The sequence below is a fragment of the Procambarus clarkii genome, unplaced genomic scaffold (genome assembly GCF_040958095.1).
Source record: "Procambarus clarkii isolate CNS0578487 unplaced genomic scaffold, FALCON_Pclarkii_2.0 HiC_scaffold_100, whole genome shotgun sequence".
Taxonomy (NCBI): domain Eukaryota; kingdom Metazoa; phylum Arthropoda; class Malacostraca; order Decapoda; family Cambaridae; genus Procambarus; species Procambarus clarkii.
Genome location: NW_027189133.1, coordinates 1,794,384 through 1,866,472, shown reverse-complemented (window position 1 = coordinate 1,866,472; position 72,089 = coordinate 1,794,384).

The following is a 72,089-nucleotide window of genomic DNA, read 5'->3' as shown; positions in this document are numbered from 1 at the left end:
GTGTGCCCCAAAGAATGAGGTGATTTGGTGAAATGCTATGCCCAAGATTACCATCCGAGTTGCCGTCGGGGAAGTGGCTCAAATAGCCTCGGCTATCACTTCCTTTTGACGGCCGTGATGGTCAAGCGGATTAAGGCGCCCTGTAGTTACCAGTTGCGATGCTTCTGGGAGTATGGGTTCGAGTCACTTCTGGGGTGTGAGTTTTCATTCGCATATAGTCCTGGGGACCATTCAGGCTTGTTTGCATTTGTGTTCCTCACGTGTGCCCCAAAGAATGAGGTGATTTGGTGAAATGCTATGCCCAAGATTACCATCCGAGTTGCCGTCGGGGAAGTGGCTCAAATAGCCTCGGCTATCACTTCCTTTTGACGGCCGTGATGGTCAAGCGGATTAAGGCGCCCTGTAGTTACCAGTTGCGATGCTTCTGGGAGTATGGGTTCGAGTCACTTCTGGGGTGTGAGTTTTCATTCGCATATAGTCCTGGGGACCATTCAGGCTTGTTTGCATTTGTGTTCCTCACGTGTGCCCCAAAGAATGAGGTGATTTGGTGAAATGCTATGCCCAAGATTACCATCCGAGTTGCCGTCGGGGAAGTGGCTCAAATAGCCTCGGCTATCACTTCCTTTTGACGGCCGTGATGGTCAAGCGGATTAAGGCGCCCTGTAGTTACCAGTTGCGATGCTTCTGGGAGTATGGGTTCGAGTCACTTCTGGGGTGTGAGTTTTCATTCATATATATATATATATATATAAGTAGTGTAGATGAGGACTAGAACCGCGCGCACCATCTGCCCAGGTGGCACTCACGAGTGTCACCTGGACAGATGGCGCGCAGGTGTCTAGTCCTCAAGGGTTTGGGGGGATTTTCCCGGAAGTTTGGCGCGTGTCGGACGCGTGTGAGCGTCCGGTGTTTGGGTATGTGGTCAGGAAAGAGGGGAGGACATGTTGTTGGGGATGTAGGAGAGTATGTGGTAGAGTAAGAAATACAAGGATAAGAGTGGAATATGAGGAAAGAGTAAATGAATATGTATGTGTGTTTGGCGTAGACTTAATCCTGTGTGAAGATAATAGTTTGATGGGAGCAAGTAAGGTACGTAGAGGCTGAGTGTGAGGGGATCCAACATAGTCTGTTATGTTGTTTGGGGTGGGGGGAGGGGTAGGGGAGGGAGGGAGGGAAGGAAGGGTGAGGGGAGCTTCCCCTCGTCGTGCGACTGCTCAGGGGTCATTTGCGGTTTTGACAAACCATTAGCTCCCCCTACAGGAAGCCGTAAGTGGGAGAGGATGAGAGAGTAGAGTCCAGCAGGAGGGATGTGGTCCATTTGCCCTAATCGTTTTTTTTTTCAAGTCTATTTTCTTCGAGTTATGCAGCTGTGTTTGGAGCTGGACCATGAGGGTGATAGTTGGGTCATACATGGTATGAAGTGTGGAGGAGGAGGAGAAGGAGGAAGAGAGTTGGACGGATGTGAACCATTACCCTTAAGCGTTTTTCAATGTCCTCGGAGGGGTGTGCGTACTGGTCACTGGTTAGAGGGTAACTGAAGAGTCTTTCCAAGTAGTTTTGGTTATATCTTCCCCTCCCGGAGGGTAGACAATGACTGTCATTACTTCCTCAGACACGACAGAAGTGGTTGGGTATCCATTACCCACTGCGTTTTCGTTAAGGAAGGGGAGATGTGCGCAACATACAAATTCCAAAATGCAGTCCTGGGAGTTTGACACACATTGATTAACAAGCCATCTGATTATTTATACAGCTTCTCTCTCTCTACATTATATGCGGGTTACATAGTGTGTCAAGAACTACCTACGTGTTGCTAAACAGTCTAATCTCACACAAGGCAGTCATATGGGCAGTAAAGGCTTGCAGAGACTCATAAAGGAGTCCAGGACTGAACCCCAACAATTCATTTTTAGTTAAGCAAGTTACAATCATGATGAGCTAGTTACAAAATTCAATATAAGTCAACACATCGTCACGGGAGACGCGATCTCTACCTACAAATTATTCTTGTTAACTGTGATCACAACATCTGCTGGCTCAAATAAATATCATTGAAATGTATGCGTGGCTCCATCACCTCTTCTTCCTACACCCATTACTGCTGTGCAGACCTTGTATCACACAACGGCGTTATCATAGAGAGACAATGTCGCGGAATGTTCAAGACTCCTGAATGAATGAAACGGCATCCAATCTCGTTAAGGTCTAACCTTCGCGGCGGTTTGAGACGTTGTGAGATGGTCACGGTAATGGGATGGCCTTACCTTCTCCCCATCCACCCCCACCAAACCCCTACCCCCTCCCACCCCCATCCTCTCTCCTTACCATCAAGTATCACTACACCCTTCCCAGACCGGATGTTCTGTGCAAAGCCTTAGTATTTTTCTGATCATACGTATAACCTTGGATCGCAACGTGACCAACATGGTATCATCATTCTTTGCTCAAATAGCATTTTTTAAGAATATCCAGTCATAAGCTGGTCTTCAATCTTATTATTATAACAAATCATAATTTGTTGTAAACACAACTGCATGGGATATACATAGCAGTCAGTGGTTTCTCTCTCTCTCTCTCCAGATCATTTAATAGTTGGGGAAAGTAACATCAATTCCTTTCTCCTGCTGCCGCTGTTCACGTATCTTTTTCCATTTCACTTAGACTGACAGCGCATCAGAGGATGGACGACTAATGTCAATTTTCGAGCCCCCATCACTCTCACCCTTATAACCTTGTAAGGTAACACGACCAATATGGTAACTTCGTTCTTTGCCCAATATCATTTTAAGAGTAACGAGCAACTTTCTGTCCGATGTCTGAATAATGAAATGTAAACCATGTTTAGCCATTACATCCAAACACAATAAAAGATTACCACAACCTTGTTTAGTTCTTGTATCACATAACGCAACGTAACGTTTATTCAACAACTGGTAGACATAGCATAATATAGCTTCATATTCACTGTGGTAAAACAAACAAACATACACATCACGGTCAGTCCTCGCTATAGCTCAAACGCGTCCTTCATTCTCACTCCCTTAGGTGAGCAACGTTCCACACATACAAATTCCAAGCAAAGTAAACATATATAAGACAATGTGGAAAAACACAGTCTTGATACTATTATTAAATTGAGTGTTTCATTATCCCCGAGTTCAAGGCTGTCTCTCTTAAGACCTACATCATCCAATGTAAACACCAATCGATGAGAATAAGACCGGGTGAGTCGATAGTGAAATAGCTCTGGGCTATGTCTATTTTCAGTTCTTGTATCACAGTCAATGTAGCGTAATGGGGAAAACAGACTTTCTACTGCCTACATAATTAGCATTTGAAAATGTATGCAAGTCTAGACAATCTCCTATAGCCCTTACATTCTAAACACAAATAAAATATTAGCACACGCTTGCATCGCATTATATCATCATTAAGTAACGTGGAGATCAACTTTCTGGCTGTTGTCCGAATATCATTATTGAAATGTGAACCCCATTTAGCCAAACACAATATCTCCATTACATCTCATAGCATATGAATATTACGGTATACCAGTTTTAGCCCTCTATAACACAATGTAACGTAACGCAAATAAACTTTTTGCAGTCAAAAATGTCATTTTTAAATGAAAGTATGACTTAGTCCATCTTCATTACATCTCTTACCATATAAATATTAGCGTCTATCAGTTTTAGCCTTCTGTAACACAATGCAACGTAACATAACGTAAGGCAAATCAACTTTTTGCAGTCCAAAATGTCATTTTTAAATGAAAGTATGACTTAGTCCATCTTCATTACATTTCTTACCATATAAATATTGGCCTCTACCCGTTTTAGCCCTCTGTAACACAATGTAACATAACGTAACGCAAATCAACTTTGCAGTCCAAAATGACATTTTTAAATGAAAGTATGGCTTAGCACATCTCCATTACATCTCTTACCATATAATATTGGCCTCTACCAGTTTTAGCCCTCTGTAACACAACGTAACGTAACGCAAATCAACTTTTACAATCCAAAATGTCATTTTTAAATGAAAGTATGACTTAGCCCATCTCCATTACATCTCTTCCCATATAAATATGGACCTCTACCAGTTTTAGCCCTCTAACACAATGTAACGTAACCTATCGTAACGCAAATCAACTTTTGCAGTCCAAAATTACATTTTTAAATAAAAGTACGACTTAGTCCATCTCCATTACATCTTCTTCCATATGAATATTACGGACTACCAGTTTTAGCCCTCTGTAACACAATGTAACGTAACGTGGAAAATCATCTTTGTCGGATGACCAAATAACATTATTGAAAATGACATCCATGTTTAGCCATTACATCCAAACACAAGAAAAATATTACCGCTTTTCTTGAGAAACTTATATGTGGAGATCATATCTCCAGAGTCCACACAATAAGCCACAAATCACACATCTTCTGTTTTCAAATTGCAGCTCGCATCTAATTTAATGTTTTTTTTTTTTTTGCAGAAACTATGTTTTGAGAATATGCTCAATGTCGGCAATTACTATTCCTATCATCAAACTCCTTTCAGTCAACAAAAACAAGCAGAGGCACCGCATAAACCACTAAAGATTTGATGTATGCAAGGTACATCATTTTTGACAATTCTCTCGCCGACTCACCTAAGCAAGATGACTGCGCGCAACAGTAGCCGAGCACTCTTAATAATTTTATTCAAGCACTGTTAACATAGCATAATGTAAGATTTTTTTTCACATTTCATATCGCGTGTGCAGATTAGAGAGATAAAGCAAACATAGCTTGCAGCTAGTCAAAACTTATCATAACAGATATGATTTCACAGAGTTTTCAACCTTTGCCAGTTTTTCAATGTTTTCTCTTCACTCGTGCTAAGTGAGTCAGACAAAATGTGACATTTCATTTCATTATTACGCAGGCAATATGGTATTAGCTAGATAGTCAAAACATATAACAAGCATTATTTCACAGGAATTTTTTTCTAGCAAATATGATTCCTTTAAGCAGTTCAACACATCAAACACCAGCAGTCCGCAAATTCCCTTTAGTCAATAATCATCCTTTACAGTATTTCTTGACTAAAATAGCACTCCAAAACATAAGTGGTCATTTTTATTCTCACTGTCACACTATAGTCAATAATTTGTCTCGCAGAGTGAAAAGTTATGTCTAGTGACGAGATTTCACGGTGAGCATAGTTTAAGAGAGTTCACACTGTATTAATTACGGTCATGGATATCTTATGTTATGTTTATGAAGATCATTACTTCTTATTTTTAAAAATTTTTCTTGCCACACAGCTTTTCCGTCTTCTCTTATTCTTTTTCAAATAAAGTTCGCATACTGTTTTCCAGTAGATTGGCTTCACATTACATATATTAATCAATTTTCAAATTCAGTTCAGTTTCTTTTCAATATCACAGCTTTGTTGTCCCCCTGCCAGTATCTAGTTCAAGACCTCTTATTATCATTGTCATTAATACTGCTATCATCAACCATGTATTTGATGTCTCAGACATTCAGTTAACAACAACTTAGTAAGTGTTTAATGAACGCGAGAATCACTTCATGTGCGCTCATTTTAGTTTAGTTTAAAGTTTTCCATCTTGAATTAATACTACTATCACCAACTATGTATTGGATAGCTCAGACTTTCAGTTAACATCTCAGTAAGTGAAAATCACTTCATGTGAGCTCATTTTTTGTTTAGGATAAGGTTTTTCCATCGTGAAATACTATTATCATTAACCAGGTATTGGGTAGCTCTACCATTCAGTTTACATCTCAGTAACTGTTTACTGAACATTGTTATCCCTCCATGCGACCTCATTTTTTAGTTTAAAGTTTCTCCATTGTAAAAAATAAAATATTACTATCACCAGCCATGTATTGGGTAGGTCAACCAGTCAGTTTACAACTCAGTAACAGTTTACTGAACATAGATATCTCTCCATGTGACCTCATTTTTTTAGTTTAAAGTTTCTCCATCGTAAAAAATAAAATATTACTATCACCAGCCATGTATTGGATGGCTCAACCATTCAGTTTACATCTCAGTAACTGTTTACAGAACATTGTTATCCCTCCATGCGACCTCATTTTTTTGTTTAAAGTTTCTCCATCGTAAATAAAAAATAAAATATTACTATCACAAACCTCATATTGACCGGCTACAGCATTCAGTTTACAACTCAGTAAGTGTTTACTGAATGCAAAATCGCTACATGTGTGGTCATTTAGTGTAAAGTTTCTCAATCTTAAAATATTGCTATCATCATCAACCATGCATTGACAGGCTCCAGCATTCAATTTACAACTCAGTAAGTGTTTACTGAATGCAAAATCGCTACATGTGTAGTCATTTAGTGTAAAGTTTCTCAATCTTAAAATATTGCTATCATCATCAACCATGCATTGGTCGGCTCCAGCATTCAGTTTACAACTCAGTAAGTGTTTACTGAATGCAAAATCGCTACATGTGTGGTCATTTAGTGTAAAGTTTCTAAATCTTAAAATATTACTATCATCATCAACTATGCATTGGCTTGCTTAGTCTTTCAGTTTACAACTCAGTGAGTGTTAACTGAACGTGGAAATTATCACGTGTGAGCTTTTAGTTTAGTTTTAAGTTTCACATTCAATTAAATACTATCATCAACCCCGTATTGGGCTGTCGGGCATTCAGTTATCCACTCGGCGAGTGTTTACTGAACGTCGAAATCATTTCCTGTGTGGCCATTTTTTACTTGAACCCGTCTCCACTCCAAACCGGACCTGCAGTCCGAGTCAGGACTGCAGGTCTTGACTGGTTAGGAGTTTACATTTTATTATTACAGACAGAAAGTTGCTCGTTACTCTTAAAATGATATTGGGCAACGAACGAAGTTACAATATTGGTAGTGTTACCTTACAAGGTTATAAGGGTGAGAGTGATGGGGGCTCGAAAATTGACATTAGTCGTCCATCCTCTGATGAGCTGTCAGTCTAAGTGAAATGGAAAAAGATACATGAACAGCGGCAGCAGGAGAAAAGAATTGATGTTACTTTCCCCAACTATTAAATGATCTGGAGAGAGAAACCACTGACTGCTATGTATATCACATGCAGTTGTGTTTACAACAAATTATGATTTGTTATAATAATAAGATTGAAGACCAGCTTATGACTGGATATTCTTAAAAAATGCTATTTGAGCAAAGAATGATGATACCATGTTGGTCACGTTGCGATCCAAGGTTATACGTATGATCAGAAAAATACTAAGGCTTTGCACAGAACATCCGGTCTGGGAAGGGTGTAGTGATACTTGATGGTAAGGAGAGAGGATGGGGGTGGGAGGGGGTAGGGGTTTGGTGGGGGTGGATGGGGAGAGGGTAAGGCCATCCCATTACCGTGACCATCTCACAACGTCTCAAACCGCCGCGAAGGTTAGACCTTAACGAGATTGGATGCCGTTTCATTCATTCAGGAGTCTTGAACATTCTGCGACATTGTCTTGCTATGATAACGCCGTTGTGTGATACAAGGTCTGCACAGCAGTAATGGGTGTAGGAAGAAGAGGTGATGGAGCCACGCATACATTTCAATGATATTTATTTGAGCTAGCAGATGTTGTGATCACAGTTAACAAGAATAATTTGTAGGTAGAGATCGCGTCTCCCGTGACGATGTGTTTACTTATATTGAATTTTGTAACTAGCTCGTCATGATTGTAACTTGCTTAACTAAAAATGAATTGTTGGGGTTCAGTCCTGGACTCCTTTATGAGTCTCTGCAAGCCTTTACTGCCCATATGACTGCCTTGTGTGAGATTGGACTGTTTAGCAACACGTAGGTAGTTCTTGACACACCATGTAACCCGCATATAATGTAGAGAGAGAGAGAAGCTGTATAAATATTCAGATGGCTTGTTAATCAATGTGTGTCAAACTCCCAGGACTGCATTTTGGAATTTGTATGTTGCACACATCTCCCCTTCCTTAACAAAAACGCAGTGGGTAATGGATACCCAACCACTTCCGTCGTGTCTGAGGAAGTAATGGCAGTCATTGCCTACCCTCCGGGAGGGGAAGATATAACCAAAACTACTTGGAAAGACTCTTCAGTTACCCTGTAACCAGTGACCAGTACGCACACCCCTCCGAGGACATTGAAAAACGCTTAAGGGTAATGGTTCACATCCGTCCAACTCTCTTCCTCCTTCTCCTCCTCCTCCACACTTCATACCATGTATGACCCAACTATCACCCTCATGGTCCAGCTCCAAACACAGCTGCATAACTCGAAGAAAATAGACTTGAAAAAAAAACGATTAAGGCAAATGGACCACATCCCTCCTGCTGGACTCTACTCTCTCATCCTCTCCCACTTACGGCTTCCTGTAGGGGGAGCTAATGGTTTGTCAAAACCGCAAATGACCCCTGAGCAGTCGCACGATGAGGGGAAGCTCCCCTCACCCTTCCTTCCCTCCCTCCCTCCCCCACCGCTCCCCTCACCCTTCCTTCCCTCCCTCCCTCCCCCACCGCACCCCCCACCCCAAACAACATAACAGACTATGTTGGATCCCCTCACACTCAGCCTCTACATACCTTACTTGCTGTCATCAAACTATTATCTTCACACAGGATTAAGTCTACGCCAAACACACATACATATTCATTTACTCTTTCCTCATATTCCACTCTTATCCTTGAATTTCTTACTCTACCACATACTCTCCTACATCCCCAACAACATGTCCTCCCCTCTTTCCTGACCACACACCCAAACACCGGACGCTCACACGCGTCCGACACACGCCAAACTTCCGGGAAAATCCCCCCAAACCCTTGAGGACTAGACACCTGTGCGCCATCTGTCCAGGTGACACTCGTGAGTGCCACCTGGGCAGATGGCACGTGCGGTTCTAGTCCTCATCTACACTACTTATATATATATATATATATATATATATATATATATATATATATATATATATATATATATATTTTATTAAATATGACCGAAAAAGTAAGATTAATAATTCTAACACGAATTTTCTCAATCTTTCGTACATTATGCTTCACTGTTGGAGGTAAATCAAAAATCACTTCTCCAAAATTCATTTTTATTTCTAGTCTGACGCGACACGGGCGCGTTTCGTAAAACTTATTACATTTTCAAAGACTTCACAAATACACAACTGATTAGAACTTGCATTTCCCTGATTTTATATCTACTTTTGAGTGAGGTGGGAAGGGTGATGTGGCATTACATTTGAGTGAGGTGGGAAGGATGATGTGGCATTAGAGGATATTAATAGGGTATTAAAAGTATCAACACAAGACAGAACACGAAACAATGGATATTGAATAGAAGTGTTTGTAGAAAGCCTATTGGTCCATATTTCTTGATGCTTCTATATTGGAGCGGAGTCTTGAGGTGGGTAGAATATAGTTGTGCAATAATTGGCTGTTGATTGCTGGTGTTGACTTCTTGATGTGTAGTGCCTCGCAAACGTCAAGCCGCCTGCTATCGCTGTATCTATCGATGATTTCTGTGTTGTTTACTAGGATTTCTCTGGCGATGGTTTGGTTATGGGAAGAGATTATATGTTCCTTAATGGAGCCCTGTTGTTTATGCATCGTTAAACGCCTAGAAAGAGATGTTGTTGTCTTGCCTATATACTGGGTTTTTTGGAGCTTACAGTCCCCAAGTGGGCATTTGAAGGCATAGACGACGTTAGTCTCTTTTAAAGCGTTCTGTTTCGTGTCTGGAGAGTTTCTCATGAGTAGGCTGGCCGTTTTTCTGGTTTTATAGTAAATCGTCAGTTGTATCCTCTGATTTTTGTCTGTAGGGATAACGTTTCTATTAACAATATCTTTCAGGACCCTTTCCTCTGTTTTATGAGCTGTGGAAAAGAAGTTCCTGTAAAATAGTCTAATAGGGGGTATAGGTGTTGTGTTAGTTGTCTCTTCAGAGGTTGCATGGCTTTTCACTTTCCTTCTTATGATGTCTTCGATGAAACCATTGGAGAAGCCGTTATTGACTAGAACCTGCCTTACCCTACAGAGTTCTTCGTCGACTTGCTTCCATTCTGAGCTGTGGCTGAGAGCACGGTCGACGTATGCGTTAACAACACTCCTCTTGTACCTGTCAGGGCAGTCGCTGTTGGCATTTAGGCACATTCCTATGTTTGTTTCCTTTGTGTAGACTGCAGTGTGGAAACCTCCGCCCTTTTCCATGACTGTTACATCTAGAAAAGGCAGCTTCCCATCCTTTTCCGTCTCGTAAGTGAAACGCAGCACGGAACTCTGCTCAAATGCCTCCTTCAGCTCCTGCAGATGTCTGACATCAGGTACCTGTGTAAAAATGTCGTCAACATACCTGCAGTATATGGCCGGTTTCAAGTTCATGTCGACTAAGACTTTTTGCTCGATGGTACCCATGTAGAAGTTTGCAAACAGGACACCTAGGGGAGAACCCATAGCGACCCCATCTACTTGCTTATACATATGCCCATCCGGGCTCAAGAAGGGTGCCTCTTTAGTACAAGCTTGGAGTAGTTTCCTCAGAATACTTTCTGGCATGTCAAGAGGAGTACAGGCTGGATCACGATACACTCTGTCGGCTATCATTCCGATTGTCTCGTCCACAGGTACGTTTGTAAACAGCGATTCTACGTCCAACGAGGCTCTTATCCCTGTGGCCCGTGCGCCCCGCAGTAAGTCCACAAATTCCTTTGGAGACTTCAGGCTGAAGGCGCAAGGAACATAAGGAGTCAGCAGGCCGTTGAGTCGCTTTGCCAATCTGTACGTGGGTGTGGGTATCTGGCTAATGATTGGCCGAAGTGGGTTTCCAGGCTTGTGCGTCTTGACATTTCCATACGCATATCCAGGTTTATATTCCCCAATGATCTTTGGCAGGTGGAGTCCGGATTTCTTGGCGTTCTTGGCGAAACTGTGAACGCCAAGAAATCCGGACTCCACCTGCCAAAGATCATTGGGGAATATAAACCTGGATATGCGTATGGAAATGTCAAGACGCACAAGCCTGGAAACCCACTTCGGCCAATCATTAGCCAGATACCCACACCCACGTACAGATTGGCAAAGCGACTCAACGGCCTGCTGACTCCTTATGTTCCTTGCGCCTTCAGCCTGAAGTCTCCAAAGGAATTTGTGGACTTACTGCGGGGCGCACGGGCCACAGGGATAAGAGCCTCGTTGGACGTAGAATCGCTGTTTACAAACGTACCTGTGGACGAGACAATCGGAATGATAGCCGACAGAGTGTATCGTGATCCAGCCTGTACTCCTCTTGACATGCCAGAAAGTATTCTGAGGAAACTACTCCAAGCTTGTACTAAAGAGGCACCCTTCTTGAGCCCGGATGGGCATATGTATAAGCAAGTAGATGGGGTCGCTATGGGTTCTCCCCTAGGTGTCCTGTTTGCAAACTTCTACATGGGTACCATCGAGCAAAAAGTCTTAGTCGACATGAACTTGAAACCGGCCATATACTGCAGGTATGTTGACGACATTTTTACACAGGTACCTGATGTCAGACATCTGCAGGAGCTGAAGGAGGCATTTGAGCAGAGTTCCGTGCTGCGTTTCACTTACGAGACGGAAAAGGATGGGAAGCTGCCTTTTCTAGATGTAACAGTCATGGAAAAGGGCGGAGGTTTCCACACTGCAGTCTACACAAAGGAAACAAACATAGGAATGTGCCTAAATGCCAACAGCGACTGCCCTGACAGGTACAAGAGGAGTGTTGTTAACGCATACGTCGACCGTGCTCTCAGCCACAGCTCAGAATGGAAGCAAGTCGACGAAGAACTCTGTAGGGTAAGGCAGGTTCTAGTCAATAACGGCTTCTCCAATGGTTTCATCGAAGACATCATAAGAAGGAAAGTGAAAAGCCATGCAACCTCTGAAGAGACAACTAACACAACACCTATACCCCCTATTAGACTATTTTACAGGAACTTCTTTTCCACAGCTCATAAAACAGAGGAAAGGGTCCTGAAAGATATTGTTAATAGAAACGTTATCCCTACAGACAAAAATCAGAGGATACAACTGACGATTTACTATAAAACCAGAAAAACGGCCAGCCTACTCATGAGAAACTCTCCAGACACGAAACAGAACGCTTTAAAAGAGACTAACGTCGTCTATGCCTTCAAATGCCCACTTGGGGACTGTAAGCTCCAAAAAACCCAGTATATAGGCAAGACAACAACATCTCTTTCTAGGCGTTTAACGATGCATAAACAACAGGGCTCCATTAAGGAACATATAATCTCTTCCCATAACCAAACCATCGCCAGAGAAATCCTAGTAAACAACACAGAAATCATCGATAGATACAGCGATAGCAGGCGGCTTGACGTTTGCGAGGCACTACACATCAAGAAGTCAACACCAGCAATCAACAGCCAATTATTGCACAACTATATTCTACCCACCTCAAGACTCCGCTCCAATATAGAAGCATCAAGAAATATGGACCAATAGGCTTTCTACAAACACTTCTATTCAATATCCATTGTTTCGTGTTCTGTCTTGTGTTGATACTTTTAATACCCTATTAATATCCTCTAATGCCACATCATCCTTCCCACCTCACTCAAATGTAATGCCACATCACCCTTCCCACCTCACTCAAAAGTAGATATAAAATCAGGGAAATGCAAGTTCTAATCAGTTGTGTATTTGTGAAGTCTTTGAAAATGTAATAAGTTTTACGAAACGCGCCCGTGTCGCGTCAGACTAGAAATAAAAATGAATTTTGGAGAAGTGATTTTTGATTTACCTCCAACAGTGAAGCATAATGTACGAAAGATTGAGAAAATTCGTGTTAGAATTATTAATCTTACTTTTTCGGTCATATTTAATAAAATATGTCTACAGGAAAGACTGCTACCAAAATATACTAATATATATATATATATATATATATATATATATATATATATATATATATATATATATATATATATATATATATATGTCGTACCTAGTAGCCAGAACTCACTTCTCAGCCTACTATTCAAGGCTGGATTTGCCTAATAAGCCAAGTTTTCCTGAATTAATATATTTACTATAATTTTTTTCTTATGAAATGATAAAGCAACCCTTTTCTCTATGTATGAGGTCAATTTTTTTTTATTGGAGTTAAAATTAACGTAGATATATGACCGAACCTAACCAACCCTACCTAACCTAACCTAACTTATATTTATAGGTAAGGTTAGGTTAGGTAGCCAAAAAAAGCTAGGTTAGGTTAGGTTAGGTAGGTTAGGTAGACGAAAAAACATTAATTCATGAAAACTTGGCTTATTAGGCAAATCGGGCCTTGAATAGTAGGCTGAGAAGTGCGTTCTGGCTACTAGGTACGACATATATATATATATATATATATATATATATATATATATATATATATATATATATATATATATATATATATATATATATATATATATATGTCGTACCTAATAGCCAGAACGCACTTTTCAGCCTACTATGCAAGGCCCGATTTGCCTAATAAGCCAAGTTTTCATGAATTAATGTATTTTCGACTACCTAACCTACCTAACCTAACCTAACCTAACTTTTTCTGCTACCTAACCTAACCTAACCTATAAAGATAGGTTAGGTTAGGTTAGGTAGGGTTGGTTAGGTTCGGTCATATATCTACGCTAATTTTAACTTCAATAAAAGAAAATTGACCTCATACATAATGAAATGGGTAGCTTTATCATTTCATAAGAAAAAAAATAGAGAAAGTATATTAATTCATGAAAACTTGGCTTATTAGGCAAATCGGGCCTTGCATAGTAGGCTGAAAAGTGCGTTCTGGCTATTAGGTACGACATATATATATATATATATATATATATATATATATATATATATATATATATATATGTCGTACCTAGTAGCCAGAACGCACTTCTCATCTTACTATGCAAGGCCCGATTTGCCTAATAAGCCAAGTTTTCATGAATTAATATATTTTCTCTATTTTTTTTCTTATGAGATGATAAAGCTACCCATTTCATTATGTATGAGGTCAATTTTTTTTTATTGGAGTTAAAATTAACGTAGATATATGACCGAACCTAACCAACCCTACCTAACCTAACCTAACCTATCTTTATAGGTTAGGTTATGTTAGGTAGCGGAAAAAGTTAGGTTAGGTTAGGTTAGGTAGGTTAGGTAGTCGAAAAACAATTAATTCATGAAAACTTGGCTTATTAAGCAAATCAGGCCTTGCATAGTAGGCTGAGAAGTGCGTTCTGGCTACTAGGTACGACATATATATATATATATGTCGTACCTAGTAGCCAGAACGCACTTATCAGCCTACTATGCAAGGCCCAATTTGCCTAATAAGCCAAGTTTTCATGAATTAATTGTTTTTCGACTACCTAACCTACCTAACCTAACCTAACCTAACTTTTTCGGCTACCTAACCTAACCTAACCTATAAAGATAGGTTAGGTTAGGTTAGGTAGGGTTGGTTAGGTTTGGTCATATATCTACGTTAATTTTAACTTCAATAAAAAAAAATTGACCTCATACATAATGAAATGGGTAGCTTTATCATTTCATAAGAAAAAAAATAGAGAAAATATATTAATTCATGAAAACTTGGCTTATTAGGCAAATTGGGCCTTGCATAGTAGGCAGAGAAGTGCGTTCTGGCTACTAGGTACGACATATATATATATATATATATATATATATATATATATATATATATATATATATATATATATATATATATATATATATATATATATATATATATATAGATATATATAATCTGTCTTTTGTACTAGGCTGATTCCCTACTCCTTGATTTTCCCCAGGCTCAAGTAAAATCATTTATTCTCGTACACAACATTTGAAAGTTCACCCCCACTCACCATCCAATTCGAGCATTGAGTGGTGAGTGGGGGTGAACTATCCCTAACAAGAGTAGTTACCCCTTACTATGGCAAAGATCGGTCGCTTGAGAAACCTTTCATACTGTGGAAAAATGATCTTTTTAAACATGTGCAAATTAATTAAAAGTTCTGTTAATGTTCCCGAAATCGGTGAATAATGGAGCATATTACTATTATGACTGTTTATGTTTGTTTTGAAAATATTTAGCTGTGCAACTGTCGGACAGTGCCAAAACCTTTCATGGGGAGCCTGAATGTGTCACTGGCAAGCTGTTCCTTTTGTACTCCTGGCGACCCGGACCACTCCAGTGTTCATCCCGTTCACCAGACCATTCTCTCTGCCAGTTTGGGTGAGGCCAGCCAGTACCATGTTGCCTCCACCTTGGAACACACAAACAATCTTCTCCTCCTCTCCAACATAATACAATCTCTTATAGTATGTACTAGAGGGGTCACCCATCGTGGTCTCGGTCTGTCTGTCTGTCTCCCATCTCTCCATTTATTTATCTATCCACCTATCTTCTTTTATCTATTCATTCATCTATCAATCCATCCATCTATATATCTATACCATATATCATCTATACATCATTCATTCCATTGCATATCCAGCATTCCATCTATCAATCCATCCATCTAGCTATTCATGTTCTTCTATCATCTATAGATCATTGATCTCTCAGTCTACCTATTCATATATTTAACCAACAATCTATCCATTCATTTAAGATATATTCATCAATTCATCCATGTACCTATCTTGCCATCCATATATCCATATATCTATCTATCCGTCTATCAATCTCTTCATACGTCTATTCGTGTATCTGTCCATCTGCCTTATCATCTATCAATCTTTTTGTCAATCTATCCAAATATATATATCATCTATTCATCCACCTATCATTTTTCCATCCATGTGTGCAGCCATCTATCCTTCAAGCAATATATCCATCAAGTTTTCTATCAATCAATCGGTTTTTCTATCCATCTATATTTCTATCCTTCTATCTATTCATCTATCTATCTATCTATCTTTCTATTTATCTATCCATGCACCAACTCATCTTTCTACCCATCTATCCACCCACTTATATTTCCATCTATCTATCCATCTAATTATCCGTCTATTCATCTTTCTACCTATACATCCATCCATCTTTTCATCACTAAATCTATACATCCATCCATCTATTCATCTCTCTATCCATCCATTTTTCTGTCCATCCATCTACTTTTTACCTATCTATCTATATATCCATCCACTTATCCCTCCATCCAACCATTCATCTGTCTACCTATCTATCCATATATTTACCTATTTATAACACAGAAATAAATCACAGAGAGAGTGGAGGCCTGATAACTCACAGCACATAGGTTCGAACCCTCATCACAGTTCCTATGGCTTATCTATTTATTCATGCGCCTATTCGTCTATCCACCCATCCTTTTACCTACTGTCTGTTTCATTCTCTTGCTATATCTTTGTCTCTGTCTCCAGCTGTGTTTCTGTTTCTGAGTTTCTCTGTGTCTCTGTCTCTCTCTTTCTGTCTCTTATAAAAAATACAATAGTCTAAGTGTGGTGGTCGGCAGTGGGAGCAGCTCAGTGGTGTGAAGAACTAAAACACAATAGTTACCCTTACTCTGGTATAGAGCAGTTGCTTGAGAAACTGTTGACGCTGTGGGAGAATTGTTTGTTTGATGCCAGTACGGCCAAATTATTCACAGCAGGAAATTACTCTTAATTTTCATAAAATCAGTGAATAATGGTCAGAATACTTTAAGACAATATTTTATTTGAAAAGTTTGACCTCCTATTATAAACAGACAGTCATTCTCTCCTTTGGTAAAATTAAAATATCTCTACTTTGGTAAAATTACAATATATAAATACTGCATTTTTGTCACATGATAAGTGTGGTGTGTTGTGTGACATGAGTGTCATATAATTTTGGGATCCATAAGTGTGACTCTTACCGTCATCATCTGTAGCGTTAACGTCTGCTCCAGCCTCGAGGAGGACCTTCACAGTGTTGTCGTGACCATCTCTGGCTGCCATGTGAAGGGCTGTCAAGCCTGTCAACAGATACCACAATTGGTATTATACATAAACCATCACTATTCCAGTACTTTATGTAAGATATTGAAATATGCTGTTAAAGATGAATATTTGTATATACTAGTGACGTGTACCGACTCTACATATTATGCAAAACTATTTTCCACCCTAAATTTATGAGAGGAAGATCATGTTAAAATTGTTAAGAATATATCACTATTAAAATATCCGACATCTCACCAATTCTTATTTGATAATTTATTATTTGTGACGTGAGCGACAGTGGTGCTATTGTCATGTTCGAAACACTACCACACAACCCACCACACTACCACACCCCCAACCACACTACCACACACCCCACCACACTACCACACAACCCACCACACTACCACACAACCCACCACACTACCACACACCCCACCACACTACCACACAACCCCACCACACTACACACAACCCCACCACACTACGACATAACCCCACCACACTACCACACACCCCACCACACTACCACACAACCCCACCACACTACCACACAACCCCACCACACTACACACAACCCCACCACTCTACCACACAACCCCACCACACTACAACACAACTCCACCACACAACCCCACCACACTACCACACACCCCACCACACAACCCGACCACACTACTACACAACCCCACAACACTACCAAACACCCAACCACACACCCCATCACACTACCACACAACCCCATCACACTACCACACACCCCACCAAAACTACCACACAACCCCACCACACGACCACACACCCCACCAAACTACCACACACCCCACCACATTACCACACACCTCACCACACTACCACACACCCTACCACACTACTACCTTGACTTGTATACCACGCAAGGTGATGGAGAAGATCGTGAGAAAAAACCTGGTGTCACATCTGGAGAGAAGGGACTTCGTGACAAATTGCCAACATGGGTTCAGGGAGGGTAAATCTTGCCTGACTGGCTGAATAGAATTCTACGACCAAGTGACAAAGATTAAGCAAGAAAGAGAGGGCTGGGCGGACTGCCTTTTCTTGGATTGTCGGAAAGCCTTTGACATAGTACCGCATAAGATGCTGGTACATAATATTATAGTTGTGTGGGTTGGTGGTGTTGTCGTGTTGTTCCTCATTTACGGACAACCCAACCCACAACTCGGTAGAGTGCTTATACCTCACTAGGAGATCACACTAGGCGCTTCTGGCTCTTGGAGAGGGGCTCAACGTCACACGTTTAGGGGATGCGGCTCCAACACTTAGCCTCGTTGTCACGTGCACACACCCACTCGAGCCGCTATGACTCCCCACTCTTTCCTTATGTGATATGATCTCCTCAATCCCCTTTGACTTACTAGTTTTCCGTCCTACCCTGTCCACAGCGGTGGTTCTTGGTTCTTTCTCTTTCTCTCTCTCTCTCCTTTTTTATTATTTCCTGGGAAGCCTCACTAGGACAAGGGCAAACACCAGCAAATTGGAATACATTTACTGGACAAAGCACATATACAATACATACACACATATAATAATAATGAATCCTATACTCTATACTATTACAATCAGGTTGCACTCCAACACCATCAGAACTATCATCAGCTTATCAAGTGGTATCCTATCTCCTGATTCACCACCTAATATTACCAACCTCCTCAAGTAGGACAAGTCTTATATTACAATGTTGCACAATCAGCAAGATAATATATATATCTATGAACATGTACAAGGAAAATCAGCATATGATTGCAATAACATAAATATATCAGTATAAATGTTCCTTGATACAGAACAATGATCAGTCGATCACCCTATCAGTCCTAGAACACATACATCTGTAGGTAATCCAGCCTACGATTGTAACTCTAAACTTCAGTATAAAACACTTCTTGACATAAGAATGCAAAGAATCACTCACCTCTCATTGCGCCTTGCACGCTAATGACACTCTATCACCTCCCTACAAGTAATCATTTAGAACTCCCCTTCCACATCTGGAAGTTCACTCCCCCGTTGGGCGGGTCCAAGCTCCACCTCGCCCTGCGGGCCTCCACACTCTCCTCCGCAGCCCCTCAGTCAGTTGGCTTCAAGCGGTCGACGGGAGAGGACGCGCTGCTCGTCCCTCCAGCTGTCTCTCATCTCTGTCCTCTTATTTAGGCTTCCTGCCTTACCAAAACATTTCTAACTCATCAATAAACATTGTTACTGTCGCTGGGCACACGACCAACTACAAGCAATCACTATGAACTGGCTTAAATCGTGATTACCACAGATTGTCTCGCCTCCTCCCTCTGACAGAGCCTGGTCAGGGCGCTTCCACAACCCACGAAAATGTCTCTGGGCGGCTTAATAAACACTCCTTGCCTTCCAGGACTTGAGACCACACATCCCCAGCTCAATTCCACAGCTGGGACGTCTGCACACTTCTCTTATCTTGGAGATATATCACTAGGGATTCCTTTCTGACGGAGCTCAAACGGAGCGCGGCTTTCCCCCTGCGATGTCTGGCCTTAAGTGAGGCCAAAGCCCTCCAGAAGCGAGCCTCACGCCTCCAGCAAATTATCTACATCGCCTAACCAGTCATTTATCTGTTTTCTTCTTCACTGCCCCTAATCTCAAATTGTTAATTAAATCCAACAAACTATTTTACATCTGTGTTATCACCTCCATATTTCCTAGACCTTCCGGTTAGGTCAGGCTCGCTGAATAACTCTCAAGGGAGAGACTCGTTTCTCCTGTAGGCTGAGATCATAACAATAAGCTGGAGAGACAGGCAGGAGTAGCTGGTAAGGTGCTCCAGTGGATAAGGGAGTACCTAAGCAATAGGAAGCAGAGAGTTACGGTGAGGGGTGAGACCTCCGATTGGCGGGAAGTCACCAGTGGAGTCCCACAGGGCTCTGTACTCGGTCCTATCTTGTTTCTGAAATATGTAAATGATCTCCCGGAGGGTATAGATTCATTTCTCTCAATGTTTGCGGACAATGCCAAAATTATGAGAAGAATTAAAACAGAAGAGGACTGTTTGAAGCTTCAAAAAGACCTAGACAAGCTGAAGGAATGGTCGAATAAATGGTTGTTACAGTTTAGCCCAACCAAATGTAATGTAATGAAGATAGGTGAAGGGAGCAGGAGGCCAGATACAAGGTATCATCTGGGAGAGGAAATTCTTCAGGAGCCAGAGAAAGAAAAAGACTTGGGGGGTTGATGTCACGCCAGACATGTCTCCTGCAGCCCATATCAAGAAGATAACATCAGCGGCATATGCCAGGCTGGCCAACATACGAACGGCATTCAGAAACTTGTGTAAAGAATCATTCACAACTTTGTATACCACATATGTCAGGCCAATCCTGGAGTATGCAGCCCCAGCATGGAGTCCATATCTAAACAAGCATAAGACTAAACTGGAAAAGGTTCAAAGGTTTGCCACCAGACTAGTATCCGAGCTGAGAGGTATGAGCTACGAGGAGAAACTACGGGAATTAAACCTCACTTTGTTTGAAGACAGAAGAGTTAGGGGGGACATGATCACCACATTCAAGATTCTCAAGGGAATCGACAGGGTTGATAAAGACAGGCTATTTAACACAAGGGGCACACGCACTAGGGGACACAGGTGGAAACTGAGTGCCCAAATGAGCCGCAAAGATATTAGAAAGAACTTTTTTAGTGTCAGAGTGGTTGACAAATGGAATGCATTAGGAAGGGATGTAATGGAGGCTGACTCCATACACAGTTTCAAGTGTAGATATGATAGAGCCCAATAGGCTCAGGAACCTGTACACCTGTTGATTGACGGTTGAGAGGCGGGACCAAAGAGCCAGAGCTCAACCCCTGCAAGCACAACTAAGTGAGTACAACTAGGTGAGTACAATACTACTCGCCCCACAATACTATCACTCACCCGACCATAGTACCACACACTCTACCACACAGCTCCACCACACTACCACACAACCCCATAATACTACCACACACCCCACCACACAACCACACACCTCACCACACTACCACACACACCATGTATATCAAAATGGTATCAAGATTACACAATAACGAATGTACAAGCCTTCTCCAGAGATCTCGTTGATACGATTACTACCTACAACGACACATGGGTGTGTTGGGGAACAGGTCGTAAGCCTAGCAGAAGTGGGCAACACCTACCACCACCCAAGTGGGACCTTGACCCCGTATTTGTTAAAGAACATGAACGAGTAAAGCAACTTGGAGATACGTACAAACTAACCAAAGCACAAGGTGACTTGCATGCATTTCTAGTTGCAAATAGAGAGGTGAGTGACATGAGCAACGTTATACGTAATAAACAGTGGGAAGAGTTCCTACAAAGTATAAATGAGCAAACAACACTTGTTGAAGTTTGGGAAAAGATACGAAAAATCTCTAGAAGCAGCCCAACCAAACCGCTGCACCACAGCCCACTAGAACAAGCAAACATCCTCCTTGATCAATGGGCACTAACATCGAGCTACGACTCACTCCCAATTAACATACAGCACAAACTTGATGACACACGCCCCAACAGACAACGAACCATCAATCTTGCCTGTACAGCTATCGACGTGTCGGACCTTAATGATGTAATTGAATGGGAATTAAATCATGCACTAAAGATGGGAAAATCAACTGCTCCTGGAGAGGATGGTATTACTTACAGTCTACTGAGATTAGTCTCACACGTACCAGGTAATCCACTATTAGTGTTGTACAGAATGAGTTTACGTGAAGAAGTATTACCTGATGCTTGGAGAAAGTGTCATTGTTCCCATCCCCAAACCACACTCAGATAATTATAGACCCATATCTTTAACATCGTGTGTTTGTAAAGTGCTTGATCGTATTGTTCTAAACCGACTCATGTATCGTATACAGGGGCACCTGTCACCCCAACTGTTTGGATTTATGCCTGGGCTCAGTACACAACACTGTTTTGCTGAGTACTTCGCACATATTGAAGCTTCCCCTCAAACAGTCTTTATCGACCTAGCAGCAGCTTTTGATACAGCAGAGAAATCATACTGGAACAGCTTGCCGAGCTGGGAATACAAGGAAAATTACTGAAATGGATAAAGGGTTATTTGTCTAATCGAACAGCATATGTTTTGTTTAATGGTGTTAAAAGCACAGAGAGCAAACACTTTGAACTGGGAACTCCACAAGGAGGGGTCCTTAGCCCCTTGTTGTTCAACGTTCTGATGCATAAACTTATTAAAGATCTTCCAACTAATAATGAAGACACTGTCATTTGTTATGCTGATGATATATGTTTATAGGCTGCCACCGAGCCTAGAATGCAAGTTCTGCTCGACGCTTTTGCTACTAGAGCTGAGGAATGTGGCCTCCTTATCTCTGTACAGAAAACCCGTGCCCTCATTCCATGTGGTATTCCACCAGCCAATTATCATATAGATGGGTGAGCACTTGAGAACTGCGAGTCTTACAGATACCTTGGTGTCCCCATTAACGACCCTGGGTACCTTTCTTCTCTCAAGAGGAGACTTTGGGAGAGATTAAAGCCTTTGCGGGTCCTTGTTGGTGTCAATCATGGACTTAACGTGAGACTTACTAGAATGTTTTATGTATCATTTATACGCTCTGTGATTTGACTACAATGTTCTACATCTCACACTGTATACTGACAAAGAGCTGAAATCTCTTGAAACCTTGCAAAATGAAGCTATGCGTCTCATCCTTGGGGCTCCAAAGTCCAAGAGAATAGTTAATGTGAAAGCAGAGTTAAAATTACCTACCATAAGTGAGAGAATTTTGTCTATTAGGACAGTTTTCGGCGTGAAAGCATTGAGTAGATCTGGACAACACATGAAGTTTCAAGCTAAACTTTCTAATATGCTGCACTCACCTGAGGTCTATAGAAGAACGAAATCTGATTATATATATTGGTTCTACAAGGTAGCCAACTCCATCAAAATATTAAATATGTACCCAACTCAACTAATGATTAATCAGCCAATTACTCCATGGGATAACTGGGATCTATCAGTTGATTTTGTAAATGCGCCCAAGAAAGATAATGTGCACACTACATTATTAAAACAGTTTACACTGAAAAGCATCACTGAAAGTACTCAGAGTATGGGTAACGATGTTTATCAGTGCTATACCGACGGCTCTGTAGAAGAAGGTGGACGATGTACCGGATGTGCATGTAACATATTTGAACAATCTTCTCTCGTTCATACAGCAATGAAGCGCGTCAATGACTGGGCAAGTACAACTCAAATCGAACTTGCAGGCATATACCTTGCCACTGAATTTGTAAAAGACAAAGGCAGTGGACTTATATACTGTGACTCGCAGAGTGCACTCCTGGCATTGAACGCATATAGTAGTGACACCCAGAAAATAATCAGTGATATTCGAATGAATGTTTTAGCTGCCAAAGAAAACAGATTTGAGATTAAATTCCTATGAATACCATCACATGTTGGCATCTCAAGGCATGACACTGTTGATATGCTTGCTAAGTCAGCCTGCAGAAAACCAGTGGTAGAAATTGATATGGGTGTTTCATTAGCAGTGACAAAGAGAATACTTAAACAAATATCTAATGAAAATCTAACCGACCTAACAAATTCTCAAAAACCTGAAAGTTGTAGCATTAAATATTATGATAGATATCGTGAGGAGACATTCGCATATGGGACTAATAGAACAGGAACCCGGCAATGTGATGTTATAGTGGCCAGAATACGCCTGGGATATAGACGTATCTGGAAGCTTTCTCAAAACCCAAATGTCGAGTACACAATGTGTCAACTTTGTGAAAGAGAAAACATGCACTCTCTTGAACATTATATTGTAGAATGTCCCATACTGACTGACTTTCGCCCTCCTGGGCTAAGGTATGATGAACTCTGTAGTTACTATATGAGTACTGGAACACTTGATGATATATTGGACTTGTATCCAAGGTTGACCATGTAATATATCAATCATACAATGTATATATATGATGTAACTATATAACCTGAGCTTGTAAAAGCACCTTCATCACCTTCAGTGATTAAGTGCTTAATTGCACCCTAGTTTCTTTATCAGCTATCTCACCCTGTCAGAGTAAATGAGACAAATGTATGTGAATGCATGTGTGTGTATATATGTATATATATGTGTGTGTGTGTATGTATATGTATAGGTATAAAGTATATATGGAAGCTGATCAGAATTACATTTCACCTTTGTGAATGCACATTATTGACACTATGTAAAAGACACATCTAACACTTTATGTAGGGCATACGTAAATCTGTGTATCTATGTATTTACGTATGTAGGTTAGCTTAGCATTTTAAAAGCACCGAATCACCTTCTGTGGTTGAGTGTTCAATAAACCCTTGAACTATATGTTTAACACATCTCTAACCCTGTCCATGGAGGACAGAAGAAAATGTATATATGATGGTTAGCATTGTAAATGTGTGGCCACGTCTGTGGTAGAAAATAATAATAATAATAAAAAAAAAAAAATATTGTTGTGAGAGCCCAGGACCAACTCGTTAGATTCCCTTCGGCGAATGGCGAAGGTCGTTGGCCCAAGTGGAAAGGATTTCAATTTTCATTGGGGTCTCGGCGTTTGCTCGCGCCTAGTCAATTGTTCATACATGGTCCCAAAGTGAGGAATGAGCTGTTTACTACACTGGTGTGTTAGCTAAGCAAGTCCTTCCTCAGGCGACCTAATTGAATATCACGACAGGAATAAAGGTTAAAGAATAAAGAAAATTCTTAGAAATTTTCCGAGCTCAATTCTTATGCCAATTTCATTTATTCCCACTTAATCTAAGTCAAACTCTCACATGTGGTGTGGTGCCCATGGGTCGCGTTCAATCCCCGACCGTCCAAGTGTTCAGTAAGAGCATTACTGCACCTTACTGACCAGTAAGGTGCAGTAGGATAAACAGCCCAACACGGTATTTATTCCCATAAAAACCCTGACTCCCGAACATTAGAAAAGAACATAAAAAGTCATAAAATAAAAGTCATACAACAGAAATATACATAAACATCTGCTCAGATTATACACAAAAGTATATAATAAAATCGTAAAGAGCATAGCACTTTACTGCCACTAAGTATTTTAGTGGAAATTTTCAGTAAAATGTAAATATATAATGATTTATTTCGGGTATTCAGTGCATTGATGGTCCGTCATCACTGGTCCATCACTGGTCCATCACTGGTCAGTCATCACTGGTCCGTCATACTTGGTTCATCACTAGTCCATCATCACTCGTCCATCAGTGGTCCGTCATCACTGGTCCGTTATCACTGGTCCATCACTGGTCCATTATCACAGGTCCATCACTGGCCCATCATCATCACTGGTCCAACACTGGTCCATCATCACTGGTCCGTCATCACTGGTCCATTACTGGTTCCTCATCACTGGTCAGTCATCACTGGTCCATCATCACTGGCCCTTCATTACTGGTCCATCACTGGTCCGTCATTACTGATCCATCACGAGCGTAGCTCTCATCCTGTAACTACACTTAGGTAATTAGGTAATTACTGGTCCGTCATTACTGGTCCATCACTGGTCCATCACTGGTTCATCATTCATTACTGGTCCATCACTGGTCCATCACTGGGCCGTCATTACTGGTCAATCACTGGTCCATCATCACTGGTCCGTCATCACTGGTCCATCATCACTGGTCCGTCATCACTGGTTCATCATTCATTACTGGTCCATCACTGGTCCGTCATTACTGGTCCATCACTGGTCCATCATCACTGGTCCGTCATCACTGGTCCATCACTGGTCCGTCACTGGTCCATCACTGGTCCATCACTGGTCCGTCATTACTGGTCCATCACTGGTCCGTCATCACTGGTCCGTCATCACTGGTCCATCATCACTGGTCCGTCATCACTGGTCCGTCATCACTGGTCCGTCATCACTGGTCCATCATCACTGGTCCATCACTGGTCTGTCATCACTGGTCCGTCATCACTGGTCCGTCATCACTGGTCCATCATCACTGGTCCGTCATCACTGGTCCGTCATCACTGGTCCATCATTCATTACTGGTCCATCACTGGTCCGTCATTACTGGTCCATCACTGGTCCGTCATTACTGGTCCATCACTAGTCCGTCATTACTGGTCCATCACTGGTCCGTCATTACTGGTCCATCACTGGTCGGTCATTACTGGTCCATCACTGGTATGTCATTACTGGTCCATCACTGGTCCATCATTACTGGTCCATCACTGGTCCATCATTACTGGTCCATCACTGGTCCGTCATTACTGGTCCATCCCAGGTCCGTCATTACTGGTCCATCACTGGTCCGTCATTGGTCCGTCATTACTGGTCCATCATTACTGGTCCATCACTGGTCCATCATTACTGGTCCATCATTCCTGGTCCGTCACTGGTCCTTCATTACTGGTCCATCACTGGCCCATCACTGATCCTTCATCACTGGTCCATCATCACTGATCCGTCATCACTGGTCCATCATCACTGATCCGTCATCACTGGTCCGTCATTACTGGTCCATCACTGGTTTATCACTGGTCCATCATCACTGGTGTCGGAAAATCCGACACCATTTAATATATCATACAGACAGATAATAGCTGTGTTGTATAAACAAGTTAACCATAGAAAACGTAACTTGTAGTGGAATTACCGTCTAAAGAAAACGGGATATCATCGCCACACACTATTATAATTCACCACCTATTATGGTGGGAATTATTCTTAAATACATTAGTCTTTGGACTTTACCATCATAAAAACATCTTATATAAATTAATTTAATTATCAATATTAAAGTAGAGTAAATGTGACCCTTCTATCACTTTCTGTTATCTGGACAATGTAAGCCAGGCGTCAGGGTGAGGAAGGGGCAGCCATTGTTGATACTAGACCAGAGGCGCAGGGAGCAAATTCGGCTCCTGTTAATTTTACTTGGACGTAGTGTTATGGAAACCAAAGGTGTACCATCTCCAACACGCTGTCATCAACTCAAGTTAAGTGTTCTTTCCGAAACCCATTATCTATCATTAGTGGCCATTAATGTCATTGGGTAGGGTTAGCAGGTTAGATCACGAAATCGCCTCATACTAAAGGTAATTAAGCCAGGTCTTTAATGTTCCATGTATAGTGTTTTCTCTGACATAGCTTGTCATATATAGGTATCTGGCTTTACAGCTAGCGCCCTTTTGACAGGTCAAGACGGGGAAGCAAGATTTTGTGCACCAGTTACTGGGTGATGGAAGCTACCTCAAAGAGGATAATTTGGTGTCTACACCCTAGTTATACCTGGTGGACTAACCTGCTGTACTATAAGATAAGGAACCACTTCAATGTATGTAGTTAATACTGTAGTTTGATTGGCTGCATATATATTAATTATAAACCCCCCCTAATGTGTAGAGGATCGATTTGTGAGATTATGAGATTATTGCAGAAATACAGTACACTTATCATTATACAAATTGCTATCGAAGTATATAAATTAACGTAAATATAAATTCATATAAATTAGATAAATATAAATCTCACAGGTCGGTTCCCACAACTGGTCCGTCATTACTGGTCCATCACTGGTCCGTCATTACTGGTCCATCACTGGTCCATCACTGGTCCGTCATCACTGGTCCGTCATCACTGGTCCATCACTGGTCCGTCATCACTGGTCCATCATCATTGGTCCGTCATCACTGGTCCGTCATCACTGGTCCATCACTGGTCCATCACTGGTCCGTCACTGGTCCATCACTGGTCCGTCATTACTGGTCCATCACTGGTCCGTCATCACTGGTGATCATCACTGGTCCATCATCACTGGTCCGTCATCACTGGTCCGTCATCACTGGTCCATCATCACTGGTCCGTCATCACTGGTCCATCATTCACTACTGGTCCATCACTGGTCCGTCATTACTAGTCCATCACTGGTCCGTCATTACTGGTCCATCACTAGTCCGTCATTACTGGTCCATCACTGGTCCGTCATTGCTGGTCCATCACTGGTCGGTCATTACTGGTCCATCACTGGTATGTCATTACTGGTCCATCACTGGTCCATCATTACTGGTCCATCACTGGTCCGTCATTACTGGTCCATCACTAGTCCGTCATTACTGGTCCATCACTGGTCCATCATTACTGGTCCATCACTGGTCCGTCACTGGTCCTTCATTACTGGTCCATCACTGGCCCATCACTGATCCGTCATCACTGGTCCATCATCACTGATCCGTCATCACTGGTCCGTCATTACTGGTCCATCACTGGTCCATCACTGATTCGTCATCACTGGTCCATCATCACTGGTCCGTCATCACTGGTCCGTCATTACTGGTCCATCACTGGTCCATCACTGGTCCATCATCACTGGTCCGTCATCACTGGTCCGTCATCACTGGTCCGTCATCACTGGTCCATCACTGGTCCGTCATCACTGGTCCATCACTGGTCCATCATCACTGGTCCGTCAACACTGGTCCGTCATCACTGGTCCGTCATCACTGGTCCGTCATCACTGGTCCGTCATCACTGGTCCGTCATCACTGGTCCGTCATCACTGGTCTGTCATCACTGGTCCATCATCACTGGTCCGTCATCACTGGTCCGTCATCACTGGTCCATCATCACTGGTTCATCACTGGTCCATCATCACTGGTTCATCACTGGTCCATCATCACTGGTCCGTCATCACTGGTTTATCACTGGTCCGTCATCACTGGTCCGTCATCACTGGTCCATCACTGGTCCGTCATCACTGGTCCGTCATCACTGGTCCATCACTGGTCCGTCATCACTGGTCCGTCATCACTGGTCCGGCATCACTGGTCCGTCATCACTGGTCCGTCATCACTGGTCCATCACTGGTCCGTCATCTCTGGTCCGTCATCACTGGTCCGTCATCACTGGTCCGTCATCACTGGTCCATCACTGGTTCATCACTGGTCCGTCATCACTGGTCCATCACTGGTCCGTCATCACTGGTCCATCACTGGTCCATCACTGGTCCGTCATCACTGTTCCGTCATCACTGGTCCGTCATCACTGGTCCGTCATCACTGGTCCATCACTGGTCCATCACTGGTCCGTCATCACTGGTCCGTCATCACTGGTCCGTCATCACTGGTCCATCATCACTGGTCCGTCATCACTGGTTCATCACTGGTCCGTCATCACTGGTCCATCATCACTGGTCCGTCAACACTGGTCCGTCATCACTGGTCCTTCATCACTGGTCCGTCATCACTGGTCCGTCATCACTGGTCCATCATCACTGGTCCGTCATCACTGGTCCATCACCACTGGTTCATCACTGGTCCGTCATCACTGGTCCATCATCACTAGTTCATCACTGGTCCATCATCAATGGTTCATCACTGGTCCGTCATCACTGGTTCATCACTGGTCCGTCATCACTGGTCCGTCATCACTGGTCCATCACTGGTCCGTCATCACTGGTCCGTCATCACTGGTCCGTCATCACTGGTCCGTCATCACTGGTTCATCACTGGTCCGTCATCACTGGTCCGTCATCACTGGTCCATCACTGGTTCATCACTGGTCCGTCATCACTGGTCCATCATCACTGGTCCGTCATCACTGGTCCGTCATCACTGGTGTGGGATATTTGGGCTTGATTCTGATTATTTAAATATTAGTGTAGTAAATTAAATTACGAAGGACCACCCACTTTTAAAGAAAAGAGGGAAACTGAGAATTTCTGATCATTAGATAATTTCTAGATGAAACCAGTAACTATGGATATAACTAGAAAGCATGATCATAATAATAATTAATGGGCTGTATTATTAAAGAAACAAACCTCAAACACCTACATTGGGGGGTTATTACTGGAGGTAAGTACGTCCAGGAATTAGTGTGGTTCGTTCACTAATTCAATTTATAATAATCTAATCCTATAAGGTAATGTTGAAACTAATATCATTCACATAAAGAGGAATATAAATATGAGCATAATAATGAGTTACAGTAAATCATACATTAATCTCAAAGCACTCTGCACAAATTAATTGCAAAGGAATGGAAAAAAGGGAAATAAATCTTAGCTTGACGAAGATTCCTTTAGTAAGCCATAGAAGTCCTCTTATTCTCCAGACTCGGTACACTAACGAGTGGAACGGGCTAACATGGATGAAGGCAGCATGAGGAATTCTTCTCTCGTGCTGCAAGATAAATAATTTCCAGTTGCAATTGATTTAACTACTCAATTTATATTCAAGAATATTAAGAATTTACAGATGACCAATTTAATCACCTGTTATTAGGTGTTATCACGCTGCTTAACGAACAATCACCCTGCTATTATCACACTTCTACCTGATGCATCAAATAAAAGAATACTTAGCTGTGGGCACTGTATAAGTATTAAGATTGCCGTATTTCGCATCCCAGGCTCCGGTGAACCTATCCTGGATAGTGATGCGCTTCAGTTGGCTGATCACGTGTCGTCAGGAACCAAGTCAAAGGGCTCCTTATTTAACACCAGCACTAGTTGAAGATATTATCTGCAAGGTTGTTCACGCCTCACAGTGGCGGCTTTCATCTGTGGATGGATAACACCTGCCCTATTTGCTGGACAATGGCGTATTCTTATGAGTATGGAAAGCGCGGCTCTGCTTCCTTTCGGTTCTGCACGTGTCCGCGTACTGAGGAGGATGGCGTCCCTCCAACCCACGCCGAGTCGACGTTCATAAAACAAATTATTGTCTCGAACATTAATATTTCTCGCATTTGCGCTTGAAACGTTAAAGACTGGACGGGTTTATTATTTAGAGGAACAAAATATTATTATTTACCAATTTAAGAATAGTATATATATAAGGGAGAGGAATTAATGTCTCCCCATGGCATTCATTGATGACGTTAACTCTATCGCGAGGTAGACGCTATGATTCTAACGCTCTATTCGGCTTTTAGTTAGAGAACAATTCGTCTGCAATCAGTTGTCATACAGAATGCTTTAATTATGGAGAATCGTATTTAATTCTCACACAAATTGGATATAATGTGTTTACTGTAAGGAAATCTGACGCAATACTGGCGTCAGATGACGTGAGAATTCAAGCCTAATGCACAGATGAATTATTAGTACATGAGAATTCTACGAGTTGTTAATTTTACTTACTACAATATTTAGTATGGTTAGTAATAAATAATGAGAATACAACAATGCTGTATTCGGTGTTGGAAATATCCAACAACTGGTCCGTCATCACTGGTTCATCACTGGTCCGTCATCACTGGTCCGTCATCACTGGTCCGTCATCACTGGTTCATCACTGGTCCGTCATCACTGGTTCATCACTGGTCCGTCATCACTGGTCCGTCATCACTGGTCCATCACTGGTCCGTCATCACTGGTCCGTCATCACTGGTTCATCACTGGTCCGTCATCACTGGTCCGTCATCACTGGTCCATCACTGGTTCATCACTGGTCCGTCATCACTGGTCCATCACTGGTCCGTCATCACTGGTCCATCACTGGTTCATCACTGGTCCATCATCACTGGTCCGTCATCACTGGTCCGTCATCACTGGTCCGTCATCACTGGTCCGTCATCACTGGTCCATCACTGGTCCATCACTGGTCCGTCATCACTGGTCCGTCATCACTGGTCCGTCATCACTAGTCCGTCATCACTGGTCCATCACTGGTCCATCACTGGTCCGTCATCACTGGTCCGTCATCACTGGTCCGTCATCACTGGTCACTGGTTCATCACTGGTCCATCACTGGTTCATCACTGGTCCGTCATCACTGGTCCATCACTGGTTCATCACTGGTCCATCATCACTGGTCCGTCATCACTGGTTCATCACTGGTCCGTCATCACTGGTCCATCATCACTGGTCCGTCAACACTGGTCCGTCATCACTGGTCCGTCATCACTGGTCCATCATCACTGGTCCGTCATCACTGGTCCGTCATCACTGGTCCGTCATCACTGGTCCGTCATCACTGGTCCATCATCACTGGTCCATCATCACTGGTTCATCACTGGTCCATCATCACTGGTTCATCACTGGTCCGTCATCACTGGTTCATCACTGGTCCGTCATCACTGGTCCGTCATCACTGGTCCATCACTGGTCCGTCATCACTGGTCCGTCATCACTGGTCCGTCATCACTGGTTCATCACTGGTCCGTCATCACTGGTCCGTCATCACTGGTCCATCACTGGTTCATCACTGGTCCGTCATCACTGGTCCATCATCACTGGTCCGTCATCACTGGTCCGTCATCACTGGTCCGTCATCACTGGTTCATCACTGGTCCGTCATCACTGGTCCGTCATCACTGGTCCATCACTGGTCCGTCATCACTGGTCCGTCATCACTGGTTCATCACTGGTCCGTCATCACTGGTCCGTCATCACTGGTCCATCACTGGTTCATCACTGGTCCGTCATCACTGGTCCATCACTGGTCCATCACTGGTCCGTCATCACTGGTCCGTCATCACTGGTCCATCACTGGTTCATCATCACTGGTCCATCATCACTGGTCCGTCATCACTGGTCCATCACTGGTCCATCACTGGTCCGTCATCACTGGTCCGTCATCACTGGTCCGTCATCACTGGTCCATCACTGGTCCGTCATCACTGGTCCGTCATCACTGGTCCGTCATCACTGGTCCATCACTGGTTCATCACTGGTCCATCATCACTGGTCCGTCATCACTGGTTCATCACTGGTCCGTCATCACTGGTCCATCATCACTGGTCCGTCAACACTGGTCCGTCATCACTGGTCCGTCATCACTGGTCCGTCATCACTGGTCCGTCATCACTGGTCCGTCATCACTGGTCCGTCATCACTGGTCCGTCATCACTGGCCCGTCATCACTGGTCCGTCATCACTGGTCCATCATCACTGGTTCATCACTGGTCCATCATCACTGGTTCATCACTGGTCCATCATCACTGGTCCATCATCACTGGTTCATCACTGGTCCATCATCACTGGTTCATCACTGGTCCGTCATCACTCATCATCATTCCAGTAGTGGAAAGTACGCCAAATCGTGTCCGTTTTGCTTTTTTTCGAGGGACACGTTCTGGCGTACCTGTTTTTCGTTGCAGTTTTGATGGGACACGTTCTGGCGTACCTGTTTTTCGTTGCAGTTTTGATGGGACACGTTCTGGCGTACCTGTTTTTCGTTGCAGTTTTGATGGAACACGTTCTGGCGTACCTGTTTTTCGTTGCAGTTTTGATGGGACACGTTCTGGCGTACCTGTTTTTCGTTGCAGTTTTGATGGGACACGTTCTGGCGTACCTGTTTTTCGTTGCAGTTTTGATGGGACACGTTCTGGCGTACCTGTTTTTCGTTGCAGTTTTGATGGGACACGTTCTGGCGTACCTGTTTTTCGTTGCAGTTTTGATGGGACACGTTCTGGCGTACCTGTTTTTCGTTGCAGTTTTGATGGGACACGTTCTGGCGTACCTGTTTTTCGTTGTAGTTTTGATGGGACACGTTCTGGCGTACCTGTTTTTCGTTACCCCAGTGGGCCATGCACAGACATTGCTAATGGTCAATGACGTCACCCCCGTCTTCATCTTCCCTGTATAAGTCCGTTTTCTGTTATAGTGTAATTATTCCCATTTTCAATATTTATAGCAAAGGGGGATTCAAATGCTGCCTTCTGTCAAGTCTAATGTGCAATGGCGTTAACCATTATAAGCTCGTTTTTTCACAATTAGGTATTACCATACGGTTTCCCATTGTCTAAGATCATTTTATAGCTAAGATTACATAATAATAACATAAGAAATGAGTTCAAACCCTGTTTACAGAACCGGTATTTACCCAGGTCTTTTTTCCTAAATATAAAACTTATCCAGTTCATTTCCTATTCTGTTTCATGTTGATACGTATAATAGGTTAATAATATTCCCCTTTACTATGACCATTCAGTCACACCTCTATCATGTCACCCCTATTTCTTCTTCGTCGTCGTCGTTCTAGAGAAAGTAATTTGAGCTTTGACAATCTTTCTTAACGGATTGTTTATTATACATAGGGCAAAAAATAAAACTGCTATCAGTCGTTTATATTAAAAAAAAGAGGCCTGGGCATTTGTGATTTCAATGCAAGTTCGGTAGTGACCCTTTCCTTATGCGCGTCTCACATTCGCTCAAAACATACCTCCCACACCATACTGTAACATTTAACAAATAAAAAAACTCATTCAGTAAAAGCAAGCCTCTCATGTTTTGAAATAAGGCCTTCTGCAGTTACCACCTTTTGTGACGTCATCATCCCTAATGTGGCGCAGGCGTCAACGGGCTAAATGCGGATCCCAGGAGGTTCACACATAAGTGTGAACTCTTAATCTAGCTTAATACCTCACGTATACTCTGTGCTTCATCAAAGTTGATATACAGCTACAATAGCTCGTATTTTCGCTCATTACTTATATTTTCTGTTATTCATAAACCCGATCAAACCTTCCTAACCTAACCTAACCTAACATATTATATATAACAAACTAATACATTCTACAGAACAGTTATTGTTGTTGTTTAGTGACATCGTGAAAAGCGAACTCAGGTATAGGGATAATGTATTGCTGGTCATTAGCATATAGGTGTAAAGGTATTACAGTACCTTACTGGTCAACTATGTATGACGTCGCCAGACAACCAATGCGACCTTTGGCGTCCTACTGGCATGAGTATTTAATGTTATTATTCAAAAATGACTAGACTAACCATCCCCACCTAACCTAATCAGAGGTTTAAGAACATACATTTTAGTCATCCACAACTGTAATCATTATTCAGTGATAAGTTCAAAAGTATAACAGAAGCCCAAATGTCGTACTGCAATTTAAGCAGAATCGTACATCTGGCAGCATAGCAGGTGAGCTGAACATAAGAATAAAGGTAACTGCAGAGGTCCTATTGGCCCATACGAGGCAGCTCCTATATATTTCCACCCAATCTCATTCATGTCTACCCTATGCTTAAAACAACCAAGGGATCCCACTTAAAGTATTTGTTTACAATCATAGTTTTAATAAATAGCTCTTATTCTAGTTTTATACACAACAGCAATTATGAAACCCTATAGCTAGATATTCTACTATAATCCACAAGTAGTTACCACACATCTGGCAGTACAGCGGATTAGTGGCTGTGTTCATAGGCTAGTCAACTGTCCTCACATCCATCAAATAGATATCCAAATGTCGCACCTCAATTCATCCATCTAGCAACTCAGCTGGATGTTAGCCACTATATTCATAGGCTAATCATTTCTACACCTCAAAAAATCCTAGTCTTGCTACGCAAATCAGCTAACTTGTTTCTAAACCAACACTCGCAAAAACAATCATGCATACCTACACATACTTCAAAACCTATGCATTCATAGAGAATAGCCTAGTTTTTTGCCACCATTTCCCCATTAATCAGATGTAATTTATGCCATACACACAGAAAATACATCATTTACACACCAAATATGCCATTTATGCATAAAATATATTATTTACACTCAAAATATACCATCACATAAAAATATGAGATTTTCATACAAAATATGTCAGTTGCAAACAAAAATATACCATTTACACAATATTGCATGTACACTCAGAGTATGACATTTACACAAAGTACGGTATTTTGCACAAATATATCAAAATGCTTATGCATTTAGACAATCAAAAATGCGCTTTCACTAAAATTATACAATTTCACAAACGTAATTTTCACAAAATACCCACACATTGTCTCATAAACCAAAATACACTTACACCATGAAGATCTAATTTATCAAATTACAGAGCTTACACAAAATACACAATTTTCACACACAAATACAGTTGCACCAGTTCCACTTCAACAAATTAAAAACACAACTTGCATAAATGCACTATTATCACAAAAATTATTATAAAACATGGACGATTATTACACAGTTTGTGTAATTATTTTACATCTTTGCACAATTAATACAAGAAAACTTGCTATATAATTACTCAACTTGCACAATGACAATCAATACGCAAAGGTATAAATAAACAATTCGTCCATATGCAATTACACAACATGCGCAATTAATACACAACTTATACAATATTACACATCTTTCATAATTATTACACACAACTTGCACAAATACATATCTAGCACAAATACGTACAATACATAACTACCCCAAATATGAAAATACACAACTAGCATAAATACACGATTTACACAAATACAATTGCGACATTTACACAACTTGCTCAAAAATATAATCAATACACAACTTACCAAAATATGAACAATACATAACTAGCACATATTCATTAAATACACAACTATGCAATTTCCGCAAATACACATACAAAAACATATACAATTAATACATACAACTTGCACAAACAATACACAATTTATAGAAATATAATCAATACATAATTGCAATAATCATACAACATATGCAAAATACATAATCTGCACAATTAATACACTAGTATAATAATTGTGCTATATATGTACAAACACAACCAACTGGGTCAAACAATACACAATTTGCATGATATTTTTCTGGGTATATTTAGGACATTAATTATAATATGCTGAGTTTAACCAACTCCCCAAAAGTCAGAATTTCACATATAAAAATGGTTCATATAACTGCCGATGAGCTCAATATATAACATATTCTTTTTCCATTATGATATCAACATTATTAGTGCTAAACTATTCATCTAACATATGTCCACTGTTTTTATGTCTTATTAATACCTTCCTTGTTACATTCTCTCCAATCAGACCACCATATTTATGTATTTATTCAAACCATCTAACAGACTTATTTGTTCTAGCCTTAGTTATGTTAGGGCAGGTGGGGTTAGGTTGAGTCAGTATTTTCTATGATAATTTTAGACAAATTTGCTATATCTTATCAAAATGCATCCTGTTAAAACTTAAATTCATCTAAATCTATCAAAAATATACTTATACTACGCAAATTTGACTAAATTCTACCTAGCTAATCTTACTAAATATGAGCATCCCATATCCTCACATACAAGCCTATGTCGCCTCTGTCCATACATTATATGAGTCTGCCATATAGCTCGAACCCCAAATAGGGAAATTTACACTATTTCATAAACATGCTAGTTCATTACCCTAAGATATTATATATGTCCTTCCCTACACGACCTCACCTAACCTGACCTAGCATATCCAACCCTGGATTTGGTTAAAGTTGGCGAAATTTATGCTATGCCACCTAAATTTCACCAAATTTAAGGCAATTTCCACCAAATATACCCAAATGTTGTGTATCATAGCACCGCCAAAGCCCATTTTCTCCTATTCCATACTACCCTACACAACCTCACCTAACCTGACCTAGCATATCCAAACCTGGATTTGGTTAAAGTCGGCGAAATTCATTCTATGCCACCTAAATTTTACCAAATATGCCCAAATGTTTCATATCACAGCACTTCCAAAGCCCATTTTTACCTACATTTTCTCCTATTCCATCCTACCCTATGCAACCTTACCTAACCTATCCTACCATATCCAAACCTAGATTTGGTTAAAGTCTGCGAAATTTAAGCTATCCCACCTAAATTCTATCTAATTTAAGGCAATTCCCACCAAATATATCCAAATGTTCTGTATCACAGCACTGCCAAAGCCCATTTTTACCTACATTTTCTCCTATTCCATCCTACCCTACGCAACCTTATCTAACCTATCCTAGCATATCCAAACCTAGATTTGGCTAAAGTCGGCGAAATTTAAGTTATCCCATATAAATTTGACCTAATTTAAGACAATTTCCACCAAATATACCCAAAAATGTTTTGGAACATAGCACGGCCAAAGCTCATTTTAGCTGAGTTTTCACCTATTCCAACCTGCCCTAGACAACCCTACCCATCCTCTCCTGGCATATCCAAAGTCAGATTTGACTATAGTTGGCAAAATTTATGCCTTTCCAACCTAAATTTTACCTAATTTAAGCCAATTTCCACCGAATATACCCAAATGTTTTTGTATCTAGCATGGTCAAAGTTTATTTTAGCTGAGTTTTCGCCTATTCCAACCTGTCCTAGACATCCCTACCCGGCCTCTCCTGGCATATCCAAAGTCAGATTTGATTATAGTTGGCAAAATTTATGCCTTTCCCACCTAAATTTTACCTAATTTATGCCAATTTCCACCGAATATACCCAAATGTTTTGTATCTTAGCATGGTCAAAGTTCATTTCACCCCAAGTTTTCACCTATTCCATCTTACCTTACACAGCCTCACCTAACCTGACCTAGCATATCCCAAGCTAGATTTGATTAGAGTTCGTGAAATTTATGCTTACTCACCTAAATTCAACCTAATTTAAGACAATTTCTACCCAAAATGATTTGTTACATAGCTCAGCCAAAGACCATTTTACCGGAGTTTTCACATATTACAACCTACCCTTGATTAAAGTTGGGGAAATTTAAGCTATCGCCATCAAATTGGAGACAATTCCCACCAAATATGCCTAAATGTTGTGTATCATAGCACAGCCAAAACCCATTTTACCCACATTTTCATCCATTCCATCTAAACCTGGACCTAGCCTCTGATACTACATATACTGAGAGAAGTGATGTTTTTTGGATATGAACCTAAATGCTCGTGCCTAACCTGCAAGAGTCTTGGAGCTTTGTTGAATATTTTATCTATTTTTTTCTTCAAAAACTGAAGTTTTGGATATGAACCTATCCGCACTGTGCCTAACCTGCGAGGTTCTTTGTTGAACATTGAAACCATATTCATAGAAAAGTGATGTTTTGGATATGGACCTAACAAGAGTCTTGGAGCTTTGTTGAATATTTTATCTATTTTTCTTCAAAAACTAAAGTTTTGGATATAAACCTATCCGCACTGTGCCTAACCTGCTAGGTTCTTTGTTGAACATTGAAACCATATTCATAGAAAAGTGATGTTTTGGATATGGACCTAACAGCCCCTCTCCTTTAAAACTTGGAACTGTGTTCAATATTGTAGATATAGTGTTGGGTAGGTGTTTTGTTTATACACATCAACCCAACTGTCCTGTACCTAACCTCCCTTCATCTAACTTTAAATTTATCATAAATATGGAAGGAAGTGTTGTTTGTGCATCAACCCAACCGTCCTTGACCTAACCTCCATTTATCTAACTTCAAATTTATCATAAATATGGGAGGACCGTGTTATTTGTGCATCAACCCAGCCGTCCTGGACCTAACCTCCCTTTATCTAACTTCAAATTTATTGTATTTATGGGAAGAAGGTGTTTTTATGCATCAACCCTACCTCCCTGGACCTAACCTCTGATACACAAATCTTGGTTCAGCATTGCATCATACTCGTAGCCTATTTTCTTTTCACATAATTCATCCATCCTCAACCTAACCTCTATTACCTGGGGGGAGGGAGGTTAATGGAAAATATGATAATAATGGGAATTTTCTCTACATCAGTTCAACTTAACCATCCTTAACCTAACCTTAGTTAGAAAGGGATATAACTCACCAAAACTATTTAATTACCATTTACCTTATTTTCCTTATCCTAACCTATAACTAGAGGGTTTAGACCCCCTTTACCTCGAAATTATGCTATATATTTAAGGTAGGAATATATTTTCACATATAAACCTAACATTCCCCAATTTAACCCTATACTATAATTTATAGTGCCGCCGCAGTGACTCCCCACTCTCTCCTCAGGTAATATGATCTCCTCGATCCCCTTTTGGCTTATTAGTATTATCTCCTACCCTGTCCACAGCAGTGGTTCTTGGTTCTTTCTCTCTCTCTCTCCTTCTTTACTACCTCCTGGGAAGCCTCACTAGGACAAGGGCAAACACCAGCAAATTGTGACACATTTACTGGACAAAGCACATACACAATACATACACACATATAATAATAATGAATCCTATACTCTATAATATTACAATCAGGTTGCACTCCAACACCGTCAGAACTCTATCATCAGCTTATCAAGTGGTATCCTATCTCCTGGTTCACCACCTGATACTATCAACCACCTCAAGTTGATCAAGTCTACATACACTGTTGCACCATCAGCAAGAGAATATATATATGTATCTATAAATGTGTACCAAGAAAATCAGCATTTGAATGCAATAACATATCAGTATAAATGTTCATTGATACACAACAATGAACAATCGATCACTCTATCAGTCCTAGAATGCATACGTCTGTAGGTAATCCAGCCTACGACTGTAACTCTAAACTTCAGTGTAAAACACTCCTTGACATAAGAATGCAAACAGTCACTCACCTCTCACTGCGTCTTGCACGCTAATGACAACCAAACACTATCAACTCCCTACTAGTAATCCACCAGAACTTCCCCTTCCACCTCTGGAAGTTCACTACCCTAATATCTTTAGGTTCTTCCGGGCTTCACTACCAGGATCCTCTGCAGCTTCTCCAGGCTGCTATCATGAAGTTTCCTTGAGTAACTACGGTGCTTCACCCTTCTGCTAGGTTCCTCCTCAGCTCTCTTGGCTGCTACACCACCTCTACAGAAGCACGTGACACTCCTCTTCACTGCTTCTCCTCACAGCTCGAGGTCCTCTGCTTCACTACCTTGGAGTCTCATCAATTACTTCATCTATGCTGGCTTCGAAGTTCTCAGCAACTTCTTCCCCAAAGACAAACCTGCAACCCATCGACACTCCAATAAAATGTTCCCCTTTAACACATAAACAAAAATAACCACACAATATGCTTGCCTCAAACCTCTATCTGTCCTCTATATACAGTGAGAGTGGACTCCCCCGTTTTGGGCGGGTCCATACTCCACCTCGCCTGGCGGCGGTCCTCACTCACTGGGAGGGTCTTCCTCCGTCAGGAGCCGGGCTCCCTCAGTCGCCAGTCAGAGCTCAGAGGGGACGGACGTCGCTCCGTGTTCCTCCCTCTTCACTCTCCTATTTCAGGCCTTCTGCCTTATTAAAACATGTCTAACTTATAAATAAACATCGCTACTGTCGCTGGGCACACGACCGACTACAAGCAATCACTATGAACTGGCGTATATCGTGCTTACCACAGATTATAAGGTCGAGGGCGCTTTCCCTCTGACGGCGTCTGGTCAGGGCGCTCCACACAGCCCACGAAAATGCCTCTGAGCAGCTTATTAAACTCTCCTCGCCGTCCAAGACTTGACACCACAACGTTCTCAGCTCAATTCCACAGCTGGCACGCCTGCACACTTCTCTTCTCTTAGAGATATATCACTAGGGGTTCCCTTCTGACGGGAGCTCAAACGGAGCGCGGCTTCCCCCTGCGATGTCTGGCACTCAAGTGAGGTCAAGGTCCTCCGGAAGCGAGCCTCACGCCTCCAGCAAAATGTCCACATCTCCTAGCCAGTCATTTATCTGTTTTCTTCTTCATTGCCCATAATCTCAAACTGTTATACATATCCAAGCAACTATTTTACATATGGGTTATTACCTCAATATATGCTAGACCTTCTATTCAGGTCAGGCTTGATGAATAACTCTCAAGGAGGGAGACTCGTTTCTCCTGTAGGCTGAGATCATAACACTCCCCTCCCCTTATTTATGAGAGCTATTCCAGTGGCAAAGTTCGGGATAATACATCCGCCACCACACTGTCTCGTTCTTCAACCGATTGGTTCGACCGGTTAGTCTGTTTACATACTCCTGTAGGAGTCTACAACTAGTTCGTTGCTCCTTGCAACATCTGGCTCACAACTCTCCAGGAACATGAACTTCTCACAAACGATTTGACTTCTCTGGCACCTCTTGGCTAGGCTGTCCTCCTTGGACGCCTGCAATACATTGGTCCACTCTACTTACTGTTTCCACCCTCCGTTTCCTCGTCTTCTTCTCTTCACGTCCAGAGTCAGACATCTACTGTCAGTACCTCCTCTGTCGTCTTCACACTTCCATCCACTGCCATTATACTTCCGTCTCCTGTCATCATACTTCACTCTCTCGTCTTCACCGACGATCCTCCCTTTCGTCTCCTCATTTATCCAAGACATCGTCCTGTTTGACTTCCATCGAGTCCTCGGCTTTCTTCTATTCCTCCATGCTTGTATCATCTTCCTCTTCCCCCACTTTTCACCTCTATGCAACTCCATTTCTTCTCCTTCAACTCTTCTTCGTTCCCTAAAAGTTTCTTCGGGCACTATACTACATCCAACAGCACTCGACCATACATGTCGCTTTGCCTCTCCCAAAGTGCTCGTATGCATCTCTCCACACATACTGTCTCTTCTCCTTTCATTTTTTTGGCTATTACTCTTCTTCACTATCTTTTCTTCACGTTTTCTGTGGAACATGTCAACTCCTGACATCTCAAACAACTTAACTCTACTATCCAAATGCCTCTGTGCTCGTGGACCACTTGACGCTCTACTCCCGTCCTCAGTATGTCCACATCCTTCCTCATTCCTACTCAGCACAGTTGCATTCACCTTCCGACTCTTAATTTCAGCAGTCTGGGCTCTACTCAGGTCCGCTCTCTTCACATGATTCTTCTTCGGCTGGGTCATCTTCACTTTTGACCTCACCGAGACTTCATTTTCCTGGGCTGGACCTTCATCAAACAGCCATGCTATATCTACATCGATATCTTCTACCGGTTTAATCGACACTGTCTCATCTTCTCCAGCGTCTTCCTTGTCGGCCACCTCTGCCTTCATCACTACCGAGACAGGGTTTTCAATGGTTTGGCGGTCTCCTGACTCATCTCCTCGGATGTCAGTCAGGTTCACACTCTCAGGTGTCCCACCCGTGCCGTGGCCTTCTGGGCACTCCTCTGGCACAGTCTCCGCTACGACTCTTGGCAACACCTTTGTCCCGCACAAGTCATTTCCCAGGATCACTTGGACTCCTGGAACAGGTATGTCGGGGCATACTCCCAACATCACCTCCGCCGACACATATTCCGACCTTAGCTGGACAGTACATACGGGCATGTCACTTTCAGACAACAACCCATATACCTTCATCCTACTCCTGCCAGATAACCGTCGTTCATTCCCAATCAGGCTTCTCGTAATCAAGCTCTGATTAGCTCCGGTATCCCTTAAGATACCCACTTCTACCTCAGGTTGGCCTCCTATACTGATCCAACCTTTACTCATGAACGGCCTATACCTCTCGTTCACTAAGTTCGCTCTCTGTGGTTTGTCTCGGAACACATTAGTATATTTACCTCGGGGGTCACACATGGCCAGGGTCACAACTCTCTTGCCCTGCCGACAATCTCGCATCACGTGACCCAATCCGTTACAATTGTAACATCTCATCTGGGAAAAGTCTCTTCTATATGTACCAGAGTAGCTCTGACTCTGCCCACTCGTATTGGAGTTCCTCGGGCCAGACGTACTACTCGTACTCTGTGGAGCTTTACTGGACTCTTGATTCCCTGGATAACGATTAGTTTCTCGTTTAGCCCCTCCATCCTCACTTTCAGACGAAGTGCGCGACCTACTCTTCTGAGTTTTAGGGTACTTACTTTTATCTGCCCATTTATCAAAATTTTTCTCACCCCAGACTCTTCTGGGTCTTTCATAATTTCTTCCTCCCCAGACTCCATTGGGCCTGCCATTGCTGCGTCTCACCTCGCTTCTTACTCTGTTCTCCCTTAAGCTCTTGTACGCTTCAGTAATCATATCCGCCCTATCTGCGGCATCTTTCACTTCCTTTATCCCTACTTCTTGGATCTTGAACTTTGTTTCGGGATGCATCATCTCCAAGAACTTCTCCATGACCATCAGTTGCTTCAGGTCAGCGTAAGATCCAACTCCAGCAGCCTCAATCCACTTCTGGAATCGTCTTTCCAGATCCCTTGCTGTCTCAGCAAACGTACATGCTCCAACTTTGATAATTTCTCTGAAGCGCTTCCTATAAGCTTCTGGGGTTAGCTGAAACGAGCACAATATGCTGCTCTTTACTGTGGCATAATCCTGGCACTCTTCCAGTGACAATTCGGTGTATGCCTCCCTGGCTGCACCGGTCAATCTTAACTGGACCAGCTGGGCCCATTCCTCCTGTGGCCACTCCTTGATACTGGCCACTGTTTCAAAATGCTCGAAGAAGCTCTCCGCCTCTTCGGGAACAAACAAGGGAATGTCCTTCTCCCTAACCCTAACATCTGGTGGGTGTGATACCTGGGTGGTGCTCTCTGGCAACCCATGTTCAATCCTTTGCTCAGCCAAGGTTCTATTCGCTTCTATCTGCATTTGTTTTGTTCTCTCTTTTTCTTTTTCGACCTGGGCTTTTTCTTTTTCGACCTCTAGTCTTGCTTTCTCTTTTTCTTTCTCTTGTTCTAACTCCAGTTCTCTTACTCTGGTTTTCTCTTTTTCTACTTCCAGTCTGGTTTTTTCTTTTTCCTTCTCAGCTTCATTTTTCATCTGGAGTTCTAGTTTCATCTTTTCCAGCTGGAACTGTCTCTCCTCACGCTGCATCTGGAGCTCTAACTGGAATCTCTCCAAGCTCCTATTTCGGCTACTCCTGCTACTGCGGCTACTCTTGCTGCTCCTACTCGATCCCTGGGATCTCACTTCATCCTGCCCATCATCCTCCTTTCCACTTTCAGCTCCTTTTTGGGCTCCTTGCTCTGCCGCTTCATTTTTGGCTCTTAACTGCCTCAGGATCTCATCCTTCATCCCAGCTACTTTAGATGCTTTCAACCTAATACCACATTTTTCTGCTATTTGTTTCAATTGATCCCTCGTACAACCTTCTAAGTCCTCAGGCTTGCCTGACTCCACAAACGCTTGCACCTTATCCATCTTGTCCTGTGAGTCTTCCCAAGAGAGAGAGTATACACCTGCGGTCACGCAGTTTATTTCAGCAAGGGTGTACAAATCCACTCTTGGACAGGGTGTGGGTGTGTCAGTTCGCTCTCCCGGACACAGGCCCCCAATTTATTATAGACTGTGGGTTGGTTGGTGTTGTCGTTGATTCTTCTCTATGGACAACCCAACCCACACAACTCGGTAGAGTGCTTATACTAGGAGATCACCCTTGGCGCTTCTGGCTCTTGGAGAGGGGCTCAACGTCACACGTTTAGGGGATGCGGCTCCAACACTTAGCCTCGTTGTCACGTGCACACACCCACTCGAGCCGCAGTGACTCCCCACTCTCTCCTCAGGTAATATGATCTCCTCGATCCCCTTTTGGCTTATTAGTATTATCTCCTACCCTGTCCACAGCAGTGGTTCTTGGTTCTTTCTCTCTCTCTCTCCTTCTTTACTACCTCCTGGGAAGCCTCACTAGGACAAGGGCAAACACCAGCAAATTGTGACACATTTACTGGACAAAGCACATACACAATACATACACACATATAATAATAATGAATCCTATACTCTATAATATTACAATCAGGTTGCACTCCAACACCGTCAGAACTCTATCATCAGCTTATCAAGTGGTATCCTATCTCCTGGTTCACCACCTGATACTATCAACCACCTCAAGTTGATCAAGTCTACATACACTGTTGCACCACCAGCAAGAGAATATATATATGTATCTATAAATGTGTACCAAGAAAATCAGCATTTGAATGCAATAACATATCAGTATAAATGTTCATTGATACACAACAATGATCAATCGATCACTCTATCAGTCCTAGAACGCATACGTCTGTAGGTAATCCAGCCTACGACTGTAACTCTAAACTTCAGTGTAAAACACTCCTTGACATAAGAATGCAAACAGTCACTCACCTCTCACTGCGTCTTGCACGCTAATGACAACCAAACACTATCAACTCCCTACTAGTAATCCACCAGAACTTCCCCTTCCACCTCTGGAAGTTCACTACCCTAATATCTTTAGGTTCTTCCGGGCTTCACTACCAGGATCCTCTGCAGCTTCTCCAGGCTGCTATCATGAAGTTTCCTTGAGTAACTACGGTGCTTCACCCTTCTGCTAGGTTCCTCCTCAGCTCTCTTGGCTGCTACACCACCTCTACAGAAGCACGTGACACTCCTCTTCACTGCTTCTCCTCACAGCTCGAGGTCCTCTGCTTCACTACCTTGGAGTCTCATCAATTACTTCATCTATGCTGGCTTCGAAGTTCTCAGCAACTTCTTCCCCAAAGACAAACCTGCAACCCATCGACACTCCAATAAAATGTTCCCCTTTAACACATAAACAAAAATAACCACACAATATGCTTGCCTCAAACCTCTATCTGTCCTCTATATACAGTGAGAGTGGACTCCCCCGTTTTGGGCGGGTCCATACTCCACCTCGCCTGGCGGCGGTCCTCACTCACTGGGAGGGTCTTCCTCCGTCAGGAGCCGGGCTCCCTCAGTCGCCAGTCAGAGCTCAGAGGGGACGGACGTCGCTCCGTGTTCCTCCCTCTTCACTCTCCTATTTCAGGCCTTCTGCCTTATTAAAACATGTCTAACTTATAAATAAACATCGCTACTGTCTCTGGGCACACGACCAACTACAAGCAATCACTATGAACTGGCGTATATCGTGCTTACCACAGATTATAAGGTCGAGGGCGCTTTCCCTCTGACGGCGTCTGGTCAGGGCGCTCCACACAGCCCACGAAAATGCCTCTGAGCTGCTTATTAAACTCTCCTCGCCGTCCAAGACTTGACACCACAACGTTCTCAGCTCAATTCCACAGCTGGCATGCCTGCACACTTCTCTTCTCTTAGAGATATATCACTAGGGGTTCCCTTCTGACGGGAGCTCAAACGGAACGCGGCTTCCCCCTGCGATGTCTGGCACTCAAGTGAGGTCAAGGTCCTCCGGAAGCGAGCCTCACGCCTCCAGCAAAATGTCCACATCTCCTAGCAAGTCATTTATCTGTTTTCTTCTTCATTGCCCATAATCTTAAACTGTTATACATATCCAAGCAACTATTTTACATATGGGTTATTACCTCAATATATGCTAGACCTTCTAATCAGGTCAGGCTTGATGAATAACTCTCAAGGAGGGAGACTCGTTTCTCCTGTAGGCTGAGATCATAACACTTGCTTTTACTGAATGAGATTTTTTTATTTGTTATATGCCACAGCAAGGTGTGGGAGGTATGTTTTGAGCGAATGTGAGACGTGTGTGAGGTTAAGGACAATATTGGTTACTACTGAAAACGCATTGAAATCACCAATGCCCAGGCCTCTATTTTTTAATATAAACGACTGATAGCAGTTTTTTCATATTATTTTTTGCCCTATGCATAATAAACGATCCTTCAAGAAAGATTGTCAAAGCTCAAATTACATTCTCTAGAACGACGACGAAGAAGAAATAGGGGTGACATGATAGAGGTGCGACTGAATGGTCATAGTAAAGGGGAATATTAATACCCTATTAAACGTATCAACATGAAACAGAATAGGAATGAATTGGATAAGTTTTATATTTAGGAAAAAAGACCTGGGTAAATACAGGTAGCAGGGGACGAACTTGAAAATACACACATAACTTCTTGCAGTGCTGAAGTTATGTTCTTCCCTCACATACATGATCCTCTTTGATAAATGTAATGGGCGATGGTTGGAAGTAAATATGAAATAAAAAATAGACTAGGGATGATGATATTTTACATTAGGTTCAGGGTCACTGTTGTATCGCAAAACACACGACTCATAGACCAGCTTTTTAATCCCCTCGAACATGCCGGTGCAGGAACGCTGAGCGGCTAGCTGGTGACGTCATTGACCATTAGCAATGTCTGTGCAGGGTCACTGAGCTAACGAAATTTGGGTATGCCAGGGACCGGCTTTTTAATCCCTAGGCAAGTTGAATCGAGAAAACTCAGGGTGCGTAGACCAGCCCCTGAAAAAACAAAACGGACGGTCTAAAAGTTGAAAATAGCCCTGCGACGTAGAGCGGCAGTCGGAAAAAACAAAACGGCCGGTCTAAAAGTTGAAAATAACCCTGCGACGTAGAGCGGCAGTTGGAAAAAACAAAACGGCCGGTCTAAAAGTTGAAAATAACCCTGCGACGTAGAGCGGCAGTTGGAAAAAACAAAACGGCCGGTCTAAAAGTTGAAAATAACCCTGCGACGTAGAGCGGCAGTTGGAAAAAACAAAACGGCCGGTCTAAAAGTTGAAAATAACCCTGCGACGTAGAGCGGCAGTTGGAAAAAACAAAACGGCCGGTCTAAAAGTTGAAATACCCCTGATGCCATAGAGCGGCTGTCGGAAAAAACAAAACGGCCGCTCTATGGCATCAATTCCACTAAGTGAGAAGAAAGTAGAAGGGGAGGGGGGAAGAAGATGGAGAGAGAGGCGGGAGGGAGAGAGAAGAGAGGGAGAGAGATGGAGAGGGAGAGAGCGGGTGAGGGAGAGAACGGGTGAGGGAGAGAGGTGTGTGTATATATGTACTCACCTAGTTGTGTTTGCGGGGGTTGAGCTCTGGCTCTTTGGTCCCGCCTCTCAACCGTCAATCAACAGGTGTACAGATTCCTGAGCCTATCAGGCTCTATCATATCTACACTTGAAACTGTGGATGGAGTCAGCCTCCACCACATCACCCCCTAATGCATTCCATTTGTCAACCACTCTGACACTAAAAAAGTTCTTTCAAATATCTCTGTGGCTCATTTGGGCACTCAGTTTCCACCTGTGTCCCCTTGTGCGTGTTCCCCTTGTGTTAAATAGCCTGTCTTTATCTACCCTATCAATTCCCTTCAGAATCTTGAATGTGGTGATCATGTCCCCCCTAACTCTTCTGTCTTCCAGCGAAGTGAGGTTTAATTCCCGTAGTCTCTCCTCGTAGCTCATACCTCTCAGCTCGGGTACTAGTCTGGTGGCAAACCTTTGAACCTTTTCCAGTTTAGTCTTATCCTTGACTAGATATGGACTCCATGCTGGGGCTGCATACTCCAGGATTGGCCTGACATATGTGGTATACAAAGTTCTGAATGATTCTTTACACAAATTTCTGAATGCCGTTCGTATGTTAGCCAGCCTGGCATATGCCGCTGATGTTATCCGCTTGATATGTGCTGCAGGAGACAGGTCTGGCGTGATATCAACCCCCAAGTCTTTTTCCTTCTCTGACTCCTGAAGAATTTCCTCTCCCAGATGATACCTTGTATCTGGCCTCCTGCTCCCTACACCTATCTTCATTACATTACATTTGGTTGGGTTAAACTCTAACAACCATTTGTTCGACCATTCCTTCAGCTTGTCTAGGTCTTCTTGAAGCCTCAAACAGTCCTCTTCTGTTTTAATCCTTCTCATAATTTTTGCACCGTCCGCGTGCTGCTCCATATATGTGTGTATATGTGTGTGTGTGTGTGTGTGTGTGTGTGTGTGTGTGTGTGTGTGTGTGTGTGTGGGCAGAGAGGGAGCGGGAAGGAAAGAGAGGGAGAGAGAGAAAGAGAGAGAGGGAGAGAGAGAGAGAGAGAGAGAGAGAGAGAGAGAGAGAGAGAGAGAGAGAGAGAGAGAGAGCTGGAGAGAGATAGTGGGAGAGATAGAGAGTGGGAGAGAGAGAGAGTGGGAGAGAGGGAGTGGGAGAGGGAGAGAGGGGGAGAGAGTGGGGAGGGGAAGAGTGTGTGTATGGGCGATGCGGGGGACTGGGGGTGGGGGGGGGCCAGAGATGGCGACCAGGTCAGGTCAGGTCAGATGGGGGGGTCAAGAGGGGGGGGATAGTAAGGTCCTGATCCCAGGTGTTAATGCCTTTTCCCCTGACTGAACGATTGTGTGTGTGCGTGTGTGTGTGTCTGTTTTAGCGTGTGCACACTTGTGTGCGTGTATACGTACGTGGGCGGGCGTGCGTGTATGTGTCAAGATATCCTTTATGCGTTACCTCTGCCTAAATGAGCCACCCTGATTTTTTTAAATATATATGATATCCTTAACAAGAATTTGATAATATTTTATCTCAATCTGTACACCTGATTAATTGACCAGAGAGGGGGTACATACCAGTCTTCTCCCGCTCACACAACCAGATGAGTAAGGACGATGTATGATGACAATGGTTATCCTTCGTTGTCTCCCACTAGGTGATTCACTAAGTGCTGGTAGATTGATGATGTCGGTTCTTCTCTGTCTACACAAAGCTCTGGAGTCAGTCACTGTATCGTTGTGTGACAGTTCACTAATTCACTGTACCACTGATCACAGTCACCACTCAACAACACAATCAGGGAGGGGGTAGACGTACCGTGCGCGCTCCGTTAAAATCGTGACATTAACCGGGATTCTTAGGACTACCGCCATGGATTACTGATTACAGACATAACAAAGTGCATAGTGACCCGCTGGAAAATTGAAAATAGTCATTAACAATAGAACTTTGTGTTAAATAGAGAATAAACGGGAGACCACGTGTGAGCCAGTGAACGAGGCTTTGTGTACATGCGTGTATTAGGAACAAAAACAAAAAAAAAATAGTGAACGGTGATTCGTGGAACAGTGATGTGGAACGGGTATCACAACAACATATAAGTTGGAAGTGAATATTATAAATATAGAATACTAGAAATATAAAATAGTGGCAAGAGGCGGCATCAGTGGTTATAAATCGGGTAACTGGAAACTGGTGACATCAACCTGGGCCACAAGAGGTCACCTGTACTGACCGGGGGACCAGCCTCGCTACCTACGCTAAGTACCTGCCATAAAGTTTGAACAAAATAACATACATAATATTACAAATATACGGTATACATATAATATTATATATATAATATATAATATTATATATAATATTATATTATATATATTACTTAACAAAAGAATAGGGGTGGTAGGAGAAGAAAATATCAAAGTGTTCAGTGAGGATCCACAAGGTCTTCTCTGAGTACTCTTTATTTTCTTCTCCGAGGCTATGGGTCCCTACACTTGCACCAGAGGTGGTACCCCTTCTAGGTTTTTATAATATTATAAATATTAAACATATAAATATATATATACATATATATATTGTTACAAATATACAATATACATATAATATTATAAATATATAGATATATACAACAAAACAAGGCAATATGGGAGTAAATAAACAAATTTGTGGCCACTGTAACAACTTCTTAAAGACGAAGGTAACGGGAATTGAATGTTATATCTGTAAGACTAGATTCCATTCGGCTTGTACAGGAGTGAGTAACACTACGGCATTGAGAGCTGGCCACTTGCTCTGGGTGTGTAAAAATGACCTGCCAGCTTGGAATATCCTAAAAAACCTTCTAGATAACATGACGCATGATCGGAAAACATCATTCATTGGAAGCCTACCAGCCATCCAGAAGGAGTGGGAAAGGAACAACAAAATTAATATACAAGGGGCGGAGGATATAGTCAGGGATGAAACTGAGGCTGAAACTCAGGAAGTTGTAAACTCTGACTCAGTAGGCCAGGATGTAGATGACAGTAAACTAGAAAGTGTAACAGACAGCACTGACAGCTCGATAGGTACAGACACTACGACGGTTCCCGATAGAGCAATTCAGAACAGAAGGACAGACTTATGCAAATTTTATGCAAAGGGCATATGCAGACATAGATATGCTGGTAATAAGAAAGGATTAGAATGCAGTTACCAACATCCCAAAAAATGTTTAAATATGCTTAGGAAAGGTGAGTGTCGATTTGGATCAATATGTAGGTTTTTCCATCCTGACATGTGCCAAACCTCACTGGAGGACAGAAAATGCTATGACCTCAGCTGCCCACACTTTCACGTGAAAGGCACGGAACGCTACATAAAGAGTGGCAAGCAGGATAATGAATTTGGAGGAAACTCTATAAATTTTTTATACCAGACCGGCAGAGAATTCAAAAGGAGCAGCATGGAGAGTGTATGGAACTGGATGCCAGATCCACTTGCATTCCAGAATTACAGATACAATTACCCACCGAAAGGGAACTACAACTACGACAGACAACTGCCCTACAACAATCAGTACTGGTCAGAACAAACTCATTATGTCCACGCATAATGGGCTTGCCGAAAAAGTCTCCCATTCAAACTATCACTAATAGAGTAACCTCATTCATCTTTGCCAACATACAAGGACTAAAAACAAGAACAAATAACAAAGTACAGTTCATAAATGGCCTCCTCACGGAGTCAAATGCAGTATTTGGAGCTTTCACAGAAACCCATGCAGGGGAATTGTTGGACAGTGAGATCTGGATTCCAGGATATAACCTATACAGGTGCGATAGGAAAATTAGGTCACATGGAGGAGTGGGTCTGTATATTAGGGAAGACCTTGTATGCTCGGAGCTCCTAAACGTTACAAATGAGGTGGTAGAGGTACTGGGATTAAAAATAGAGAAAATAAATTTAGTGATTATACTAATATACAAACCACCAGATGCAACGGCTGAGGAATTCACAGAACAGATAAGCAAAATAGAGAATAGCCTTGATAATTTGGAGAACCCGATACCTGATATTATCTTCCTAGGTGACTTCAACTTGCCTAGTCTCAGGTGGAAAATAGCAAACAATAATATTATACCAGGAAATCTATCAGGACCTAACCAACCACAGATTAGAGAACTACTTAGATTCTGTGACAAATTTTCACTCAATCAGCAGATATCGGAGCCAACGAGAAATGAAAATATTCTAGATCTGGTCTTTACGAACAATGAAGACATTATCAGAGACATTACGATATCAGATACCACATATTCAGATCACAAGCTCATTGAAGTGCAAACGACCATCAATATTCAGAATAGACCTAAAACGTTGATAAAGCGAGAGGGGCTATTCAGTAAATTCAATTTTAATAATAAAAGGATAGACTGGGAGATAATAAACAGGGAACTTACAAACATTCCATGGGAAACTGTTCTAAGTAATACAAGTCCTACAGAAGGAATAGAAAAACTGACTTCAGAAGCGTATCAAGTCTGTCTGAAACATGTTCCTTTGAGGAAAGCCAGAAAGAGATCTAACGTAGAAAGAGAACGCAGGAAAAAAATAACGGAACTGCTTATGCAGACACGAATTTCCCGTCAAAGAAGGAATAATTTAAATAGGGAGATTGAAGAAATCGAGCGGAAATTGAAACACTCATATGAAACTGAAGAAAGGCAGTTAGAACAGAAAGCCATTCAGGAAATAAAGAAAAATCCAAAATATTTCTTCTCATATGCGAAATCAAAAGCAAAAACCACTGCCAGTATTGGACCTATTCGTACAAGTGAAGGTTCATACACGGAGGATGACAAAGAAATTAGTGAAATCCTAAAAAAGCAGTATGAGGACATGTTTAGCACTCCAATAAATAACATGAAGGTGGAAGATCCAGACAATTTCTTTATGCGGGATATTCAAACCCCTGTAAATATAACTGATATAAACACGAGCGCACTAAATTTTGAAAAAGAAATTGAAAACATGCCCATGCACTCGGCCCCAGATCCAGACTCATGGAATTCAATATTTATAAAGAAATGCAAAGTGCCGGTAGCACAGGCACTCAGTATAGTGTGGAGGAAGAGCTTGGACACGGGGGAGATACCAGATGCACTTAAAGTAGCAGACATAGCCCCTCTACACAAGGGAGGGAGCAAAGCATTGGCAAAAAATTATAGACCAGTTGCACTAACATCGCACATCATAAAAGTATTTGAGAGAGTGATTAGGAGTCAGGTCACCAATTTCATGGAGGCCAATGACCTTCACAACCCAGGCCAACATGGATTTCGAGCGGGAAGATCGTGCCTCTCACAGCTACTTGAGCACTACGACAAAGTCACTGAGGCATTAGAAGAGAAACAGAATGCTGATGTGATATACACGGACTTCGCAAAGGCTTTCGATAAATGTGACCATGGCGTGATAGCACACAAAATGAAGTCAATGGGAATAACCGGTAAAGTAGGACGCTGGATACTCAGTTTTCTGCCAAACAGGACTCAGCGAGTAACTGTCAACCATATAAAATCTAGTCCAAGTGCAGTGAAAAGCTCTGTACCTCAGGGTACAGTCCTTACACCGCTGCTTTTCCTTATTCTCATATCAGATATAGACAAAAATACAAGTCACAGCTTCGTATCATCCTTTGCAGATGACACAAAAATCAGTATGAAAATTACCTCGGCTGAGGACATTGAAACACTTCAAGCTGATATTAATAAAGTTTTCGACTGGGCATCAGAAAATAACATGATATTTAACAGTGATAAATTCCAGGTACTCAGGTACGGTAAAAATGAGGACCTTAAACATAATACAGAGTACAAAACACAATCAAATGTACCCATAGTAGGAAAACAGCATGTAAAGGATTTGGGAATAATAATGTCTGATGACCTAACGTTTAAGGAGCATAACCAAGCAAATATTGCGACAGCCAGAAAAATGATAGGATGGATTACGAGAACTTTCAAATCCAGGGATCCCACCACAATGGTTGTACTCTTCAAGTCACTTGTGTTGTCCCGTCTTGAGTACTGTTCAGTACTCACTTCCCCCTTCAGAGCAGGAGAGATTGCTGAAATAGAGGGAATACAGAGAACATATACGGCACGCATAGATGCAATAAAGCACCTAAATTATTGGGATCGTCTCAAAGCCCTCCAAATGTACTCACTAGAAAGAAGACGAGAGAGATATAAAATAATATACACCTGGAAGATACTGGAGGGCCAAGTACCAAATCTACACAGTAAAATAACAACGTACTGGAGTAAACGATATGGAAGAAAATGTAGAATAGAACCAGTGAAGAGCAGAGGTGCCATAGGCACAATCAGAGAACACTGTATAAACATCAGAGGTCCGCGGTTGTTCAACGTCCTCCCAGCAAGCATAAGAAATATTGCCGGAACAACCGTGGACATTTTCAAGAGGAAACTAGATTTATTCCTCCAAGGAGTGCCGGACCAACCGGGCTGTGGTGGGTATGTGGGCCTGCGGGCCGCTCCAAGCAACAGCCTGGTGGACCAAACTCTCACAAGTCAAGCCTGGCCTCGGGCCGGGCTTGGGGAGTAGAAGAACTCCCAGAACCCCATCAACCAGGTATCAACCAGGTATCAACATTGGATTTCCTAGCGACTGCAGCAGTGATAAGGTCTGACTTGCGGGAGCAGCTATCTAACTTCACCCGTATCTTTATCATGTTGTTTGTACCAGATGATTTGGTACCCACTCTATAAGCTGACTTAATGTCTCTTGCTTCGATTGAATAATTCAACTTAGTACGCAATTCCTGGATCACGATGGCAGTACAGTCTTCTCTGTCAGTTTCATGGGGAAAATCCTGTGATGAGATGATGACAGAATCAAGGAGCTTGAGTTGGTCTGATTCGTCTTGGGTTGCAGTGTGTTGCTGTTGTAGGGAGTTAAAATGGTTCTCTAACTTTTGTAGCATCTCTTCTTGCTTCTTAGAGGTTTCTGCTGGTTTAAAGTTAGTAACCGAGATCTGAAGAGAGCTTAATTCCTGTTCGAGGTGGCCGACTCTGGCAGACAGATCTTGGTTAATCTTGTGCATGGCCAAAGCATCACTCTGAAGCTTCATTATCAGGTCCGACAGCTCTATTGTATCTGGTTCGCTGAAGATTTCGTTTTGCACAAACACACTTTGGAACTTTTCGTTTAATGTTTCACACATTTCCTTTTCATTTTCCGTGAATCTATTTCCCATTTTCAACCTCTGAATATTATCCTTTACCTGCAATTTGTTGTTTATGAATTTATAGAACAGACCTGGTTCTGTTTTGCATTTGTCTGCAATCCCTTTTTCAAAATTTCTTTCTGCCTCTCTCCTCACTGCCGTGTAGTTGTTTCTCGCATCTTAGTATCGCTGGTATGTTTGGGGGTTCGGCCTCTTCCTGTATTGATTCCATTTTTGTGTCTTTTGGTCTCTGGCCCTCTCGCACTTTCTGTTGAACCAATCCTGTTTCCTAGTTCTGATTCTCTGTTTTGGTATAAATTTTTTTGTGCCTTTATCATATATTTCACAAAACCTGACATACATCTCATTCACTTCCTTGCCTAGCAACAAGTCTGTCCAATTATACTCACTAAAAAAATTTCTAAGGTTGCCATAATGTCCTCTCCTAAAGTCAGGTTTTTCATTTGCATCGACCATCATATTTTCTTCCAGATTATAACGCATTGCATACTTTATTCTCAAAAAGACATGGTCACTTTTACCCAAGGGAGGAAGGTACTGAATGTCAAATATTTCTTCCTCCTTCCTGGTAAATATCAAATCTAGCATGGAGGGAACGTCCCCTTCCCTCATCCTCGTAGCTTGTTTAACATGTTGATACAAGAATGTTTCCAGGATGAGGTTTACAAATTTACAGGTCCAGAAATCTTCTGTTTTAGCTTCACATGCTTCCCAGTCTATGGATTTCAAGTTGAAGTCGTCGACTATCAACAGTCGTGAACTATCGTAATCCGCTCTCGCTATGATCTCTCTCATTATTGTTATAAGACCTTCTCGTTTACTATCTAGCTCCTCCTTTGACCATGTGCTGCTTAACGATGGACTATATGCATTTATGATCATTAGTTTATTATCCTCATGGCAGATCTCTAGTGCTATTATGTCAACTTCTTGTGGATTGGCAGTCATTATTTCGTTCACCTTTAGGTGTTCTTTCACCAGCACAGCAACGCCACCGCCTTTCCTGATTTTTCTGTCCCGTCTCCAAATTGAGTAGCCCCTTGGGAATATGACCTCATTTAAAATAGCATCTTCAAGTTTTGTCTCCGTGAGTGCAACAATGTCTGGTGTCTGCAGCTGTATTATATCACTTAACTCCAGTATCTTTGATCTTACTCCATCTATGTTGGTGTATGCAATCTTGAGGAACTTGTTCCCCCTCTTCTTATTTTTCACTCCCCCTTTCTCTAATGATTTTGTTGGTTTGCCTTTATGTACCTGTTACGGACCCGAGCCCAGCGTCCGAGCACGGAGCAGTGACGACCGCGCCATCTGTGGGTCAGCTCCCGAAACCCCCTCCAAAAGGACGACGCCATCTAGTGAGGACGAGATATACTGGCCACAAGGGCTAGTTTCCAGTCCTGATCAGCTCATAACACAGCCGCTGCTGACCTCTGGTGAGGTGGAGCTTAGACAGCAACGCCATCTATGGAGTGGATAGGTGGGCGTTTGTGTCTAAGCCTGTAAGTGAGGTGCCCTAGAGTGTCCCTATTACTGATGACGTGTCTGATTACAGAGTCGACCTGGGACTGCTGTAATGGAAGTTGGATCAGTCTACCCAAGGCAGCCGTCTTGTCTCCAAGTATTTGCTGCAGCAGCTGTGAGTCACCCCCCGGGTGAACACTGTGGTGTTAGCCTGCCTGTGACGGGGCAGTTGAGGGATTGTTGTACCCGGGACTGACTGGTGGAGACGCTTAACCACTGGGGTGTTGTAGTGAGGAGAGTGACCTGTGGGATCACACGAGGCTCCTGACTAGGGCTCGCGACCTTAGTATCGATCGTGGAGTGGCCTAACCAGCGTTACTGATTGGAACCTGCCAGCTACAGGCTGGATTTTGTGGTTGAAGGCCTCCACGACGGTGCCCCCAGTGGAACTGTGATTTGGCTGGCCTGTGGCCAGGGTAGACTCAAGAGAATCGAAGGATTCGTCGTGAGGCCACCAGAGGACTAAGACCTTAGCATCGTCGAGCACCGTGGAACACTCCGTGTCTTCAGAAGAAGACAACGTTGTACATAATAGTGTTTAACCCCCCCCCCCCCCCTGTGTAACCTTTTATATATTATTTATGGTGACGGTAATAATTATATTATTAAGTTTTTGCCTTTATTTCCCTTCCCCTTTAATTTACTTGCGTTATGGATCACATCCCTTGAAAGCCACTATTAGCTTGGGGCCGGATACCCTACCTCTAACAACATCAGAGAAAGAACCCGATTGCGACCCTAGAGGGCCGTAACATAATTGGCATCCCCAGCGGAATCCGTCCCCTTGTCAAGTATGTTTGACAGGGGTGGTGAAGTGGCGTAATCCCTGTAAATAATTCCCCTTGTGTGTGACTATTAGGACGTTATACGTCCTGTGCGGTGCTCGGAGTGACTAAGTGCAATATTGTGCAGTGCGGTGCTCGCTGTGATTAAGTGCAATATTGTGCAGTGTGGTGCTCGGTGTGATTAAGTGCAATATTGCGTAGTGCGGTGCTCGGTGTGATAACGTGCAACATTGTATAGTGAAGTGCTCGCTGTGATTAAGTGCAATATTGTGTAGTGCGGTGCTCGGTGTGATTCAGTGCAATATTGTAGAGCGAGGTGCTCGCTGTGATTAAGTGCAATATTGTGTAGTGCGGTGCTCGGTGTGATTAAGTGCAATATTGCGTAGTGCGGTGCTCGGTGTGATAACGTGCAACATTGTATAGCGAAGTGCTCGCTGTGATTAAGTGCAATATTGTGTAGTGCGGTGCTCGGTGTGATTCAGTGCAATATTGTAGAGCGGGGTGCTCGCTGTGATTAAGTGCAATATTGTGTAGTGCGGTGCTCGGTGTGATTCAGTGCAATATTGTAGAGCGAGGTGCTCGCTGTGATTACGGGCAATATTGTGTAGCGCGGTGCCCGGTGTAATTACGTGCAATATTGGCAAGTGCAGTGTTTGGCGTGATAAAGTGCAATATTGACGTAGAACAGTGCTCGGTGCGTTAAGTGCTAACGAAAGCGGTGTTAAGTGCTAGTGTTCCATCTCGGTGACAATGGCAGAAAAATCGACCATCGACGATCTGGACGATGTTCAGGCTTTTCTGAACAGGGAGGACTGTCTTGCCAGATTAAAATATCTGGGCAAACAGGAACTCGTACTGGTGAGTGCCTACCTGGAGATCAAGATACGTGCCAGTGATTCACGTGTGGAGATCTTGTCCAAGGTTCACCGGCATTTGAAGGCCGAAGAAAAACAGGAAGATGAGGCACTAGGTACAAAAGAAGGTGAGGAAATAGCTTCCACTGAAAAGGAAGATAAAGGCAGCGACATTGACAGCGATGCAGGTGAGCTGAATATTAGCTTGCTAACAGTCAAAATGCGTGCCTTGGAAATAAATCGCGAGATAGAATGGAAGAAATTAGAAATGGAAAGAGAGAGACAAGATAAAGAATTAGAGATAAGGCGTTTAGAATTAGAACGAGAAGAAAGAAGAGAAGAGTGAGAAAGGGAAGAGAAACAGCGAGAGAGAGAAGAAAAAGAAAGACAGAGACAACATGAACTAGAAGTATTGCAGTTAGGTGGTGGGAGGCAAAGAATGGAAACAAGTGTTTTCGATCCGGTAAGGAACATCAAAATGGTCCCAAAATTCAATGAGAAGGAAGTGTCGAAGTTCTTCGCTGCCTTCGAGAAAGTCGCTGCCTCTTTGGAGTGGCCAAGGGAGAATTGGGCCATCATGATACAGTCAGTCTTGACTGGGAAGGCCCAAATCGCCTACTCCACGTTGTCACTTGACGACTCCGGCGATTATGACAAGGTGAAGAAGGTCGTGCTCATGGCGTACCAATTGGTACCTGAGGCTTACAGGCAGAAGTTTAGAAACCTGAAGAAGACCTCAGAGCACACTTTCACCGAATTCGCGACCATCAAGGAGCGACTTTTCCAAGAATGGTGTGCCTCTCGGAAGGTGGAGACCAAAGAAGACCTCGAGCAGCTCATACTGTTAGAGGACTTCAAAGACTGTCTGTCTGGAGACCTGAAGACGTACTTAGAGGAACAGCAGGTAGAGACCTTACGTGCGGCAGCCACCATGGCTGAAGAGTACATCTTAACGCATAGGCCTTCTGCTAAGTATGTCCCGAGGAATTACCCACGCCGGTTTGACAAACCTCATCAGGAAGAAGAGAGACCCGTCCCACAAAGCGCTGTGAAGACGCCCCCAAATAGCCCTCGAAGGACCAGTCCTAACAGTCCGAAACACCGGAGTCCGAGGAGGAATATGGTGTGCTGGACTTGTGGGCAGAAAGGGCATGTAGCTGCTATGTGTCGAGGCAGAAGAGGTAACGGCCCTCGTAGGAAGGTGATGTTGATGAGCTGTGTGACACCACCAGCAGGAAGCCAGTCTACGACTACGCAGGAAGGACCAAGTTTGTTCGCCCCTCACACTTCAAGCGGGTACGTAACGAGTGATCACACTGGTAGATCAGTTGTAGTGCTCAGAGATAGTGGAGCAGCCCAGTCCCTGATCGTGGGTAGCTCGTTACCCGAGGGAGTGAGTGTGGATGGGAGACAAAAGGTTGTCCTGGTTGGGTTTCCTAGGACGCAGTACATCGCCCCCTTAGTGCCGGTACATCTCGACTTGCCTTACTTCAGCGGCACATGTGCGTTGGCAGTAGTCGATACCCTCCCTATAGCTGGGATCGACGTGATACTAGCCAACGACTTGGTGACAGATTGGAACAACAATCTTCCCAAGGTCGCGGACTAGTCAGCCGGAACAGCAAGGTCTGAGGTAATAGCAGGCAGTGGTAATGTCCAGGTACAGTCAGGCCCGGAATCAGGTAACATGTTTAATTTGTCCTCTACCCGACAGATCGAGAACGTTCTAGCAGAGTCTCCTGAATCGTTTCCCGACAAGAAGCATGAGGTTATGATGGCAGAAGCGACTGAGCGAGAAGAGAGGCCTCGTGTGCAAGTACCCATGGATACCAAAGAGTCTGGAGCGAAGGCGGATGTGTACTTGCGGTATGGCAAGGTACAGCGTTCATTGAACCAGCCAGAGATTCCCCAGACGTCGGAGGTATGTGAAGTATGTACGAAGGTTCTAGTGCCCTCTTCGGTCCAAACCAGGCTAATGGTTATAGCCGGCTATGGACATTTGAAGCTCAGGAAACTTGTCCCTAAGTTAACCAAATGTTTCTTAGCGGTATTTTGTTTTATTCTCGTGCGTGCTCTCAGTAAGGACCAGTGGACGACCCGACAGATGATGGCTCCCATGAACATGGTGAAGAGATCCCAGGGATTAGAGGCATGCACTGTGAGTGTTGCAGTCGAAGAAGGGACCTGGAAGGTGATGGTAGATACGGGAGGTATGAGATGTGACATTAAGAGTGACTGTTTCCGACAGGTTGACACCCCCCGCGTGATTGCTGAGCCTAAATGCAGCGTTATACGGAACGTTGGTCGACCTGACGGTGGCAGAGCGAATGCCACCCTCGATGTACGAGCAGCCCTGTTGGGACTAGGTGTGGGCCTAGTAGAGAAGTATGCTGTGAGTACTGATTTAACTGTCGCTGTGACTCTAAATAATCCGACCCCTGTATTCCAGGTTCCCGTCTCCCTGAAGGACTACCGGACCGGTACTAGAAATGCCGTCTGTAACCAGCCATCAACGGTGCCACGACACAGGGAGGTGTCGAGTCGCCCCAGATCGTGTCTACACCGATCCTTACTCAAGAGATGTGAGATTATACTCCGGATTGACATCTCGGTGAAGGTGTGGGATGTTGCAACAGGCAGGTCATTGCCTACCATCTTCAAGTTTCATCTGTGCCAGAGTTTCCCGTTCGGACAGTTCTGTGGACAAGACATCCTCGCCATTCCAGTTCTTAGAGTACGTGAGTTCGTGTGGAGTTGTATCCACGTACTAATTTGGTTTGTGTTTTTCTTTATAGAAACCCAAACCAAATTCTTTTTGGTGGGGAGGTGTTACGGACCCGAGCCCAGCGTCCGAGCACGGAGCAGTGGCGACCGCGCAATCTGTGGGTCAGCTCCCAAAACCCCCTCCAAAAGGACGACGCCATCTAGTGAGGACAAGATATACTGGCCACAAGGGCTAGTTTCCAGTCCTGATCAGCTCATAACACAGCCGCTGCTGACCTCTGGTGAGGTGGAGCTTCGACAGTAACGCCATCTATGGAGTGGATAGGTGGGCGTTTGTGTCTAAGCCTGTAAGTGAGGTGCCCTAGAGTGTCCCTATTACTGATGACGTGTCTGATTACAGAGTCGACCTGGGACTGCTGTAATGGAAGTTGGATCAGTCTACCCAAGGCAGCCGTCTTGTCTCCAAGTATTTGCTGCAGCAGCTGTGTGTCACCCCCCGGATGAACACTGTGGTGTTAGCCTGCCTGTGACGGGGCAGTTGAGGGATTGTCGTACCCGGGACTGACTGGTGGAGACGCTTAACCACTGGGGTGTTGTAGTGAGGAGAGTGACCTGTGGGATCACACAAGGCTCCTGACTAGGGCTCGCGACCTTAGTATCGATCGTGGAGTGGCCTAACCAGCGTTGCTGATTGGAACCTGCCAGCTACAGGCTGGATTTTGTGGTTGAAGGCCTCCACGACGGTGCCCCCAGAGGAACTGTGATTTGGCTGGCCTGTGGCCAGGGTAGACTCAAGAGAATCGAAGGATTCATCGTGAGGCCACCAGAGGACTAAGACCTTAGCATCGTCGAGCACCGTGGAACACTCCGTGTCTTCAGAAGAAGACAACGTTGTACATAATAGTGTTTAACCCCCCCCCCCCCTGTGTAACCTTTTATATATTATTTATGGTGACGGTAATAATTATATTATTAAGTTTTTACATTTATTTCCCTTCCCCTTTAATTTACTTGCGTTACGGATCACATCCCTTGAAAGCCACTATTAGCTTGGGGCCGGATACCCTACCTCTAACAACATCAGAGAAAGAACCCGATTGCGACCCGAGAGGGCCGTAACAGTACCACTTTACTGGCCTGCCTACCCCTATCACTTTGTAGAAAAAAAGAATTGATTTCTTCTTCATTCCTACTCTCATTTAAATGTTTTGCCTCGGCGAGGTTCAGTTTCAGCTTCTCTCTATCTTCTTTTGAAAGATCTCGTCTTAACGACCACACTTTCCCATCCTCATCACTTTGTAATTTTCTAGCATTCCTTAATACTTCTTCCATTTGTTTGGTACCATTTAGGGTGATCCTCAAAGGTCGATCTTTCCCTTTTACATATCTGCCTATTCGCCTGTAGTCGCAGACATTCTCTATGGTTGTAAGACCTTCCACGAGGCCAACAATTTAATCTACTACTTTTTCTTCTTCTACAGCTCTTTCTGACCTAGATGTTATCTCCTTTTCCTTGCAGCCAAAAATGATCAGGGGACTTACTCCGATCAACTGTGTTTTGCGCCAACTTCGGGTTAGATGCCAATTCTTTCCTCACTTCTAGCCTAATGTTTATTTTATCTTGGTTGCTGCAGTGTTTAACTTCCTTTACTGCTTCTTCTATTTTTTCCTTCTCCTTGGCCACTTGTGCATAAGTGAGTTGCATATCTTTCTTGCACTGTTCTATTCCCTGTGTAACTTCCTCCATCTGTGCTGACAAAAGCTGTTTCTCCTGTTGAAATTCCTTACCTAACCTATTGTAGTCATTTATGTTTAAATTTACTTTAACTTCTTCCAAAGCTATTTTTAAGAATTTAATTTCTTCTTCCATGGCTTTGCAATTAGTTTCCAATTGAATCTTATCCTTGCGCAAGTCTTTCAATACACCCTCAAGACATACAACTTTGCTATTTAAATGGTCATTACTTTCTTTCAATTTACTAATTATTTCTACAAGAGAGGTCACAATAGTATCTAATTTTACCACCTTGTTGAATAGACTGGTTATCTCAATGCTTTCTTCACTGAATCCAGCAAAATCAAGCTCTGTTTTGTATTTCCTCTTGCAGGCGGCCATCTTGAATGTTGTTCTCTGCACTGTAAACACTAGGGGTAATGTCACCAATGTTATGACCCTTATGTTCTTCAAACAATAGGGTCTGAATTGCACTGACTGAGCGCAGTCTTTCAACACTGTGTGGGACAGGTGTTCGAGAGCCAGAGGCACATGTACTACAAATGGTTGCTCACGCAGTACTAACCCAGCCAGCAGCCCTTGTCTTTCATATTCGTTATAGCAAAAGGTTCGTTCAGTGTTTGTTGGGTAGGCTGCTCCATTATGACAATCTTTCTTTGTTTCAAATGTGTTCCATTTGTTTTGTATTTGTCACTTACGTCTCAATAATGGAGCAGCCTACCCGACAAACAGTGAACGAACCTTTATGGCATTTGTCCATTTTTCAAATTGTTTCAACAGTTCTTTTTATTTTTCGTTTTTTTTTTTTATTTAAGAAACATGGAGGAGCCGACCTGTAGACCACCGAACGAACCTTTTTGACATTTGTACTGGTTTTCAAAATTCTTCATTTTTTTTTATTATTTACATTTTTTGTATGTAAGAAACATGGAGCAGCCTACCTGCCGACCACCGAACGAACCTTTTGCTATAAGACAAATGAAAAATAAATATTTAACACATTTGAAATAAGGAAAATGTCATAATGGTTTATTCAGTGTATGTAAGGTAGGCTTCTCCATTATTGAGACGTAAATGACAAATACAAAACAAATTGAACACATTTGAAACAAAGAAAAATTGTTATAATGGAACAGCCTACCTGCCGAACACCGAACGAACCTTTTTGACATTTGTTGTATATCAAACATTTCATTTCTTTTTTCCTACAAAAACGTCAATGCTTTGCAACATCTCAGCAATCACCCTTTTATATCCCAGCATTATTAGCATCTTTAAACAAGAACAACATACTTTATGTGCATCGTCGGAGTCGGAGTCTAAGAATGTGCAAGAAGCAGCGCGACCCCACCATGTGGTGTTGGAATAATATTACAGTACTGTAAAAAAACTAAGAAAAAATCAATCAGAGACATTTAAATAATTAGGTAATAGTATATTTGTGGCAACTGCCATCTGACAGCTTGGGTGGAGTAGACCTCGTCTGGCGAAGGCTGTGCCAACGCCCCTTTTTTGCCATACTTCCCTACCCTATTGCGGCTAAAATATGCCACCTACGATTTTTTTGTTATTTTTTCCGTGATCAGGGAACAAAAATGAACACTTCTATAAGACGAAAGAATTTTTTGGATTTTTTTTTTTTTTGTTGCGCCTGTGGGTGTGAATTCCATTTGGGCCCCTAGCGGTTTGAGGGTTAAAGTAGCATACATTGCCCCTCAACACAAGAGAGGGAGCAAAGCATTGGGAAAGAATTATAGACCAGTTGAACTAACGTCCCACATAATAAAAGTATTTGAGGGTGTGATTAGGAGTCAGGTCACCAGTTTTATGGAGACCAATCTGACCTTCACAACCCAGGCCAACATGGATTTCCAGCAGGAAAATCGTGCCTCTCACAGCTACTTGATCACTACGACAAAGTCACTGAGGCTTCAGAAGAAAAACAGAATGTGGATGTGGTATACATGGACTTTGCCGAGCATTCAATATATTTGACCATGGAGTAATTGCACACAATATGAGGTCAATGGAAATAACCGGTAAAGTAGGACACTAGATACTCAGCTTTCGGTTGAACAGGACACAAAGAGCAACAGTCAACCATAAAAATTCGAGTCCAAGCACAGTTAAAAGCTCTGTACCTTAAGGTACAATCCATGCCCCACTGCTTTTCCTTATTCTCATATCAGATATAGACAAAAATACAAGTCACAGCTTCGTATCATCCTTTGCAGATGACACAAAAGTCAGTAGGAAAATTACCTCTGCTGAAGACATTGAAAAACTTCAAGCAGATATTAATAAAGTTTTCGACTGGGCAACAGAAAATACTAGTACATTATATGTAAGTACTGTCTCTACATTTGTGTTCACCATAGGGAACCACCCGCCAAACACACACAACGAAACTACGACGTTGGTACAACGTTCGAACACGTTTTAACACCACCTAACCAGTGATAACAACCAATATAGCAAGTTGTAACAACGTTCTAATACGTCATAAACATGTTAAGCCAAGATGTAACAACTTTATTACAAGCTGTAACAAGCGGAAAATAGAGACAGTTTCGGTTTGTGTTTCCAGGGCACTAAGTTGGTATGGTGAGTGCAGACGGTAACAGGTGGCGACACAGATTCAACAGATGACACTATAGCCCTCCATTCTTCAACATTACTCCTCCCCCCAATACAACGCACAGCACAAATTATTATTTATTTATTTATATCACAACAATCCTGCTATTATTAGAATCCCGGTCATTTTTATCACAGTCAGAGGTCTTCTGTAATACTATCATCGCTAAATAATACTAGTTACATATATTTTTTACATTTTTAGGCGATGCTGTAATCACAAGCTGAATAACAGTGCTGTGAGCTCATGCTGCATGCGCCAGCCTTGGTGGTTCATTCAGTACTGAGGTTCTCACACCCGGGAATGTTGCCCAAGATTTTTTAAATGGCATCTGTTTACAAGAGACCTGAGGAAGCTGATGTGAACCACGTGTAGCCGTGGGACTTTTAAATCTTGCATGATACTCCTAAACATCATATGATACTGTGCCCAATTTGTTGACAGTTACTCAAAGCATCATATGATGCTTTGTGCAGTTTAAGGGATAAAAAGTTAACACAACAGCCTGCTACAGCTTGATTTGGGTGACATTTTTCAGCAAAACTTTGCAATTCTTCCCATGCTGCACTCATTTTCTTAATAAATGAGGAAGGGACATCCTCTACTCTATATCAACAACCCTCATACCATTTTCATGTTTATGAATGATCTCTTGTTTTTCCTCTATGGTCATCCTCACATGTGCTTTCTTAGGTTGAACCTCACCACCGACTTTCTTGAGACCCATTACGTGATATATAATAATTACTTTTATGTTCAAAAAACAAAAAAGCACAAAAATAATTAAATTCTTTACAAGCACGATCGTCACTAAGCAGGCAGCTCTGGTAAACTGAGGGCAGGTCGGCCGTGCCTCCAGGAATCACGGGATTGGTCCACCCATATGCATATCAACAAAGTCGCTTGTCGAGGCAAAGGACGTAAGTCAAGTTGCATTTTCCGACGAAATTTACGTCGTAACTCAAAAAATTCGTTAGCAGGGGCAGTTGTAAGTCCAGGTGCCACTGTACTTGGTGCACACAACACTTCTAGGAAATCCACTTTCAACTTCCTTTATAAGCTGAACTTTTTATTCAAAAGTCATCACAACCTGTTTTCTCTTGGCTCTACCACTTGTTGAAGCCATGAACAACAGATTCCCTGCATTTCCTGATATATTACCAGGATGCAAAAAAAAAGCATTGAATGTAATGAAGAAATACTAAAGAAATTGTTCACGACTTTTATTAGACCAAAGCTGGAATATGCAGCGGTTGTATGGTACCCATATCTTAAGAAGCACATCAACAAACTGGAAAAGGTGCAACGACATGCCACTAAGTGGCTCCCAGAACTGAAGGACAAGAGCTACGAGGAGAGATTAGAGGCATTAAATATGCAATAACTAGAAGATAGAAGAAAAAGAGGCGATATGATCACTACGTTCATTATAGTAACAGGAATAGATAAAATTGATAGGGAAGAATTCCTGAGACTCGGAACTTCAAGAACAAGAGGTCATTGATTTAAACTAACGAAACAAAGCTGCCGGAGAAATATACGAAAATTCACTTTTGTAAACAGAGTGGTAGACGGTTGGAACAAGTTAAGTGAGAAGGTGGTGGAGGCTAAAACCGTCAGTAATTTCAAAGCATTATATGACAAAGAGTGCTGGGGAGACGGGACACCACGCGCGTAGCTCTCATCCTGTAACTACACTTAGGTAATGTTACGAACCCGGATCCAGCGTCCGAGCCCGGAGCAGTGACGACCGCGCCATCTGTGGGTCAGACCCCGAAACCCCCTCCAAACGGACGACGACACATGGTGAGGATGACGTGTACTGGCCTCGAGGGCCAGTTTCCAGTCTGGTTCAGCGCTCAACACAGCCGCTGCTGACCTCTGGTGAGGTGGTGCTCAGACACCAGCGCCATCTATAGAGTGGATAGGTGGGCGTTTGTGTCTGAGCCTGTAAGTGAGGTGCCTTAGTGTGTCCCAGTTATTGATGACGTGTCTGCTTACAGAGTCGACCTGGGACTGCTGTAATGAAAGTTGAGTCAGTCTACCCAAGGCAGCCATCTCCATACCTTGTGCTTTGCTGCAGCAGCTGTGAAGTCGTCCCCCGGAAGAACACTGTGGTGTTACCCTGTCAGTGGAGTGGCAGTAGAAGGTTTACCCGGGACCAACTGCTGGAGACGATTATCCACTGGGGTATTGAGGACAGGAGAGTGATTTGTGGTATCACACGAGGCTCCTGTCTAGGGCGTTACCCTAATATCGCTCGTGGAGTGGCCTTACCAGCGTTGCTGGTCCGGAACCTGCCAGCAGACCTGCTGGACTTGTGGTTGACGGCCTCCACGGCGGTGCCCCCAGTGGACCCGTGTTTTGGCTGGCCTGTGTTTGGGGTAGACTCAGCTTGGTCGAAGGATTCGTCAAGAGACCACGAAAGCACCGAGGACTCAGCACCGAGTATTTGGATCCAGAGTCTTCAAGAGAAGAGAAGACGATTGTGTATTTCCCCTGTACAGTGTTAATACCCCTCCGCCTGTGCACTCTTTTATATATTATTTATTGGTGATGGGAATAATTATAATCTTAAGTTCTTAACTTTCTTTCCCTTCCCCCTTTAAGTTTCTTGCGTCACGGATCTCATTCCTTGAAAGCCACTACTGGCTTGGGGCCGGATACTACTTACTCTAATAACATCAGAGTGAGAACCCCGTTGCGTCCCAAGAGGGCCGTAACATAATTGGCATCCCCAGCGGGATCCGTCCCCTTGTTAAGTATGTTTGACAGGGGTGGTGAAGTGGCGTAATCCCTGTATATAATTCCCCCTGTGTGTGACGATTGTGACGTTATACGTCCTGTGCGGTGCTCAAGAGTGACTAAGTGCAATATTGTGCAGTGCGGTGCTCGCTGTGACTAAGCGATTAAGTGCAATATTGACTAGTGCGGTGCTCAGTGATTAAGTGCAATATTGTAGAGCGAAGTATTCGCTGTGATTCAGTGCAATATTGGGTAGTGCGGAGCCCGAAGTAATTACGTGCAATATTGGCAAGTGAGGTGCCAGGTGCGATAAAGTGCAATATTGGCGTAGAACAGTGCTCGGTGCGTGAAGTGCTAACGTGAAAGCGGTGTGTTAAGTGCTAGTTGAGTGTTCCATCTGTGACGATGGCAGAAAAAGCTACCATCGATGATCTGGACGATGTTCAGGTTTTTCTGAACAGAGTGGACTGTCTTGCCAGATTAAAATATCTGAGCAAACCAGAGCTTGTACTAGTGAGCGCCTACCTGGAGATCAAGATCCGTGCCAGTGATTCCCGTGTGGAGATCTTGTCCAAGGTTCACCGGCACTTGAAGGCAGAAGAGAAACAGGAAGGCGAGAATCCTAGTACAAAGGAAGGTGAGGAAATAGCTTCCACGGAAAAGGAAGATAAGGGCAGTGACGTTGACAGTGATGCAGGTGAGCTTAATATTAGCTTTCTTACAGTCAAAATGCGTGCCCTAGAGATAAATCGCGAGATAGAATGGAAGAAATTAGAAATGGAACGAGAGAGACAAGATAAAGAATTAGAGATGAGGCGTCTAGAATTAGAACGAGAGTGGGAAAGAGAAGAGCGAGAAAGAGAAGAGAGACGAGAGAGAGAAGAACGAGAAAAAGAAAGAGAAGAACGAGAAAGAGAGAGAGAAGAGCGAGAAAGAGAAGAGAAAAGAGAAAGAGAAGAGCGAGAAAGAGAAGAGAAAAGAGATAGAGAAGAGCGAGAAAGAGAAGAGAAACGAGAAAGAGAAGAGCGAGAGAGAGAAGAGAAACGAGAAAGAGAACAGCGAGAGAGAGAAGAAAGCGAAAGACAGAGACAACATGAACTAGAAGTATTACGATTAGGCGGTGGTCGGAGGCCAACAACGGACACCAGCGGTTTCGATCCGGTAAGAAACATCAAAATGGTCCCCAAATTCAATGAGAGGGAAGTTTCGAAGTTCTTTGCAGCCTTCGAGAAAGTCGCTGCCTCTTTGGAGTGGCCAAGGGAGAATTGGGCCATCATGATACAGTCAGTCTTGACTGGGAAGGCCCAAATCGCTTACTCCACGTTATCCCTTGACGACTCCGGCGATTACGATAAGGTGAAGAAGGTTGTGCTCATGGCGTACCAATTAGTACCTGAGGCGTACAGGCAGAAGTTTAGAAACCTGAAGAAGACCTCAGAGCACACTTTCACCGAATTCGCCACCATCAAGGAGCGACTTTTTCAGGAATGGTGTGCCTCTCGGAAGGTGGAGACCAAAGAAGACCTCGAGCAGCTTATACTGCTAGAGGACTTCAAGGATTGTTTGTCTGGAGACCTGAAGACGTACTTAGAGGAACAGCAGGTAGAGACCTTGAGTGCGGCAGCCACCATGGCTGAGGAATACATCCTGACTCATAGGCCGTCTGCTAAGTACGTCCCGAGGAATTACCAACGCCGGTTCGACAGACCTCATGACGAAGAGGAAAGACCCGTCCCACAAAGCGCTAAGAAGACGCCCCCAAGTAGCCCTCGAAGGACTAGTCCTAGCAGTCCGAAACACCGGAGCCCGAGGAGGAATATGGTGTGCTGGACTTGTGGGCAGAAAGGGCATGTAGCTGCTATGTGCCGAGGCAGAAGAGGTGGCGGCGCACGAAGGGAGGTAATGATGATGAGCTGTGTCACACCACCAGCAGGAAGCCAGTCGGCGACTACTCAGGAAGAATCCAGATTGTTTTCCCCTCACACTTCAAGCAGGTATGTATCGAGTGATCATACTGGGAGAGCAGTTGTAGTGCTCAGAGATAGTGGAGCAGCCCAGTCCCTGATCGTGAAAAGCTCGTTACCCGAGGGAGTGAGTGTGGTTGGGAGACCAAAGGTTATCCTGGTTGGGTTTCCAAGGACGCGGTACATCGCCCCCTTAGTGCCGGTACATCTCGACTCGCCTTACTTCAGTGGCACATGTGTGTTGGCAGTAGTCGATACCCTCCCTGTGGCTGGGATTGACGTGGTACTAGCCAACGACTTGGTGACAGGTTGGAGCAACAATCTTCCCAAGGTCGTGGACGAGTCGGCCGGAACAGCAAGGTCAGAGGTAACGACAGGCAGTGGTAATGTCCAGGTAAAGACAGACCCGGATTTAGGTATGTTTAATCCTTCCTCTCGCCTACAGATTGACGACAGAGTCTACAATACTCTAGCAGTGTCTCCTGATTCTCTCGACAAGGAACATGAGGTTACGATGGCAGAAGTACCAGAGCAAGAAGAGAGGCATTCTGTGCAGGCACCCACGGATGCCAACGAGTCTGGAGCGAAGGCGGATGTGTACCTGCGGTATGGCAAGGTACAGCGTTCATTGAACCGACCAGAGATTCCCCAGACGTCAGAGGTATGTGAGGTGTGTTTGAAAGGTCTAGTGCCCTCTTTGGTCCAAACCAGGCTAATGGATGTAGCCGGCTATGGACATAACAGGCTCAGGAAGCTTATCCCTCAGGTAACCAAATGTTTCTTAGCGGTATTTTTTATTCTCGTATGTGCTCTCAGTGAGGACCGGTGGACGACCCGACGAATGATGGCTCCCATGAACATCGTGAAGAGGTCCCAGGGATTAGAGATTTGCACTGCAAGTGTTGCTGTTGAAGAAGGGACCTGGAAGGTGATGGTTGATACAGGAGGTACGACATATGATAATATGAGTGACTGTTTCCGGCAGGTTGACACCCCCCGCGTGATAGCTGAGCCTCAATGCAGCGTTATACGGAACGTTGGTCGACCTGACGGTGGCAGAGCGAATGCCATCTTCGGTGTGCAAGCAGCCCTGTTGAAACTAGGTGTAAGCCTAGTAGAGGCATATGCAGTAAGTATTGACTTACCCACTGTCGCTATCACTCTGAATTATCAGACCCCTGTATTCCAGGTTCCCGTCTCCCTGAAGGACTACCGGAACGGTACCAGAAATGCCGTTTGTAACCAGCCATCATCGGTGCCACGACGCAGGGAAGTGTCGAGTCACCCCAGATCGTGTCGAAACCAATCCTTACTCGAGAGATGTGAGATGATGCCCCTGCTTGCCATCGCAGAGGAGGTGTGGAAAATTACGGCAGGCAGGTCATCGCCTGCCATTTTCAAGGTCCCTTTGTGCCAGGGTTTTTCCTCAGTACAGTTCTGTGG